General features: G+C 40.3%; 2 protein-coding genes across 2 annotated transcripts; both read right to left on the bottom strand.

Moving 5' to 3' along the window:
- Positions 1-16,210: 16,210 nt before the first annotated feature.
- On the bottom strand, positions 16,211-25,463 carry LOC131577903 (uncharacterized). Its single transcript, XM_058836125.1, has 3 exons — positions 25,298-25,463; positions 18,655-18,874; positions 16,211-17,655 (listed from the first exon to the last, which is right to left on the bottom strand). The coding sequence occupies exons 1-3, from the start codon at positions 25,433-25,435 to the stop codon at positions 16,904-16,906; spliced, it is 1,110 nt and encodes a 369-aa protein (XP_058692108.1). The 5' UTR covers positions 25,436-25,463; the 3' UTR covers positions 16,211-16,903.
- A 3,900-nt stretch (positions 25,464-29,363) lies between these two features.
- On the bottom strand, positions 29,364-40,594 carry LOC131578092 (hormonally up-regulated neu tumor-associated kinase homolog A-like). Its single transcript, XM_058836521.1, has 4 exons — positions 40,216-40,594; positions 39,004-39,296; positions 34,616-34,671; positions 29,364-29,395 (listed from the first exon to the last, which is right to left on the bottom strand). The coding sequence occupies exons 1-4, from the start codon at positions 40,459-40,461 to the stop codon at positions 29,388-29,390; spliced, it is 603 nt and encodes a 200-aa protein (XP_058692504.1). The 5' UTR covers positions 40,462-40,594; the 3' UTR covers positions 29,364-29,387.
- Between the last annotated feature and the right edge of the window lie 31,495 nt (positions 40,595-72,089).

Here is a 72,089-nt window from a genome sequence, read left to right as displayed (position 1 = left end):
ACTAACCAGTAATTTTTGTGTTGTCTTGGCTCCGCCTCTTCTCCCTGTAGGCAATGTTGCTCCTATTCCTTTTCACCTTCTTCCTCTGGGTTCTCCAAAGTCCGTGACTATAATCATGGGGTGGACTTGGCAGCAGTGTGTAGGACCTGGAATGTGTTTTTCCAGCAGCCGTGTCTGGCTTTGTGGCTGAGTTCTTTGGCTGACGCCATGGCTGGCTCTGCTGGCAGACACATCTTCTTTGGGGGCTGTTTGGGTTCACTGGGCTGTCAGCTTACTTTCTGTTCTGCCCTGGATGCTTTTTACCTTGAGTCACACTTCCTTTTTTACTTTTTTTAATTTTTTTTTTTTTTAAGGACTATGTTTATGGACAAACTTTCTATTATGAAAACACCTGATACAGCAAGAATCTTTCTGTATTTCAGTGTTCTTGTAATTGTTTCCCTGGGAACCAAGTGTAAATGTGCACATTTGCTCAGAAAAGTAGCTGCTGCTATACACGTGGTCACATGTGCACACATGGAATAAAGCTGCTCAGCTTGGGACCTTCTTTAGCAATTTCTGTCGCTGGTAATGTGGAGAATCTCAATTTCCATGACAAATACTGCCCTACTGTGCCCTTTGCTGAAACAAAACCTGGATCTGCAAAGATATTTAGGTGACTAACCATTATGTGGGTGCTTCATTTCCACTGAGCCCTGTTAAGTGCACTAACTGCTTTTAGGGATGTGGGCATTATACCTTGCAGAGAGCTGGAGCCAGCAGGTCATGGATGAGATGCCAGCTTGGCAGGATGGATTCTCTTCCTCAGTTGTGGGTTTCCACCTGTTTGCTCCTTTATTGACTAATTGCTCTACTGAAGTTTTTTGGTAGATTTCTGCAAGTAGTTTCACCAGGAGATGAGATAGTAAACTAAAAGACCCTCATTGGATCCTGATGATACTTCTCCACGATTTTTTTTTTTTTTTTAGCCTTTTCTGATATTTTGAAATATATTTTCAGTGTCAGTTTTTGTTTTCTCTCTTACATCTTTCTTTCTCCTTTTCTTCTTGGTTTCCCTGCTTTTACTTTCTAGATTCATTCCTTCTGGGATGGCCTGGAAAGTAAGAAAAAAAAAGCTATAAAATAAGAGCACTGTAAATGACACAAAATACTTCAATTTGAAAAAGCAGTCTCTGCTTTATAGAAATGGTTTGAATGGAGAATGCTGGTAGCTATAATCTCCGTAAATGGACTGAGGCAACAAGTCTCAGCCTATGTTCAAATAGTTTTTTTGGAAAAAAGGGTTTCCTTTTTTTATATTAGATACTGTTAGAAGCATTTAGCATTTTGGTGCCTGTACCCCTTAGCTGAAGCTGTGAGCATGTACTCTAGGGTGTACCAGCATGTCAGCAAAGTTCCTTGGACTTGTACTCTCTTTTGGCTGTGGACCCTGGTTCCTATCTGTAGAGGCACTTGTTTACTACTGGACTTTTATTTTATCAAATGAGACAGCTCTTGGTATAATCTCCTTTCCTGCATTGTTGAGTAGCTGATTGATTAGCATGGAAGTCAATCTCCCTAAGGACTTCTGTGAGACCTTTGACCTCCCCTCTCTCTGGGGTGAACTTATAGGCCCTTCAGTACCTAAAGGAGGTCTACAAGAGAGTTGGAGAGGGACTTTTTACAAGGGCCTGTGGTAATAGCACAAGGGGGAACGGCTTTAAATTGAACGAAGGTCAATTTAGACTAGATATAAGGATATTTTTTACAGTGAAAGTAGTGATGCACTGGAATAAGTTGCCCACAGTAGTGGTAGTTGCCCTATCCCTGAAAATATTCAAGGGCAGGCTGGATGGGGCTCTGAGCAACCTGTTTTTAGTAAAAGGTGGCTTGGCTTATTACAGGGAGATTGGAACTAGATGACCTTCAAAAGCTCCTTCCAACCCAAACTGTTCCTTCCTACCCATTCTGTTTCCCATGTCCTTTATTTGGCTGAGTTCGAGTCAAATTATTTCCAAAACAATTTTTTTTTTTTAATTTTTTTGAGGAGAATTTTTCATGGAGTTCACCTAGAGTAAATTTTTATCTTTTTCACCTTCTAATCCATCTTTAAAACACAGAAGCAGGACTTAGAGGGAATTAATAAATAACAATATGGCTCTGTGTAAGAGGAGTGGGAATATCAAGTTCCTCTTTTGCAAATAAATGGAAATTCTAGTCTTTTGACAAGGAACAAAATTTTCTTATAACAGCAGGGCTGAGTAGCAAAGGAGAAGTACAAAAGGATATTCCTGAAGCTGTAGAGGAAGACTCCCTGAATTTTGGATTACAAATGCAGAAGATGCTGGTTTTCTGTTAGTAGTTCCAGCTTTGTGTCCTAAACAATTGTGTAGGAGCAATTTTGTTTGTTGGTTTGTTTTAAATGTGCAGTGCACATTTAAAGTGCACAAGACATCTTTTGAAAGTCTCAGAAGTATTCCAGTTTTCAATTGGTTTTATTATTTTGAAAAATATCTGACAAAATATCTTCAGGAGGTGTTCATGAGTATAGTTTGCATAAGGGTGTTGTTTTGTTTGCTCTAACATCTTAGAAAAGTAGGGTTAATTGAGGTAAATGTCTATTTCAATTCATTGAGTGACCAACCACTTGTCTTTTGCATTTTGATTTATAAATACCACAAAGGAAGATATTATCAAACAATAATAGCTGTCAAGCTCTCTTTCCAGCCAGCCCCAAATAGATATTTCATTTTTTTTTCAGTGATTTGTCTAGTTTACTCTCTAAGTTACAAGGAAAATAAGACTCCTGTTGCTTTTCTTCAGATACTTATCTGTAATTAACAAAGCTCATTGTTAAGAATTTCCCCTAATATATTTATTTTCTGTATTTTTACTTACACCTTCTTGTTCTAGCCTAGTTAATTATTCCCTTGCTTGCTGTTTACACTCTTCAGATACTTGAAGTGTATGGCTTTTGGACATTGTGGAGACAATCAAACATCATTCCTTTAATGTCTCTTCATAAATCAAACCCCACAGTTGTTCAACTATTTTTATGTTTTTTGTTTTTTTTTTTTTCCCCCACATAGCCATCTTTCTGCTGCCTTTTTCTGGTATTAAAATATTTAGAATTGTGCAGTGATTCCTGCATATAATCCCCCCAGAGGAAGGCTGAATCATTCACCATTCACTGGTACAGTATCTGTGACCACATACACAGCTAGCTGTGAACTTCAATTTGTGTTGCTCTCTGACATCTGATAATTTGATGCTTTGTAACATGTCTTTAATTCTGGTTAAATGAGAACAACATTTGGGACTGTTTGAAAGCCTGAATTAACAAATGTATGGTATTTAGAAATTTTAGAAGACGTGCTGTAAACTAGTGATCACAGATTTGCCTAACAACCAGTTGCAAATAAGGACTAAATGTGATACTGCAATGTCAGAGAAGGAGATCTAAATGGAACAAATGTTTTGACATGGCACATAAAAAGGAGATGTACTATTCACATACACTGAAGGATAATTGGTAGTATTAATGAATCAGGGAAATAAGTTTGGAAGGATCTAAGACATCACCTTGTCCATTATCCTGTCTAGAGGCAGGGTGCAGTACAGCTCTGTTGGAGTTTATCTTTCCTATTATTATGCATCTCTACTGAAAAGGCTGTAATTCCAACAGCAAATCTATTCCAGTATTTACAAAGTAATCCCACTAGAAGGCTTTTTCTGTTTTCCAACCTGCATAATACTGAGGTTTGATTAAAAGTTGCCTTTTTTTCTACTTGAACTGACAAAATTAATGAAATAGGAGGCTGGGACTCAGGTCCACCTGTTACTTGCAACAAAAAAAGAGAGACATGAAAGAAATACCATTACTGTGTGGCCTATTATTATTAATCTACTTCTCTAGTCACAGAATATTTGAGCAGCCATAATCAGTGCTCTTGAGAATGACTGGGAGGGAGATGCTGACAAGGAGAAGAGCTATTAATTCAACTAAAAAGACTTTACCCATGCCAGAGACCCAGCTGCTGAAAAAGCTGATTGCAGTAGTGCTGTCCTGATTTGCTGCATCCAAAGGTCTGTGATTTATGTAGATGGAGTTTGTTTGAAAAATACAAAGCTGTGGTATAATTTTTCAGCCAGTTCCTTACATGTGTACCCCAAGTTTCCTCTGAGCTAACTAAACTTCACTTGCAAAATACTATCAATTAAAAACTGGTCTAACAGAAGAAAATAGCAGGTCAAGATGCAAAGCCTGCAAAACTACCCTGGAAGAAGTACTGCAAGAAGACCTTTCTCTTTAAGTTATGTTTAGAATACTAAATTATTTGTGGGGAATGGGTGTAAGTACATTGTAAATGATTTGTAGCTTTATTGATACTTCAATTCCACATTCTTGCTAGTGTCAGGAAATGCAGGGAGACATCATGGAGAAAATGCTACCCAAGTCTAGAAAGCATTTAGTGGTCTGGGAAATGGGCCAAATTAGATATTCAAAGCAAAATATAGCTCATCATTTGAAATTCTTAGAAGTATTCCAGTTTCCATGTAAGTATTGCCATTTACAGGAAATGTAGTACAGACATACACATGGGTCATTCTTATCCAAAACCAGACGCATTTGATGAATAAGTAAACACAGTTTTAAAGTAGATGCTCAATTTCTTAGTTTTGAGGTGTGGTTATTGTAGAAATCAGATGTTCAGGTAATTACATGTCATACCCTGTTGCCCTTTGCTACTCATAAATGAGCTAGCATTAATATCCTCTCTCTGGATGAGCCTGGGATTTTTTTTCCAGATTTTGTTCACAGAAAACATACAAGAAATGCTTCATGCCTCAGAGAAAGGTGCAATAGGTAATAATAATACTAATAATACTAATGATACTATTACTACTACTACTAAATTAACAATAGCTATAATAATAGTAATTCTTTGGAATTTTCCCCTATCAAGCAGGAATAAGGTCATCAAATATGTCAAGAGTGTGAGCCAGCATCCTCTCTGATGTTCCTTTTAAAAATAACAACAAAATAAATCAAATAAAATGGCCCCATTGCACAGCTCTGATACAGAAAATCACAATACACTGCCACATAACCTTGTAGGGCTTGGTTTACACTACCTCACCTTAAGCACACTCAGCTGAAATGCCTAAATAATGAGAAAAGTTCTTCAGGAAGTTATCTACAGTCAATGGAAAGTGATGGACACCAGTAGAAGGAAATATAGGTCTTCAAGTCTAAACCATAGTGTTGGTAGACAAAATTTCTGCTTCTTTACCGAAATCAAAGCTGAATATATATTTAAATTAGAAAAAGTAATTCAATTTACCAAGTAAACTGAAATGCACACCTTAGTAGTCTGCTTTGATCACACAGACTGAAACTTTCCCACAGCCCTTTTCCAGTCAGTCTCACTCTGGGATATTTTGGAGAAAGGGATACTGATGTACAACAGATCTAAAAAGCAGCAGAAATAGACTCTGGGGAAAAAGTGAGGAAAGAAAACTTCAGAATCAAGATTTTCCTACTTAAAGTGTCCTATATCTAATATGATCCTTTCTTATTTAAATTGGGATCTAGTCATGTTAGTGATGAAATCCCTGGTTTTTAAAGATGACACTTAGATCTGTACAGAAAATTGTTTTATACTACTCAAATAATTTGAAACCTGCAACTAAAGATGTATATCTCTCTATATTGTGGATTTTATATGTACATATAAAGTATATAATACTCTATTATATTTTTCAAATACATTTCTGGTTTTGTTGGCTCATGCCATCATTGACTTCTCCTGTCTTGAATGTAACTAAGAGTTAAAGCCTGGAAGCCTTCAACTTGGAATTTTTTCAAGGATAACTGGATCTAGAAGTATGTACTTTACTAAACAGTAATGCTCTACAGTGTCTCTATTTTATTGTGTTACTATTTTGCAAAAGTTTTCTGTTCTAAATGTGGTATTTCTCTCTTGTAACTGACCCCATCTAAATGTGGATAGCGTACACCTAACCTAGTCAGCTTCATCTCCATTTATATTCCACGAAAAAAAACTGGGCATCCCCAGGGAACAAATGCATCTGTGCCTGTCTTTTCCTAAAACAGAACCACGGAGTGGTACAGGTTAGAAGCAAACTCTAGAGTTCATCTAATCTAGTTCTTGGCTCAAAACCAGGCCATTTGCTCTGGGCTTGTTGAGCCTGGTTTTTGAAAATCTCCTGGGAAACCTATTCCAGTTTTTGATCAGCCTGTGGTAAAAAGTTTTCTCCTTTTATGTGATCAGAATTTTTGATTCAGCTGAGCTCCAAGTGACTTATTTTTTATCTTATTTCATGCCTGTGCAGCTCTGAGGAGAGGCTCCCTCTGTCTTTCTTATTCCCTTTCCTGAGTTAGTTACAGGCAACAGTAAGTTCCACCCCAGCCTTCTGTTCTGAAAACTGAACAAACCCAGTTCAGGCAGCCTCTTGTGGATCCTGGGCATTGGTGTCTTGCTCATCCTTCTGGCTATCCACTGGGCTCAACCAGTCATGTCCATGTCTTTGTGGTACTGAGCAGCCTAAAACTGGGTGCCCTACCCCAGGTGCAGTCTCATATGGGCAAATGGAGGCAAACATTTTGACTTGCAGAACTGGTATTAATTCTTGCCAACGCAGTTCAGTTGGCCTCCTTTGCTGCAAAGGGACACTGCCAATTTGCATTCAGCATATTGTCCATCAGGATGCACCAGTTCTTTTCTGCCAAGCTTTTCCAGATGATCCCCAGCCCTTATTGCTGCCTGGAGCTATTCTCTCACACATACAGGACCTTGTATGTGCCTTAGTCTTCATGAGGTGCCTATCAGAGCAATTCCTTCAGCTTGTCCAGTTCCTCTGAACTGCAGCCTGTGCTCCTGCATATTGTCTGATATTACCTGCAAAGAGGCTGAGTGTCTTCAGTTATCAGTAAAGACTGAACATTATCAGCCTTGCTAAAGCCAAGATGTACAACAACTTTTCTTCTTCCATTGTCCATGGAACTCATCACTTCATCACAGAAATTGGTGGGATTGGTCAAGCATAATTCACCCTTGCTTAGATTCCCCTTTGCCTTCTTGCTTTTCATGTGATCAGCAGTGGCTTCCCGGAGGATTTGCTCTATAACGTGCCCAGGGGTTGAGATGTGGCCATCTGACTTGAGTCACCCTGCTTGCCCCTTCTGAAGATGGGTCTGATTTTGACCACGTTTTCTGTCATCAGGAACTTCCCCTGAGTGCAGTGACCTTTCAAAGATGACATCTCTTTCTAGAATGATGTCAGACAGCTCCCTCAGTGCCCTTCAATGCAGCTGATCTGTTCCCATGGGTGGCATGTGCTCAGTTTGCTGAAGTTGTCCCTGACCCTGCCTTCCTCTACTGCAGATTCCATGTCATTCCCATAGACTCTGCTGGTAGCCTTCGGGGGCTGCATTGCCTGGGACACATCTGCCTAGTGAAAAATGAGGAGAAAAAGAGATGGAGAACCTCTGCCTTTTTCATGCCTGTTGTCACTCAGTCCCTTACTCCATTGAGCAACGTGCCCACATTCACATTAATCTTTTCCCAACATGCCTACATTCACATTAATCTTTTCCCAAATAGACATGTTTCTCTTCAGTAAATATAAAGACAGAGCAGGCTGATTAGCTTAGTCTTCATTAATTTTCAAAAGCCTTGAAAACAATGACATCAATTGCATTTCAGCTCCAAATAAACCTCTGTTTTATGAATGATTATTACCATTACCAACCTGCACTGGGCTGTTGGCATATTTGTAGTGGTTGATAGCTGCCTTCAGCAGCCTGGCAGGCTAGTGCCACCACATTGCACAAGAAGCAAGGGCTTTGATCAGGCATCAAAACTAAGGGTTCCAGGCTTTTATTCTTTGTTGTGTACTGACTTGAATGATGGTTTTAATTATTTGAAGAGTGATTCATGGCAGGGGAACACAGCTCCATCATCAGTGTGGTCTCAAGCAGTTACTGAGCCTGTGATGATGTGGATCACCAGAAGTCTTCCAGCTATTTGGAGACTCTTGATGGTGTGCAGAAGGACATGTGCTTGGCTTACTTGTCACATACAGGAGTTTTGTAAGTTTAACTTTTGACATGAAATGGTATTAAGTTGACTAAAGATGTCAAACATTAAATTGCTCTTATAAACTAGCACTAAAGTAAGGTGGTACAGAAGGTGCCTCTAACATATTTAGAAGCACTTAAGGGAAGTCATTCTTCCACTGCTGTTCTGAAATACTGTTCTTTTTGGGGCAGTTTTACTCACAGGAGTAAAGGCAGATGTTACTTTTATTGGCTCTTCCAATACTCAGTGCCTGTTAAATATTGTGTGTGGTTTTGGATGCCTGATTTAGATCATGTTTTAGACATACATTTAATGGTAGAAATCAAAACATGTGACTTAATATGAACAGAGCAAAAGACAGTTTCTACCTTCAAACTCCTAAAGAGAATATTCTAAATAATGTTTGGGGGGAGTACAGTGCAGTGTGTCATGACAATGGTGAGTGGGAAAAGAAGTATTATTTATGACAAAATAAAAATAAATTGGTGAAAAAGAAGGAAGAAGTTATCTCATTAAGCTCTCTGCTAGTGCAGTCCTTCCATAGTATCTGCTGCAATAACTATTCCAGGAGATGCTTGCCTGCCAAAAGAGCTGTGTTTCCATGGAGCACACAACATGCTGAGGGTCTGCACAGCTTTCAGTGTGGGTGAGGAACAGGTTCCAGGTGACTTTAATGCCTTTTCAATCCAGGTCTAAAGCCTACAGTTAGCCCAAGACAACAGTTAGTTAAGACCTTACTGCGCTTAAAGGCCCAGATCCTCCATAGTAGGCAGTGCCAGATTAGGAAGGCAAAAACTACTTTATAGATCTTTAGGCTGCTGTAAAGCTATTATAAATTAATCTTGGCTACTTGTGACCCTGAAGAGTACATCTGGCAGCAAGAGAGGAATGTGGTATTGATACTGCACCCTCCAGCTGAAGAAGAGAAGGTGGCATGGAGCCACTATCCCTGCTTTGAATTATCCAGTATTTCCCCTGAGGAAAGACCATCAGGAGAGCAAGACTGCTGGTCTCTGGCTCTTTTGCACTGCTGAAGTGGCAAAAAGCAGCTGAGACAGACCTAAGAATTGAAACGGCACAGCCCATTTCGTTTAACATGCTAATACATTTTCTTCCTGTTTCTGAGCTATATGGAAAATGGCAAAACTTTTGATTGGCTTTAATTGTACGTTATGTTAAATTATAACTAAGAACTCTTCTTACCTTAATTGCCCACAGCTTTCTGAAGACACTTAATGACATGGAATAATTACACAGGAGATGTGCATCTCTCATAAAATGTTTAATCTTAAGTTCATTTTTTGCAATCATTCTGTAATTATTTTACATTAACTATATTTAAATTTAGTAGCATAAATCACAAAATACTAATTTATTATTTAAAACAATATTTTAAAAGTCTAAACTGTGTAAATTAATCCTACAGAAATATGTCTTCAATAATCAACTGGTATTTTTGAAAAAATGCAATTAGAATCTTATTAAATCTAAATTAAAAGCTTACATGCAAAACAATTTAAAAACAGATATTGAAACTTAAGAATTCACACTCTTTAGTGTTTGTTCCTATTACAATGCAGGCTTAAGAATTTAATAATTTTTTCCAGGTGGACAAAAACAAAAAGGGTTTAAATTTGTAGCCAGTTTCAGATTTTAAAGTAAACAGGCTATTTAAGTGGAACGACATGGTTTGCCATCTTGTACCCATATGGGAACATTTAATATTAAACACATCATAAAAATAAGAGAGATTAACATTTTTAAGCAGCTTTGTGTCATTTGAAGGGAGGTTTTATTTTTATTTCAGGCACTGAACTGAGCTTGGTTTTTTCAACTTGCGAATTCTGAGTCCAGGATAGACACAGTGAAGCAAAAGTGAGCATGCAGTGGGCAGGTGTTCCTTTCCACATGGTGAATCAAAGTTAAAAAATCTATAGAGAGCACTGGCTACGAGGACATAAAGCATAACAAATGTGCTCAGTCACTGGGCTCAATACAACTGGTTAAGTCTAAAGCCATGGTTTGCTCTCCTTGCTTCTGTAGAAGGGTCAAAGTCCCAGATCTTCATTCTTAGGAAGCAAATTTTTGGTAAATACTTCCAAACTGGGCCATTATGAGGTACTTCTCTTACCACGCTACATAATATGCATTGAAATCTGTGCTTGGCATTTCTTGTGTCATAGCCACAGGGCAAAAGCAGAATTAGACATAGAAGCAGAGGGATCCCTGCAGAGACACTAGCAATGGCAGAGTGTGAATGCTTTCTGGTTTGAATAGAGATGTGTAATATATGATCTGTAGTTGGAGGCTGTACTTTTGAGCTCAGATGTTTGATAGCTGATAGCTTCACATACTGAGAGCTATCAGGATAACATAATAGCTGTATGATAGTCATGATTTTACTGACTTGCAGTCACTGCTAAATATTTTTCAGGCTTTATGGTTTTTTTTTTCCATCTTTACCATATAGTTAATGAGCACAAATGTCCATTGTTCTCAAAGGATTGCCTTTGGGAGCTCAAGGGATGCTTGCTTGCTTTTTTTGTGGAAGGAAGATAATTGACTTATTGGAAGAAAATCAGGCACACTGGAGCCGGGTATACTTACAGTGTTTTTGGTGGGTTTTCTGAAACATAAATTATCTTCTCTGCTGTAGGATTGTGTCAACGACTCTTGATGAAAATAGTGAAGTGAGTAGAACATGGTTTTCTTTCTCTAGAAGGTTGCAATAACAAGACTGTATCATCATCTCTGTGACTTGTCTGTCTCACTTGATGTCTGAGGAAGGGGATGGTCTTGTGACAATAAAAGGGAGGCATTATGAACAAATGTAGTGTTTTGTTCGTTCCTTCACGTCCATCATGTAACAGCATATCCTCTGCACCTTTCTATGTTACACTATGTGTAAAGGCCTGTAAATGTATGTAAATAATTAGATGTCAATCATCTTGAGGAGTTATTTTTCAGTTTAGTGGCAGAAGAAATGCTGAGCTATGAAAGCATATGGAAGCAGCAAGTAGAAATGCCTAGGAAGAGTGGGGTCTCCATGACATGGGAATTCACAGTCCTGCTAGAGTGGATGGCTGGCAGATGTATAGACTGTTCTGTGAAAGAGACCTCTCAGTATTTTCAAATACTGCCACACTCACACGAGCTTCTATGCACTGGAAAGACACTCTGAAGGTTTGAACCAAAGAGCTTTTCCTTTGCTGGGGGAGCACTTGCTTTCCATTCTGGTCCCATTGAAGTGCTCTGTAGAAGCTGCTGATGTCAGTTAAGTATTTATTAACTTAGAAAAGGCTTATGTAACATAGTCCCTCTTGCTTTCATTGCCTTTTTGAGCTGTTACAATGGATGGGCTTGATACTCATATCCTTTTTCCTAGAGGAACACTTTCGTTCTTCTTTACAGAGGACTTACTTTCTAAGAAAGGATTTGTAAAAAGTGTTTTTCAGTCTTCTTTCTGGCCTCGGAAGACCATTACTAATACAGATGTCTCAAGTGAAATATCTGCCTGCCTAGCAGCTGTGATTAGGTTTAAGGACCTATTTAATCCTCCTTTCTACCTTTCTGAGCCTTTGATATATGCTCAAGATAAAGACTTAAACCCCTACTGTTGTGCTCGTGCAGAGGTCAGGAAAGAGTCCAGCCATCTAAAGTGTTCATGAGATGACATGAATGTTCAGTTCTTATTCCTCAGTCTGTGGAATCTTAAAGCCCCAAAAATTTGAGCTATCCTTACGGCAGTGCTGTTGGGCAACCTTTGAAGAGTCTGCTTACCTCCAAATCAATTTTACTTTCCCCCTTTTCCAGGTGTTCATAATCTCTAGTGGCTACAAAAGAGTCCGGCAACCATCTTAGTCAGAGATGTCTCCTCTGTTTAGTGCTGGGTAAGCAAAGTCCTGCTGCAGAACCTCCTTGCTTCTCAAAATCTCAACCTGAGTATGCCTTGTGGTGTTTAATTCTATTTAATCCCTTTGCCCCTCAGGCCACTCTCCTGAGTGGTGGTAGATATTTTAAACTCTATGATGGAGAGTTTAGGAAGTTTCCAGCTTCCTAGCTGGAAATAACTCTTTTCTGAAAGCATCCTCTGGCTTTCTCACTAAAGGATTAGCCACAAAATATGTGTGTATATGGGACTGGAGCCCAAATACTGCAGCCAGGAAAATGGTGGATGACTCTCATTCTGGAACGTTTTATGCCAGGAGCCCTAGCAGAAATCTCAAATATTTATTAAGAAGACAGGGTTTCTTAAATTTATTAACTTACATTTTTCTGTAGTATCCATCTATACGACCTGTGATTCAAAATATTGACCAGAACTGAAAAGAGGTGAAAAAGAGGAAGGTGTATATATAGTTCATTATCATTATGATATTGAAAAATTTTAATTTTAGTTCAATGGATGGTGTAAATGCCTATTACTCATAGAAGACATAAAAATTCTAAGTGCTGCTTTATAGAAAGAAATATGTGTTTATGTATTTCTCAGGCTCACTCTATGTTTGGCAAACCTTGATTTCTTTTAGAATGGTTTTTGTATGATGAATATTTTCTGAATTTCTTAAACCTTTCACACACTTTATTATTAGAGCCTGGGTAAGTTAAAGGAGTGGATTTTCTCAAGGAAGTCAGGTGTTGAAGTTTTAAACTGTGTTTATAATGCTCCTGTTTTCCCTTTCTCATCATCTTGCTAGTGCAGAGGATTGGTGAACATGGGCTGCTTTTTTTCTTTTTGTGACCTTCTGATTTGAAGAGTTTTGTTGTTCATAAGCTGTAATATGAGAGGATTGTGAGAGAATTGGATTGTCACTTCATTCTCTCTTCAGTGTCTTACCCAGGGTTGATGGATCAGTATGACAAAGGCTATATAATGTCAGGACTTCTGAATTATTCAGAGATTTTCAAAGGCTTTCCTTTACTGTCTGAATTATTAATCCTGTTCATTTACATCTTTAACGAATGATGAAATTAAAAGTTGAGTGTGAAAGTGACATTCTTTTCATATTTTTTCAGTTGCAGATTTGATTCTGCTTCCTGATAGCTCTGTGTATTTTTTTACCTCATCCTCAGAATTTCCTGTGGTTTGAAATTCTTTTACTGACATGAAAACAGTTGTGATTTGAAAAACAGAACAGCATTGAAATTGGTAATAAATAAAGCAGTTGAACTTATTAATATGACTCAGAAACAGGATAGAAGTAAAAGGTGCCATTTCCTATGTGTAAATGGAAAACCTATGAAACAGAGGTCTGGGAATCTCTTGTGATTGCATTGACAGACTGTGAAAATAGCAGGATCACTTATAGAGACTGGCTTGAAGGACCTGAACACAGATCCAGTGTCGTCCCAGCAGCAAATCTATGTGAAGCTATTTTGTACAAGGAATTGCTATTGATGTAATGAAATAGCTAAATGCTCCTTCACAAACTCTCTCTTTGGGAACCTGTTACCTTTAAAGGGATGGATGGCAGGAGAAGGGATATTCCCTTGCTTTTTAGTGGAAGAGTCCTAGAAATAAGAAATCTGTATTGGTTTTGCATGGCAAGTTTTTGGTAGCAGGAGGCTGCAGGGGTGGCTTTTGTGAGAAGCTGCCAGAACTTCCTCCATGTCTGACACAGCCAATTCCAGCTGGCTCCAGGATGGACCCACAGCTGATCAAGGCTGAGCCCATCAGTGGTGGGGGTCCTGCCTCTGGGATAACTGACTTAAGAAGGGGGAAAAATCCTGTTCAACAATCTGAGAGAGAGGAGTGAGCATATGTGGGAGGAACAGCTCTGCATATACCAAAGTCAGTGAAGGAGGAGGAGAGGAGGTGTTCCAGGTCTGCAGAGACTCTCCTGCAGCCTGTAGGGAAGGACATAGTGAGGTAGCTCTGACTGCAGCACACAGAGGGCCATGGGGGAGCAGAAATCCACCTGCAGCCTGTGAAGGATCCCACACCAGAGCAGGTGGATGCACAAAGGAGACTGTGACTCCGTGGGAGGTCTGCACTGGAGCAGGGTCCCGGCAGGACCTGTGGATAGAGGAGCCCACACTGGAGCAGGTTTGTTGGCAGGAATTGTGGCCCCTTGGGGGACCCAGAATGGAGCAGGACCCACACTGTTCCTGAAGCAGTGCACCCTGTGGAAGGTACCCACGCTGGAGAGGTTCATGAAGAGCTGCAGCCCATTGGAAGGACTCATGTTGGAGAAGATTGTGGAGGGATGTCTCCCATGGGAAGGACCCCACACTGGAGCAGTGGAAGAGTATGAGGGGTCTTCCCTCTGAGTAGAAGGGAACAGCAGATGTAAAGTGATAAACTGACCACAAGCCTCAGTCCTTGTCCTCCTGCACCACTTTTGGGGAGTAGGTAGGAAAAAATGGGTGTGAAATTGAGCCCATGAAGAAGGGAGAGGCGGGGAGAAGGTGTTTTAAATGCAGTTTTATTTCTCATAACCCTACTCTGATTTTATTGATAATAAATTAAACCAGTTTCCCCTAGCTGAGACTGTTTTGCCCATGATGGTAACTGGTTATCTCTCCTTGCCCTTATCTCAGCCCAGGAGCCTTTCATTATATCTTCCCTATCCTGTCCAGATGAGGTGGGGAAATGGTAGGGTGGCTTTGGTGGGCACCTGGTAGCCAGCCAGGCTCACCTACTAGAAAATTGTATTACCTTGAATTTGAACCCCACAAAGAGCTGAAGTTTTCTCTTACCACTTACAGGGAAGTAAGTTATCTCACCCCTTGGAAGCCCCTGTTCCCTGTCACAGAGAAGAGAGTGGACTGGAGACAGCTGAGGTCATGAGAGGCATCACAATTCAGAGCTCCTCCAGGAAAAGCTACCTCTTCTGCACTTGGGTCATGGTGCACAGACACTTAATGCTGATCTCTCTGGGGTTTATTTTAGTAGGGAATTGTGTTCCCAAGCTGGGTAGGAGTGCTGGAGGGCAGGAAAGCTCTGCAGAGAGATCTGTACAGGAGATGGAGAGATGGACCAAAGCCAATTTTATGAGGTTTGAAGTGCACAAGGCAGTGCTGGGTTCTGTGCTTGGGTCACAGCAACCTTATGCAGTGCTACAGGCTTGGTGAAAAGTTCCTCTTAGAAAAAGATGAGGGGTTGGCAGCCAGCTGAACATGACCCAGCAGTTTGTCTGGGTGGCCAAGAAGGCCAATGGCATCCTGGCTTTTATCAGCAATAATGTGGCCAGCAGGACCAGGATTGTTCCTCTCCAGTGCCAAGTGGAGAGGCACTGAGGCTGCATCTTGAGTGCTGAGTTCAGTTCTGGGCCCCATCACTACAAGAAGAACATTGAGGTGCTGGAGTGAGTCCAGAGAAGGACAAAGAAGCTGGCAAAGGGTCTGGAGCACAAGTCCTGTGAGGAGTGGCTGAGGGAGCTGGGGGTTGTTTAGCCTGGAGAAAAGGAGACTGGGGGGGAGCCATGTGGCTCACTATGGATGTCGGTCTCCTTCCAGATAATAAATGACAGGGCAAGAGGAAATGGCCTCAAGCTGCACTAGGGTAGGTTTAGGCTTGGTATTAGGAAAAACGTCTTTGCTGAAAGGGTTGAAATATTGGAACAGACTGCCCAGGGACGTGGTTGAATCACCACCCCTGGAGGTATTTAAAAGATGTGTAGGTATGACTCTTTAGGACATGGTTTAGTGGTGGCCTTGATAACCTTAAATGTCTTTTAGAAGATAAACAATTCTATGTTTTTATGGTTCTAAAATTTATGTGCAGAATGAAGCATTTCAGTATCGTGAAAGGAAATAGTGAATTGAAATGTAAACTTACAGCTGAATCCATTTGTTTCATAATGTATGTTCAAATAAAAAAATGGTTTTTAAGGGTGATTCAAAGCTTAAAACTTATTCAAGGCATAAACATTTCCTAAATTTTTAGGAAACTGGATTTTCTGAGAAAAAAGCTTTTCACGTCTTTTATGTGGGCACTTACAGGGCAGCAAATATGAAGATATCCATTGTATTCTCACCTCTGTTGGTGTCAGTCAAGTCAAAATCCGTTGAACTTAAGGGATTTAAACTGATATAAAACTCGTTTGAGGACAGAAACAGGTTAAAGCTTAGAACAATGACAATCTGAGAACCACAGTTCATTGAAACAGAAAGCAAACCCATGTTTTCAATAATAAGGCACAAACATTGCAAAGGCAAACAGTTACAAATAGACAATACTAATCAAGTTGTTAAAATTACAGAGAAAATGCAAGTAACTCTCTTTCAAGTGACCTAGGTTGCATAGTCACCATTAGCTGGAAAACACACAGTTAAAACTAATAATCAAGCAAAGAAACAAATGAATTATTTATCAGTGCCATGACTATTTTGTGTGTCATGGCAATCCCCTCCAAATTGTTTATTCCCTCATAGTTGCTGGCCTTTTACTTTCTGCATTATGTTCACAGCTTAATGAAAATTGCCTTCACAGGTTTATTTCCTTAATGAAATGCATAAGTACAAGTAACACAAGTTTAGGATAATATATGTATTGGTACCAAATATTTAAAATCACATCTTCTTGCCTTCAGTGTCCGCTTTTGTGCCTAAATATATATGATGTTGATCTGCTACAGTAACATCTGTTTTTCTGTGTCTTTGGTGTGCACCACAAAATTTGTATCATGGTTTTTGGTTGATATCAGAGTATAAATACACAGCTTTAATCATATAGTTCTTTTGTGTTTGGAGGATTCTCATTTTAAGATTAGATTCATGTCTCCTGCCTTCCTTTTCTTGCTCACTCTTTCTGTCCACCTTTGTTTCTTTCCTGCTCCTTCACCCTTTTTTCTTCTGATGCTTTGTGGGTGTTTTACTTATGCAAAATTTAACCTTAGAATTTCTCTTTTTTCCCCCAACCTGGTTTGGTATGGTGGGCATAAAACTGGAAGATTCACATCTGTAATTGTAGGTATGTGTCTGAGCTGAATTAAGTTTTTCTTAGTTTGATTATTGAAAAAATGAGTTGGGTTTTCTTTAAACTGCTTCATATTTCTAATGATAAACTTTTGCTGTTGGGGCATGGGAAGAATTGGTGGTTTTGAACCATTGGCTGTAACAAGAGGGCAGGTATCTGCAGGTTCCTGTGTTGTCCCCAGCAAGGAAATCTTCCTAGGTAGGGTTTCTCTCAGGGTAGCCTGTTGCAGCCTAGGGAAAGGTGACTGCTGGGGACAATTAATCATGAGGAGATCAGCACCGTCTTTATCAAGTTGCCTCTGTGTTGGGATGTGAATATTGTCATATACTGTCTTCAGAAGGTGTTTAAACCTCCTGTCCTGACGAGGCAAAGGACTGCTGGTAGTAATTCTGTTTTTCACCAGGGACCATGGAAGTATTTTGCTTGTACTTGTCATTGCTTGGATGTTTGAAAAGGGAGATTGCTTATTTGCTGTTGTGAATGGGTATTTCTCATGAAGACATGGTTTTCTGGCCTCTGTCAAATCTTCAAAATCATTCTGATTGTTCTGAGAGTCCAAACGTGGCTGATAAATGGGCTCAAATGGCATACTTTTTCTTGATGACTCAGGAGGCCCACAGCTTACCAACTCTCTTCCTGCAAACTTGGAAACTAAACAGAATATAAAACAAATCAGATCAGCTTCCACTGAAACGGTATTTTCAAGAAAATAACATATTATTATCAAATCAGCTTCATCCCATAATAAAATAGGTATTTGTAAAGGCATAAATAAGATTACATCTTGACACAGAATGAAATTTTGCACTGATGATTTCAGGCAGATGGTGATCTGCTGGTAGGCAATTGTCAGGTTTTTTTTTTGTGAACAGCCTCAAATGAGCCTCTCCACATGAAGTTGCCTAGCTTAATTTTATTGAGTACTTTAGAATCAAAGAATCATAGAATAGTTTGGGTTGGAAGGAACCTTAAATATCATTACAATCCCCATTCACCATTCTCTAGTTCAGGTTGCTTAGAGCTCCATCCTACGTGGCCTTATAGGATTGGGGCATCCGCAGCTTCTCTGGGCAACAAATGCATTTATGCTTCTAACACATCATTTGAAACATGGCACATATCTAAATAGACATGAGGGTGCAATAACAGAAGCAGAAATAAATTCAGATATGGAGTTTGATTATCCAGTACTGGGCATTTTCTGTATTTTTGAGACTGTGGAAAATGATGTCATGAATATGAGTACAACCCCTCATTGGGTATAGTGAAATTGTGACACTTGCACCATGCTAATGTTCATCCTGGGAATGTAGATAAATGTCCTTTTTCACTCATAAATGTCTGTTCTTGCAAGTGCTTTAGAGGTACTGGTACCTTCCCCTCCTAGAGGAAATAACCCACATATGGACATGGAACAGTTATTCGTTATCAGTGTCTGCAGAGTGTGCACTGTGTCAGGTGTTTATCTGCTAATTGCTTCACTTGATCAAAACTAAATCTATCACTAGTGTTTTGCTCAAAATACTTGTAATTTCAGAACAAAATGCAAAGATATTTCTGTAACATTTTCAGGAATTTTGTTCGCTTTTTTCCCTCAGACAGATACCCTTTTACCCTTTTGAACTAACATTCTGAGACTTACAACAGTACCTTTTGACAAGTTTTCTTGGTTTTCCAATACAACTGTGATCTCATCTTCTTGAATAGCATTCTGCATTGCCAGGGTTAGTACAGTAGGAAATTCCCTACTGCCATAATTTCCAAGGTTTTCCAGGGTGTCCATTTCAGCCTTCTGGGAAATCTTAGTTTCTGACTCCTTATTCTGCTGTTTATCAGAATTAATACTGTCTTTTTCTGCTTCATGTTCCCTCTGTAAAATGATCAGACACCAGTTGATTTGAAGGGAACAAAAAAACACCTAAACTTTAGAAGAAATCATACTATAAAATGTAACAGGGAAACAGGCTTGTTTTCAAACAAGCCTTAGCTACACACATCAACATTTCATCTGAACAGACCCTACTCCAGAGGTTGTTCCTGAAACCCAGCCTTTTGTGGGCTGGCAGACCCTTCTCTCTACCACACAGGCTGTAAGGAGAAAGTTTGTATGAAAATCCACCGGGCACTACAATGCCAGCTTTGGAGAGCCCTCCTTTAAGGCTTATGGCTCACAGTCTCCCAAGATGTGTAAGGAAGGTCAGGGATCACAGAGCTCATGAGGCAAAGCAGAAACATCACAGAATGCTGTGGGCTGCTCCTGATCCAGAAGGAAGATTGTCATGGGCAAGCTGCTGTTTGCTATGAGAGCAAGTAGTCAGCACAAGACTAGAACAGATCTGGGGAGGTTTTGTAGTGGAATTGCAGCAGAAGGACCTCCATGGAGCTGTGGGAACAGGACCATTGATCCCAACAAGAACATAGGCTTCAGGACTCTTTCCTTGCTGCAATTCCACTTCCCTCACTCCTTGCGTTTTCCATGTACGAGGGATAGGTTCTCATATGGAGGTCACTTGTCCTGTGTTCCAAGTTTTCAGAGCCTTCACTGTGTCAGCCTCATTCACACTGAGTTTCAAAGTGTCAAAACCTTGTGAAAATGCAAGGGCTGTGAAATTAGATGTTAGTTTTCAAACATATTTTTCACAAGGGGAGCACTTTGCAAAGCAAAGAATAGAAGAAAGAAATTCCTTCCTACAGAACTAAGTCCTGTGATGAACTGACTGTTTTGTTCTGTGAGCTGCTTCTGTCATAGAACCCTTCAGGTCTGGTGCTCCTGAAAAAGAAATTTCTGAAATGCAGTTTCTGAAACCAAGATAACTACCCACATGGATATTCCAGTCCAATGCCAAGCTATTTTTTGCTGCTCTCCATATCATCTTTGACAGACCCACTTTGTCTCTACATGGCTACCATTTCAAGGATTATCTCTAGTGACTTTTGATTTTTTACTGACATCCCCACAAAATACGAACTTCTTGCTTCCAGAATCAGAGAGGTAATTAATTTTACTGTGGTGTACTCATCTTTTCCATGGTTTTCTTCTGATCTTTGCATTGCAAAGTAGTCCCATTGTTAGAAATATGTTTTTAACATGTTGTTTTAAAAAGTGTGTGTAATTCGAGGAGAAAAGGTACTTTTGATAGCTTGAATGTATTTTGTGAGTTAGCAATAATGTTTGGAAAAATTTGAAGGACTCCAAACCTCAAATCTGTGGGGTCATCCCATCCTTCCTACATACCTGTAGTACCCAAACACAATTAGGGACATTATTTTAAGAGTATTTATAAAAAGAAACAAAATAAGTTTAAGTTGACAACATATTGCTAAAACCACACTAGATCAATTGGGAATTTGAGATGTCATAAGTATTTTAGGCTATGCAATCAAATAGTCTCCCAGGATTTTACACACTGCTAGTTAAGAAAACAAATTTTCATCTTACATTTTGCAAGCTGTCACCTTATATACAGTATATCGGAAAACTTGCCATGACTGGTTTTACTGCCAGACCTCTTAAGAGCTAATTGGTTAAGCACCTGGGCAGGAAGCTTTTTGGCAGAAATGCTATTTTCTGCAAGGACTAGCTATAAAGTTCTGGATGGCAAATTGTAATCATTAAGGCTCCCTCTTCTACAGCACAACGCATAAAATGTAAATACATTGCTTGGAGAAACTATGATGCATAAAAGGACAGGCTGTGTTTTAAGTTTATCCAATGACTTATGGCTCAAATTTGAACATGGAAAGGATCTTATGCTTTTTTAAGGGTAAAGCTTTCAACAGACTTTTCTAATTGCAGCCAGAAAAATGAGAATCACATCTGTTTGCATCCAACAAAACTATTATTTGCTTGTTCAACCGTTAACTTCTGTATACAAGGAGATGGTGCAAATACAATGACTCATACTGGTTTTTCAAATGCAGGGGATTTGTACATGAGAAGTAATTTCCACAGACCTCTCTTTTTTTCAGTTTTAGATTAGAATTTCTCCTGATAAATTTTCCCCAGGAAATGGTATGTTTCTTGGTATTGTGCGAAAAATCATAGAATATTCTGCTGCCTGGAATGGGTTGCATGTACTGTTTTGTGATATGTATTTGAATTCCAAACAACGTCTGGTCAGATTGCGTTGGTAGAATATTTTATTGCTTGTTATTCATAGGCATTATCATGAGTGCAATTACTTTTCTGTTTGTGTTGATATTTGATATGTTTTGTTCTTTTTGGACAGAATATTCAGAAGAGCTAGATGCCAACTTTTTCTACAAGTAACTGAGAGGGAAGGAGGTTTCTAATTTGTTCAAAAATACCAGAGTATTTTTTTTACTATAAATTTGCTTTTTTATAGATATTAGCTTCCTGTAAATATCTCTTTCCATAGGCAGACAGAAGTATGCAATAATTTTTATGGTCCCAGAAAGAAATAGTGTAAATAAATGGCAACCAGATTTCAGGTTCCTTCATTTTACCTGTGACTCTTAATTGTTACTTGTCTGTTTCTGTAAGATTTGATTTATATGCAAATTCTAATTTTTGTGCTTGAATTTTATACACATAAGCTGTCTTGTTGAACTTGGTGAAACTATCTTACCCTTAAAGTTAAAGCAGATGCATACGTTTGCAAGATCTGGAGAGCTGAAAGGAAATAATGTGATTTAAAGATGGATCACACACTGCTAGTAATAAATAGCAAATAGTTGGCTTTATACAGGATATAGAGAACATCTATCTATGCATTTTGAAATATCCTTGGCATAATTTATAACACAAATATCAAATACCCATGCTGTTGTAATTAAGCTCTAGTAACATCAGGATCTCAACAAGAAGATGAATAAAAAGTGGGAAATTTCCCCCTTGCATTCAGTTAACAGTCTTTACTTTTCTTCCTCGGTTCCAGCTCTCTGTGGCTGGGTGGTCGAAGAAGTGCATTACAGCCTGCCAAAGAGGTGGTTGAATTTGGCCTCTTTTAGACCAAAGCTGAGAATCCTCCCTGCAAGATAATCCCCTGCCAGCTGCCTCCTTCGAGAGCCGTGCCAGCGCAGCATGGGCCAGTCTCCAGGGAAGCTGGGGGCTGCTCTTGGCTCTGCCTCTGCCCAGAAACGTCATGCCACCCGTGTGGGGCTCCGCCTTGGGATCCAAGAGATGCATTCTTTTCTTTTCCCTATATACTTTGCATATGCTTAGGGCTAAGTTTTGCCATTGTGCAAGTATGTGCATAAAGTAGCTTTAGCTGAAGAACAGGCCAGAGGATGCTGGAAAAATAAGAGCATTGATTGAGTAAGAATGCCCAGCTTGATTTCTTAGCCAGCCTGCCTCTCTTTTTTCCCTGTTTTTGCCCAAATTCCAGCCTTGCTCAACATTATTGAATGTTGGAGAAACTGGTAAAAAGTGGTAGCACTGATAGCCGTGATTTAAAAGAGCTCTTGAGGAGAACTGATTGCACAGGTTAGTTATGCAAAAGGCTTGAATAAGAAACAGACAAGAGGTCATTATTAACTGCAAAAAGTTGCAGAGCTTAACTACTAGCAAGGGAGAAATATTAATTTTGTAATAGAGAAGAATGTAAGAGGGAATAGAGGGACAAAAATAAGAAACAAGTAGTGTGATTATCTGGGGAAAAAACAGTGAGTTTGCCAAAAGTTTTAGATAACAGAATGATCTCTAAAATAATGCTAGTAGCAGGCTTTGTGTTCATGAGTTTAAAGGTAGCATTTACAAACTTTGTGCTGATGGAAAAAGGGAAATAAACTTTTAATGGCATGAAAAGATGGTATAATTGATCTGTTCTAATTTCCTAATTTGTATATCTCACTAACAGATATTAAAAGGTATTATTTGTGGGGGAATCCACTCTGCCAAATTTAGACATTTATCTTGTGCCTGTATTTCAAGTTCCCATCAAAGATGTCCTACTAAAAGTGAGTCATTTCCTTGTGCAACCCTCAAAGGGAGATTCTGTCTGCAAATTTGAGAACTCCCCACATTGATCAAGTGAATATTTGCAGATCACCATGGTTATGTGGTGCAGAAGAAAGTTCTGTACACCTGGGAGTTATGAGGAAGGTGAAGAAATGAGGAGCTGGGATATGGCACAGTTGAACAGACCCCAGGGTGCATATTCAGTTTACATGCTTAGACATGTCCCTGCTGGGTTTAATCCAGCAAGGAAAGTGCAAAGTCCTGCTCCTGGGGAAGAGCAACCCCAGGCACCAGCATGTGCTGGGGCCACCAGGCTGGAAAGCAGTCCTCAAGTTGTCCCTGAGTCAGCAATGTGACCCTGCTGCAGAGAAGGCTGATGGTACCCTGGGCTGCAACAGGAGTTGTCAGTGTTGCCAGCAGGTGGAGGGAGGTGATGCTGCCCCTCTGCTCAGCAGTGCTGGGGCCACACCTGGAGCTCTGCATCTGGTTCTGCGCTCCTCAGTAAGAGAGATATGGACACACTGTAGAGAGTTCTGGGCCACAGAGATGATTGAGAGACTGAAGAACACGCAAGTTTCCCTCTGAACATCAGGAAACAGTTTTTCACCGTGAGGGTGACCAAGCACTGCCGAAAGTTGCCCAGGAATGCTGGTGTTCATCCTTGGAGACAATAAAAAGCTGTCCAGACTTGGTTCTGGGCAACCATCTGTATGTGGCCCTGCTTGAGCAGGGGAGTTAGATCAGATGGCTCCCAGAGATCCCTGCCAGCCTCAGCCTGTCTATGATGCTGTGATTTTGTGATTTTGTGAAAGTCATCACTGTTTTGAGCTGAAAGCTGGTCAGATTATTTTGCGTCAGTACTGGTTTGGGTGTAAACCTTTAACTGGAAAAATGTCAACACAGAGAAAGAAAATGTCACTCACTGCTTCATTAAACTTCCCTTCTTTTCCTCCTTGCACTACCAGAAGTTTCATTAGAATGTATTTATTAGAACTCCAAAACAATATTTTTTAGTGTTATTAACTTACAATCAGAGCTATTTCAAGGGTCTGTGCTTGAATTCAGTTTGAATCTCTGCATTAAGAGGGCATTTTGGATGTCAGGAGTGGCAGGAAGTATCCCAGACCCTTAGCTTGCAACTTTATGTACATGATCACTTCCCTGTTCCACCCGGGTAGGATGCTGAAAGAGGTCATACATGACATGAAACACTGCCACTTGCCTGGAAGGCTAGATCTCTGCTGGCTGTAAATCAGCTTGATATCCAGAGCTATTAGAAAGCTGGTCAACAGCCCTCACAATATGGGTCGTTTTTAGTGACTTATGATTTAGCAGATCCTACTTAAAATCATAATATGAAAAAATTTGCATATGTGAAGAAAAGCCTCCTCTCCCTAAGCATGCACACACACACTCTCCAACTCATATTTTTGAGTTATGGCTTTGCCTGCAGACACTGCACAGACTGTTGTGACCTTGGGGCTGTGTGCTGGCATGGAGATCTGGATCTGCTCAAGCTCATCTGAATAATTTCTAGAGGAGTCAACTGGACCTTCTCAAAGTACAGCTTCTCCAGGGTGAAGGCTTTCAATGGGAGGCTAATCGCTAATGTGTGTGTTTTTGTAGCTGAAACTTTTCCCATTGCACTTGTGTGTTAGAAGCTGGAATTTGGCTTCCTGTCTGCCTAGTCTCTGCCTGAAGCAAAATTTTTATGGCTGAGCTGTGAACCCCTTAGTGGAGATGGTTGTAAAAGAAAAGCTTACAGCCTTTTTGACTAATTGTGGCCTTACCAATGATTACTATAACTTTTTGAATTTATTTTTAAAATGTTTGTCCCCTCTGATCTCACTCCATATTCCGGAGTGAGCTGGAGCTGAAGTGTGAGAATAAAATACAGGGGTAAAAATAAGAAAAAAAAGATGCTAGGAAAAGATTTTACAGCTTTCACAGCTTTCCACTCACCTCCCCAGACTTTGGATTAAACCCTCACAGACCAGTCAGAAAGGAAAGAGATGGAGAGGTCACTGAGAAGCTAGTGCTGCTTTTCCCAATGGAAAAGTAATCTTATATGTAAAACAAAATAATCCTTAATCCCATTACAACCAGCCGCTCATTTTAAAAATTCATTAGTCATAAAAAAATATATTTATTTCTGGGAATAAAAAAATCTCATAAATTAATCACCTCTGAGAGTGCCAGAATGTAGGTTTCTTGAGACTGCACTTGGATCTGCAATTTCATAACTATTTTTTTGACGAATTTTTCCCTGTTCCTTGGATAATCACTTTTTTCTTGTGTTCTACATAGTTGCTGCATTGTTCCTCATAAAAATCCAGGGGGCACTTTATGTCTCTTATGACCATAATATCTTACCTGAGCTCTTTTGCGGTCTTTCTGGTACCTGAGCAGTTTCTTCAACAACAAGCAATAAGAAGACAGGGCAGGAGAGGGTCTGTTATTTATTAAACTGTTGATAACTTCTGAAAGACTGAACTCCATAATGTTTGTCATGTAGTTTAAAACAACAGGATTCAATCCACTGGGGCAAAATCTGAAATGTTAGGAAGAAGTATTTTAATACAAATGATGCGAGCAGGTACAATGTCAGAATTTACAGTAAGCAGACAAAACACTTCTTGTGTATTGTCTGTATATCACTTCTTGTGATGCAGCTGGAGTTGGCTAAGTTGATTTTATAGGGAAATTATGATACACAGTTGTGCAATAATCTTCTTGTCTGGCCATGCTAACTTCACTGCTGGGCTGAGGCTCTGTTACTGCAGCATTAAACATCCTATTGTTGATATAATTGATTACTCTGAAAGGACACCCACCAGGATTAAGCTTGAAAAATTAGAATATGGAAAACAGCATTTTCTCATTTTAATCAAGTGTGTGTATTTCAGTACAGGAGCCTCAAATGGATTAAGAGGGAGATAGTGTGTGTGCATGTACATAAGAGGACAGAAAATAGCAAAGGCAGGAAAATCTTGAAGGACAAAAGAGAGAGCTAAAGAAAGTACAGTAGGATTCTAATTTTTTATATAAATCAGATTGTGAACTAAAACATGTTTTGTTATAAGGAAAATTGTTTTACTTGTGGGTTTCTGTGAGTAGTAAAATCTAGTAAAGTCATTATAGAAATCATCCTTAGATTATGAGACTCCTGAGATATTTTTTAAACTTCATTATGAATGAGAACAGCCACGTGAGGGAAGGAAAAAGGGCAAAGGCAGGAGCAGTGGGCTCTTCCCACAGAAATTGCAACATTGATTTCTAACAGTTCTGGCTGTGAGTGGCAGTGGATCACCATGGTAGGAAAACCTGCTAAGAGTCCTCTAGACACAGATGGTGCAGATTACACAGGCCAGATTACTCTCTTTTTCAATTAGTATGAAATACTGACCCTTACAGAACAGTTTGGGAATAAAATATGTGACCTATTACTAGCTACTTTCAGCAATGATAATGATGTTAAATGCCCATCACCGAATTTAGGCATTTAAAAACATGTGAATCATGCTTTGCAGCCTCCCAATATGAAAGATGAATAATATCTTGAAAGTTGGCAACTTTATGTGAAGTGTTCTATTGCACATATCTATTTCAAACTTTTATAATAATTTTAAACCATAAAGTGCCTTGCTAAGAAAAAATGGAGACTTGTTAAAGCCAGTTACAAAGACAGATGAGAATAAAAATTATTAGAATAACAAGAACTTTGGTGTAATATAAAAAAGATTTCTTCAGGTGGGCATGTGAGACCTAGTATTGTAGGAAAGAATTAGAAGCACACTGAAATTAGTGGCAGCTGTGAAGCATGTTAAGAACAAAATTATTGATACAATATATATAAACAGTTCTATAAGGGTGTTTCCTTTAAAATAAAATTTATCCACAGTTAGAAATGTTGATGTGGTGTTTTCTGAAGTAAAACTGTCATTTTGGAAAGGCACATAGCAGATAAAAAAAATCTTATTAAAAAAACCAAAAACAAAACCCCCAAAAGGATCAAAAAAAAATGTTTTCCTCCCAAATCCCCAATCCTGAAATCCAAAGGTAGGAGACAGATGTCAAAACTGTTACCTGTTCTCATAGGCAGCAGTGTTCAGTATTTTCCTGGTGAAACCTTCATTCAACCATTTGTCTTTTATTGCTTCTTTGACTCCCGGCCTCTTATCAGGGTCGGGCTCAAGTAGAGACTGCATGAAGTGTACAGCTCCTGTACAGTATTCCAAAAAAATGGCTTGTTTGCTAGTAATATTTCACTGTCTGACCACTGCATATTTTTCCTGTTTCAGAAATGTGGCACTTGCCCTGCTTCTCCACATTGTAAGAGCCTCAGCTAAAATTCAGCCTCTAGGGCTTTTCTTTGAGCCTGCTGTGGTCCCATAGGGTGACCCTTTTCCCCCAAGGGCAGGGTGGGCAGCAGTGGCCAAACCATGCTGAGATGCCTGCTAGGGACCTTTGGATGCTGCTGTAGATGCAGTTCCTAATTTTCCTGATTGCCCCAGTGAATGCAGCCCATGCCACCAACAGTCATTACGCAGCACTTGATCAGGCCTCTGATAAGGGGCACTTCTGTGCCAGCTGACTGCACAGGAGTTATGTTCCTCACCCAAAGAAGCTGGTTGCATGTATAAAAGTCTCTGTAATGAGGGATGGAGATGGACTCCTGTGCTCAGATGATATGTTGTGCTTTGGCTCCCTGGAGTTGGGACAGAGAGAGCTCAAACATTCCAGTATGTCAATCACTCAGCTCCAATATCGCATAAAGTCCCTCTTTTTTTTTTAATTTTTTTTCTTTTTTTTTCTTCTTTGGAAAACTTTACTGAATTTTTCCGTATTCCTTGGGGAAGTTTTGAAATGGACAAAATGGCATGTGAGCATTAAACTGGGAACGTACTGCTCCTTTCACTTGAAATCTCCTTCAGAAGAATTTAGATCTAAAGTATGCAGAGCCAGTTTATTACTGCTCTCTCACTGAATTCCCAGTGGGCAAGAGAACAATGGAGTTATCCACAATCCTCCACTAACTGTGTGGGCTTTGTAGAAAAAGCAGAGATAATGCATTTATTAGTAGAAGCTATAACAATAACATAAATAAGAAAAATTAGAGATATAATAATTCCAGCTACGGAGGGATTCTACAAAAATGAAGCTGCTATCTGGCAACTGATCTCAAAGAGAAATGGGAGACTAATGCACAGACATTCTTGACAGCTATGGTAGATATCCTTATTCCATTTACTAGGGGAGAGAAAGAAATTGAATCATCACATTATCTTAATACTCCAGACTAGATCCAGCTAGCTTAATCTGGAACTGTCTGCTGCTTCCCAGGGCTCAGCTGCAGACAGCTGCTGAAGCTAATCCTGGTTCCTAGGATCATTCTTGCCTAAGAACATCCTAGTTCCTCACAACCGTGGGGAGATCTGAACTCCTGCTGGTAGATAGCTGCGCAAAATATGTCTCTCTTTCCTCTGCTTTCCAACTTGGTCGGTGAAGATGTACCATAACAGCTCTGAGAAAGGACCCAAGCCTGTGATGGTCAACAGGGAGGATGTTACTCCAGGTGGAGAGAAAATAGGGATCAAAGCCAGAGGTGTATAAGAATCGTTGTAAAGCAGAAGAATTTTGAGCTTTGAGGAGGTAAACCTTGTACTGCTGACTGAGAGCATGTACACACCAATGGGAATTCTGGGCTTTAGAGCCATGGATTGTAAATCAGGCTAGAATTTTTGAGAAATATCTTTCTCGGTTGTCCCAAATATACTTCACTGACTGTATCTTATTAAAGATTGTCAGTAAAATTAGTTGAAAAATGCCACATTTTGGTTGTTTCTCATGAAAAATACGAGCAGACTCCTCACAAAAATAGTCCTCCCATGTCTTTAATAATCTCAGTGTTGTAGGGTCTGTCAGCAGCCAAAAGATAAGGTCTCCAGGAAAAAATATCTAAGGTTTAGATAATTTATTTGTGGGAAAAACAGGAAAGAATGCCTGTCTGTGATACACAGCATGGGACATACTAAACATGGCAATGCTCTCATTTACTGCAGATCTGCTCCAATTATCTAAAAGCAACTTACATTTTTATTCTCCCTGTAAGTAAGAACCAAGAATAATGGTCTTTTGAAAAGACAACAATGTTATTTTTCTTGTAGCCTGAGATAGAGTGATATTGCTACAGCCTCAAAAAAGTTGTTTCTAAATGCAAACAAAGCAGCTGGAAAAGGTACATCTTAGTTTCCAGAAGACTGTGTAATTGCTAAATTCACATTATTACAGGGGCTGAAACTTTTTTGCATCAGTATTCTTTATAAAAACGGAAGTGTTTTACCAGGGGAAATATCAGATGGAATAGGGCTGATTTCTCCAATTAACATCTTTTGATGCAGTTGCTTGATATTAAAAGGCTCCACTGTGAAGGGCAATGTGCCAGTTAGCATAGCAAACATGCTCACACCTCTGTCAAAAGAAAAGACAAACATCAGAGCTCCATATAATGCTAATAAACACTTATTTAAAAATCTCACAAAGTTATGAATCAGTTTTCAGAGAGTTGCCTTCAGCATCACAAATGAGGTTACAAATTACCTCTAAGCAGAAATTTGTACTGAATACACATCTTATGCCTTTTTTTCTTTGTGTAAATGCCATTTTATCTAGAAAAGAATGCTTTGGGAAGTGTGTGTAAAATAGAGTGTGCAGTGAGTGATGGGAAAGCCTGCAGTGTTGAAAGTGGAGACCTGCTGTTTATTTTAAAAATAAGCTAATTGGAGTGACAGTGTAATGTACCCAGCCCATCAGAATAAAGCATTTTGGTTTGGAGGCTGAGTGACAACACGGCACAGGGACTGATGCAATAGATCTTGTTCCAAATAGTAATTCAATTCTTCTTGCTTTGCTCAGATTGCTAAATTAGGTGTGACTTATGCCTAGAAGGCTTTCGTTTGGTAACAGCTTGCTGTTGGCTAAAGACTTAAAACTTTAACTCTTGTGAAAGACTAACAGCCTGCTAGCAGCAATCAGCAAACTTTGTGAAGGTTTGCCATTCACTCTGGAAAAGTACCAACTTTTGGAAAACTTGCTTAGCTGTCCTGAGTTTGTGAACAGGGAGGCTTCCTCGAACACTCTCCATGGTGCTTCCTTGCTCCAGCTGAACTGCGCCACCACAACAGCTCTGTTCTTCACCATAGAATGAATCATTGAACCATAGAATGGCCTGCGTTGGAAGGAATCCTAAAGATCATGAAATTCCAATCCCTCTGCTGAGGGCAGTGACACCTTTCCCTAGACCAGGTTGCTCAGACCTCCCTCCAGGTGTCCTTTACCATTTCTCTACTGAGCTCAGCAGAAATAATAATTTTAGGAATTCAGGCAATTCTAATTTAATTGACTTGTTGGTACACTAGTGCAGATAATATCTGTGAAACAAATCTGTGATGTATTCAACTCTGATTTTTATTAATGTGTTCAAACAATTGAAAAACATGAGATGGACCTGCTGTTCAAAACCTCTTTTAAAATATTAGACACAGTTACAGCTAGTAAACACTAACACATTTGGTAGTTACTTTTAGATGGAATCTGATGGCATGTTAAATGTGAAAGTTTATTAGCCATAACAAACTGCTTCTCCTCTGTCCTACTGAACTTGTGGATTTGTTTGAATACAACAGCTGTTTCCTCAATTCAGCTGTTGCATGAAAGCCAATCACTTTGCAGTCTCCAAAGGACCTTTAAAATCTTCTGCACAAAAGTAATGATTAGGCAAACAGGCACTGCAGTTCATTGGTGCATCTCAGGAGCCTTGCCTGTACTGCAGCTGGATCTGGTTGGGTTTGTGAGTGTGCTTTTGACTGACTGGCTTTCTGGTTCCTGTTGTAATGATCCCTTGTTGGTTCTGCTGCATAAAGTCACTATTTCTGCACTACACTAAAATATTTTCATTCTAGAGCCCCATCAGTTAGTCCTTTACCTATTTTGTGACAACAGAAGTAACTTACCTTTTAACTAATATTTCAGTCCATCAGAATTCCCTTTCCCAGTATGATAATGTGAAAAATTCCAATTTAAATTTTATATATGCTTTATGTCTGAGGTTCAGAATATGTCTGTGTAAAACAACAAAGGCCATATAGATGTTGTATATAGACCTTGACCTGTTATTTACTGTTTATTAAGAGTGAGTTTGGTAAATAGTTCTAAAGATTACTGCTTTGCCCCATTCAGATATCGGAAATGTGAAATCAGTATTATCCTATTTAAGTGCTGACAGCATCCTCTAGACGTGATTAATCTGTGCAATCTTTACATTAATCCAGGGTAGCACTCTTGAAAACCAGACAACATTGAAGTAGTTTGGTAGCACGTGTTCCTTCACCCTTAACTTTGTGTACTATTCATACCCTGTAACTTTAGAAGAAGCTGAGATATAGGAATCATGGTTAGATAAAACCTCAAATAAACAGTATGTCTGCCAAAGCAGGTCTTGAGAGGAATAATATACTTTCTATATGTATATAAATCCTTTTTACCTTTTGAGCGTATAGGAAAACGAATCTTCTGTTTTAGGCACCTGAACCAGATGCCTGTATGTAACTACCAGCAACCCTGTAGAGCAAATTAAAACTCTTTGTCCTTTGTGAACACACAGTTTAGTCTTTACTGCTCTTTACACAGCTCCCTTTATGGCTGAGAACTCCTCAAGGAGACTCCATATCCTTGCAGATGGACAGCCAAGTGTGACATCCCTGTTCAGAGCAGCTGGGTACCTCCAGGCCTTCCTTTCCTATTTGCAGCTGTCCTGAATGAAGTGGTTTAGATCAAATGCAGCATTGTGCATTAAACACAATCATAGAATGGTTTGGGTTGGAAGTGACCTTAAAAATTGTCTCGTTCCAATGCCCTTGTCATGGACAGGGACACCTTCCACTGTACCAGGTTGCTCAGAGCCCCATCCAGCCTGGCCTTGAACACTTCCAGTGATGGGGCATCCACAGCTTCTTTAGACAACCTTTTCCAGAAGCATATCATTATATCTCTCAAATAAATATGCTTGTGGGATGGGATGGGAGAGGCATTTCTAAACTAAAAAGTGCTGCTACTCTTAGAAGCTTTGCGAGCTATTTGAAATCCATGGGATTTTATCACTGGCTTCAATAGCTGGATTTTCACTCTAACACTTGTTAGTCAGGATACTGCAAGGAATTATGGTTACAATTGTAAATAAATGGGAAGAGTCTGGATGAAGGTGCATTTAATGAGCCAATTTTTTTTCATCTTAATATTCTAGGCAAAGTTTTGGTTTAGTCTATATTACTCATGCTCATTTGCCATGCCCTGAATCATTCCTGCTAGGAATTGGCTTAAAAAATGTCTCCTGGGCGGAGACCCAGACATCTGGCTACTGTGAAAAAGTGGAGGAGATGCTGATACACTGGCTTATATATGTATATGTATATATACACATATATATATATGTATGTATATAAGCACACATATATGCAGATAATCATGAACTGCCTTTGGCAAAATGATGGACATAGAGAGCTGTTCTCCTGTCCAAATCCATGAAGATTAAAGAATACAAAAATCGACTAATCTACTTAATATATCATAATTTTCCCAGCTCCACCTAGGAAAAATGCAAAAAACCTCGTAACTTCCCTACTAGAACTACAAACTGCAAATGTGTTTAAAAAGTCTAAGATATGTTAAGTGAAAAGCTGTTCTTCTCCTGGCACCTTCTGCATTCTTGCTTATTACAGAAGATGTATCCTGTAGATGTAATAAAAAGGGACAGTGGATGCTATGAAGGTTTGTGTCATCTATGACGGAAAAGAACTCCCCTTTATTATCATAATTCAGTATAAAGGGCTTTGCTAAGGTATGGGTGGAGGTTGCATAGCTCTGTTATACATCTTTGGCCTATGTGTCCCTGAGACTCAAATTTTCTGTACAGATTTACTTTTTTTTTGCAAAATTTGCCTTAGACAGAAAATGCCCATTTGTCAGTCCAGGGTCTTCAAGGAGTCTGATTTTCACAGAAGTTACTCAGCTGTCAGCTGAAACCACCTGCCAGGACAGGAGGGTAGTGGGGTCATTTGAGGGGGTTGATATGTACAATTCTTTCTCTGATTTTTCTGCACAGGTTCCTTCATGCAGATTCCCTACCTTCTGCTGGCTTCTTTTGGCACCGGGTTAATCCAGAACAGCATGTGTATTGATTATTCTTTTTTTTTTTCTCCAGTGTTTTGCAATGGAGGCACATTTCAAGATACTCAGTTGTTTGCTTTTTTTTTCTGGTAACCTTTCCCTGATATATCTCTGCTTTTGCCTTTAATGCCCCAAAACTCAATGCTACCAACCCATTTATATCAGTCTTGTCTAAACCAGCCAGTGCTGAGAATGTTTCAATAAGCACATTTTTAGATCTACTTACATGGACCAGACATCTACCTTTGGACCATATTTCTTATTAGCAAGGAGTTCTGGGGCAGCGTAAGCTGGACTTCCACACTGGGTATGTAACAGCTCCTGGGAGAGACCCTCAAACCTTGCAGTATTGCTCAGTCCAAAATCTGATGGTCACAAAGCCAAAGACAAAGAAGTTTTAGTCTCTTTTCAAATTGCTTTATCAATTATCTGAAAGTAGGAGAAAGAAAAAAACAGCATCCACTTGTAGCATCTATTGATGTCTCCGCTGTGGATGTCAATTTGAGTTTGAATAAACATGCCATGAATTAGCAGGGGACTTACAGTGAAGTTACCCAGCCGTGGACCTGGCTTGATTGATTTTGGTTTAATTATTTTGGTTTGCCTCTGTTGACTGCATGAGCTTAACAACACAGCCACATTAGCATGGCTTAATGAGCTATGACATTGGGCTTAGCCATGTGTGCTTTAGCCCATGGTAAATGTGGGGGGAAAAGGACTAACTTAAGCCTTTTTCTCTGTGTACGTGCACGTGTGCAAGGGGGAGGAAAGAGAAAGGTGTGATTGTAAAGGACTGGCTGGCTATAAAACAGGGGTGAAGAGTTGGTGCCTTTTTTTCTCAGAGGTGTTAAGCTTTTAAAAGTTTGGGAAACACTGGGTTAAACATGTGGCTTTCCTAAGATTTAGAATCCGTTGTGAGGACTTTTCTGTGAAGTTTCATGGAATAAAATTAATGTTTCTCTGAGCTGTGTTAATTGCTTGGTGCAAATTCTCTCATTTTTATAATTATTTGCTTCACAGCCCTAGCAAGATTTCTGTTAGTGACCAAAAGAGTCTCTTTTTTTTTGACACATACCAAATGATGAGGTCTCTAGCTGAAGTAATGACTCAATAGAAACTAATGTGTCCATACCTGTGTTTCACCCCAGAAGATTTATTTCTTTGTCTACAAATCACTTCTGCTAGGAACAGCTTTCTACACATAAAAGCTGTAATTGTTTCTTGGTTCGCCAGCAATACACAAGGGAAAATAATCCACAAAATTGTTTTTCTTGTTCTCTTAAAAATATGTTGCAGTTAAAGTTCAAATAAACAAGCTGTTACTAGCTTGAATTTATTCTAAAAACTCAAATATATTTATTGAATAATCACAAGCTCACTTGTCAAGTATGGTGTTTGAACAGTAGCTGAAGCTGTACGCACACAAAAAAAGCAGAAAGCAAGCCTCACAGACAGCGGTGCACCCACCAATGATTTTGATGTTGTTGTTCTCATCAAGAAGAAAATTTTCAATTTTTAGGTCCCTGAAATTAAGACAGAAAACAAACTTTAGGATGCCTGATGTCCCAGCTAAACATTTGCAGATAGTTTTTGGCAAAGTTTAATTGAAATTATAACAATAGTTCTGCAACGCTCTGCCTACAATTGTAACAAGATCCTTATTCCTTCCTGAAATTTTCAGTCAGGAAAATGGAAACTATCTGTATTTCAGGGAATACTTTAAGAATATACATTTTAAATAAAGTATTAATTTTAGGAATCATGTTCTACTGATGTAGATTTTTTTTTTTAGTGAATTGCATTTATTTCTTCTTTTGAGTAAAATGTTGCACATATTGGACCACAGTTCATTTGGCTTTTTGGAGTATTGAGCACTGCTGAATATTTCTGATTTCTTTGCAAGTAAGTAGTGCCTGGGAAATGTGAAGGGTGAGAGGGGAACTGGAAAGTGAGATTTGCCTTGCTTGTAAAAGAGGGGATATGTACCAAAGCTGCATTGGAGACAGCTACCATGAAAGTAGAGACATCTTTGGTGATGTTCATGTAAACAGAATCAATAGGATTACAGGAAGATGTAATCCAAGCTGCAAGGAAAATACTGGCTCAGGTTCTTTACTGAGCATTTACATATTTCCAAATTAAAAGCAAAAGCCAGAATAATGCCTTGCTGTGGGGAGTGCCTGAAGTGGCAAGTGAAATATTTGTCATTGTGGAGGAGTTCTCAGCCAGTGCAATTTCTGAGCTGGGGGCCAGGCAATGATCCTGCAATGCTTTTCTAAGTCCTGGATTTCCCTCCCACCTGCTCTGAATCTGCGAAGCGCTTTTGTCAACTCTGGGGGAGACCTTGGAGGACAAACCAGAAGGAGTGATGGGAATAAGGCACAAGGGCTGGGTGGACTGGGGTTGCATGAACAGCCCTGCATTGCTGCAGGGGATCAAGCCTGGAGGTGGTCGTGGTGGGTGGGTTTAGGGGAGCATCCTTTTAACTCTGTGGCTCTGGATGGGACAGCATTGCATTCAAAACCCTCTGCTACCCCAGGCTGAGAATGGGGATGGGGATGGTTTTAATGATATCTCTTTAATAAGTTTTAATTTGAATAGCATGTTTACTGGAGTGCCAAATTAACCAGTGTCCAAAAGCTGAGAGGTAGATTTAAGGTAAGTTTGTTCATAGCCTGCCTGTGTCATAACCCTATGCACTGAAATGCTGTGGTTTAAAATAATTTGGGTTTCAGGCTACTGCAAATCTGACATTTCTATTAGATTTAGCACCCCACAGTGCACTCTGATGACTTTTACTCACTGCCATTAAATAATGTTATGTTTGCTATGATTGCTACAACTGCTGTTCTTTAGGCTGAGCTGACTGCTCACAGAGTTAATAAAAATGTAGACTTTCTTGCCTGAAAAACATGATAATGGTCACTATGAAAGTTTGCATAATGTCAGAACTTATCTTACATCAAAGATACATCATGTTCTTTTTTTTTTCCAAGGGAAACTTCCCAAGGAATGTTGTAAATTTAAGCAACACCATGATTTTTTTTCCTCCTCATTCCCATGGGGTCTTCAGAGAGAGAGAGAGCCTAGAGGGCAGCTTGTGATGTTTCTCCAGGACTTTGGTTCAGTAGGGATTCAAAGGAATATATGACATTTTTATATGAGGGGAGGGAAAATATCCAGGAAAAACAGGCAGGAAAAATTAGGAACTGTACAAACAAGTAAGTTACTGTCACCTTGCAAGCGCCAGCTGCAGGGGTCGGTAGCTGTCTGCGCACGCGCCACGCCAATCCAGTTGCAAGGCAATGGGATTTAGCTTACACGTCTTTATTTGAGGTTTCTAAGCTCAGATGCATTACCTCACCGCTTGGCCATGTCCAGAGCAGGCACAGGGATAGTAAGCAGAACTCAGTTGATGAGTGTTAGCTTGTGGAGCTGTTGAGCCAGCTCTTGTGCCTGAGCCTTCTTATATCTGGCACAGTAAAATGCTGGGCGTCAATGCTCCGTCTTCTGGGTCGTTTTGGCAACTGTGACAAAAGATCAACTATGATCTTGCATGGACAAGAAAGGTTACTACCTTTACTCTGAAATGTGGACTCAATTTAACCTGTAAGGATTTGGTGCATCAGTGCTGATTTTAGTGATGGATTGGAGACGTAAAGGTTAAGACACCAAATAGCTGTCCAAACATAGGATCAAATTTCGCTTGAGATATATGAGTTTGGACTAAAAACAGCTACAAAATTGACCAGTTTTTCAGCAGGTATATTGTTAAGACAGTAGAAAATATTGTTTTTCTGAGATACATGCAGGGTTAAAAATCAGGAGCGCCCATAAAGCACTTTGGAGAAAAGTAAATTAAATTAACACATTCCTAAGCGATGAGCTTAGGGATGAGACCCTACTATCAGCAAACACCTCAATGCTTGGCATAGACCCAAGCATTGGCACACAATTATGAACTCATAACTGGTGTGATTCTACCAGGATCCTCTCCACAGATCAGCAGCTGTTCCCAACAGGCAGCTTGGGAACCCTCCTTTCCTTGTGTTAAAGCGATGCAAGGTGTTGAGTTTTCCTCAGTGCTTATATGGGAAAACCAGACTGGATTTGTGAGGTAACTTTTCTACTTCTTCCCTCATCTTTCTGGAAACACTGATGCCTTCCTTTCAAAAGAGGATACACCCACAATTATCCATGTTGGTTTAACCTCTGCAGTGAGTTGCAATAAATCACTGCAGCTGGAGGAGCTGAGCGGGGAAGCCCTTCCAGATCCTTCCCAATCTGCTTCTGGTGAGAGGTCAAGGCCACAGCTCTGAATCTCAAAGCTAGAAGCAGGTCACAAGTTGAAGTACTGCTGACTCAACCTACACCTGTGACTGGGCTCCCGCCAGGCCATGCAACTTCATAAACTCTGTGACAAAGTGCTGGAGAGGCAGGAATGAATTTTCCTTTGGTATGGGCAGTTTGATAGTAAATCAAATCACCAGAGGAGCTCACATGACTTTGTACCTGCCTACTCTCAGGGTGTGCAGCAAAATTCTTCTCTCCCACAAAGCTTTTCCAGCAAAGCATGAACAACAGAAAAAGACAGAAGTAGGGTGAGAAGTCAGGCTAGTCTCCAGCTCACTGTGAAGAATTATTCCAAATGAAAAAATGGGAACAGGACTTGAGAAATTAATGGCGAATGTTGTCATGGGAAGAACATAAATGTTATGATAGTGAGCACTGAAGAAATGCTGTAAAATAGATTAGTTAGGAAACCAGCAGGGCAGGGATGTCAGCCTGGACTAAATGGGTGAAGCCCCTTGCATTTGTTTTCTGGTGTTTTTTTTGGTTTTGTTGTTCGTTTAAATTCTCTAGGTCAGATACTGACTATTTCTTTCTTGACCATTCCTTATTAATTGACAAATTCAATATAATGAAGTGGTGGACTGTAAGCATTTTGAGTCACAAAACACTTGTAAATGCTGAAACATCACATTTACAGCTTATTTGTTTCATGGTTGCTGTAACGATGGAGTCAACTGGATTACTTTTTAGGTCCTGTGGGCTTTCTTGGTGAGTGCATTTACCATTTAAAATTAAGAATCTGATTGACTGTGAATCATTAAGTAAAACAGAAAAACGGTGGGAAAAACTGCATCTTGCCTATTCTTCCAGCTAAAATGGAAGTTTTATTCTGCTGCTCTTGACATTTGTGCCAAGATCCCTTATAGAGAGGAAGATCAGCTCTCCTTGCATGGGTGCTCAGGTTCCTATAGCAGTGACTGAATTCATGATCTATCCTTGTAATGCAAAATCCAACACAGAGAGTCATCAACCACCTGCAGGACATGTCCTCTTGATAAGCAGTGGGCTGTGATTCCTTGGATTTCTGTTCTGAGTGGTCTGTGGTTATTTCAATACATTGTGGCTAACCAAAGGACAACAATATTCATATGCATAGCCACACTAAAATATTTGAATAATTTCAAATTATTTTAAAATGATAAAATGATTAAAGTTATTATAAAATTATAAAATTATTAAAATTATTAAAATTAGTTCATTTGCCATGAACTAATTCTGAGACAATTGTGGCAAAGTATTGGTTTGTTGTGCTCATCTGCTCTAGTCTCTGGGATAAGTATCTTTTTTACTTCGCTGCATAAGGGGTTCATAACAACTCATAACAGTACTAACCACTACTGAAAATAAAATGCTTTGTTAATATGAGCTGAGAGAACATAGTCTTCTTTTTAATCCCTGTTTTTGTGATGAAAAAAATAAAGATATGCTCTTGGTGAAGAAGAGAACTCTATGTTCTTGCACGCTTCCTTTTCTTACTATTTGAAAGAGGAGAAACATCTTACCTGTGAACAATCCCCTGGGAATGCAGGTGCTCTACTGCTGACAGAATTTGCCTGGTGTATCTCCTTACTTCCTGTTCCACCAGCCTCTTTTTGTCACAGATTCTGTCCAGGAGGTCCCCACCGAGGCACAGCTCCATCACCATGTAATAGGAGTTGTCAGTCTCCAAGGTCTCATATAGCCGAACAATGTTGGGGTGCTTAACCATCTGGTGTATTCGCGGCTCACGCTTCATGTTTTTTAAAACATAGTAATCCTGCTTGGCTTTCCTCTTGTCAATGACTTTTATGGCTACCTAAATGGCAGGATATTTGCAAATTAGCAACAAGCTTTGCAACAAGGATTAGTTTTCAGGGGGATAGGGAGTAAGATGACATGGGGGAGATGTTTTTTTTGAAATGGTGTTGATAATCAGAATCACATGATGTTCCTGATGGAAGAATATGCTTTTCATTTCTCTTGAAGGCCAAAACAAGAAGGCTGATGTCTGTCATATCTGTCAGTCTCATTGCATTAATAAAAATGCATATATGAAATATTCTGAAATGCAAAAATCCCTTCATGTTTGACTTGTAACTGTGTCTGAAACATACCACACTTTTCTTCTAACATGCTCCCTTCTGACTTAGTCTAAAAGCCATTCCACATACTGGCTATTATGGTCTGGGGAGCTAGTCAGATAGCATAGCTACTGAAGCCACAAGAAAAGTAAAAGTCAGAAATTCCCTTGAGAGTAACCCACTTGTGTCTGGTGGTATGTTACTTTAGCCCAACTGAGCTGGAGATAACTGATGCTATCTCTGTCCTGCCATATAAATATTTGTTGTTGGAATGGTTGACTTTTCACTCAGTGCTGTCCATAGCTTTAATGTTGAGACACATGGCACTAATTGCTCAGTGAGGATTATTAGGCAAAGCAGATTTGAAATTGTCTTTATGCCAGCATCCTTTTCTCTTTCAGGAGGAGAATATCTTTGTTGTCTATATTTTATAATTGTGAAAATAGTTGCACTCAATATGTATTCACACATGTGATTGATTATACATAAGCAGTAAACTGAATTTATGAGGTTAATTTATGAGGATAAGGTTCAGAGGATAATTCACTGAGTAGATTGTGGTTTTCAGATTAAACATCTGAAATTTTCTGCCATAAATTAGTGCGGGGCTACTTGTAATTTCTAGTGCGTGTTACCCTCTTCTTTCAAGCTTACCTTCTCCCCTGTGGGAATGTGCAGTCCCTCCATCACCTTGGCAAAGGAGCCCTTGTTGATCATCTTGCCTACTAGGTAATTCCCAACTTGTTTGGAGTGAAGGAAAGTCTTCCCAGTCTCTTGGGGCATCTTGTTAAAAAAAGCAGGTATTTTTATATCCTTTAATATTTTCTCCCATTCTAGTAATATCTCATCCAAGTTGCTGGTATCTGTCATTTTGTCATCCAAGCCTGCTTTCATTGCCATGGGTGTCCCTGGAGAGCTGGACTTGTACTGCTACTTTCCAGATGTAGCTTCTGATTCACAGCAGATCCAGGCATTAGGTCGGAACATCTCATGGGGCAAGTGCCATCCTGCTGATCACAGAGCAACTAATCCTTTTCCCCTGCGACTCCAGGTTTGTCAACTGATCCCTAGTTTGGGCACACAGATCTGCTCAAGCAGAACCAAGTGGTAGATTATTAACCTAACTTGATATGTGATGCCAGTTAATGCCCCAGAGCTGCCAAGTCAGATGACACATAATCCCAGACTTAACCTGGAATATAAGGCTCTCTTCCTCCTACAATAGCTCCCTAAACACATGTTCAGTGCAAGTTGCACCAAACTAAACTGAGTCACAATTTTCCTGACATGCATATGGCTGGTGTCCAAGGACATAAGTTTACTCTAAAAACACTGCAAAGCAAATGGATGCAAAGCTGAGTTACGTACCTGATGCTCTGCAAGCATTTATATATTTGCTGTGAAAAACATAAAACTATTTATGCACTTGTAGCACATTTAAGTACTGGTCTGATTCCAGGTCACACAGAGGTCTTTTGTGTTTCATGGGATGTAATTCTCTGTCCAGTGGGGACTCTGTGTGTCTGGGTATATATGTGTGTGCAAACTTTTTCCTCTGTACAGTAATGACTGATTAAAAAAAAAAAAAAAACAAAAAAAGAGGCTTTTTCTTTCCTACAGCTGTTGTCTATCTATATCTGTCTTCATCACCTGGGTTCTTTCCAAAGTCATGGAGAGCAAAAAGAGCTTTTCCAAAGAGTGCTTTCACATACCTGCAATTTGAGATGGGAGTTGCCATCTCTCTCTACTGACTACAGTGTTTGGGACCCAAAGCCCTTCCCAGAACTAAGTGCGATGACAAATCCTTTCTCCACCCTTCATCACTTGGAGTTGAAAAATAAGCAGTGTCCTGCTTGCCTGATTTGACTTGTAGAGCTCACTAAGGGCAAAAATTTCCCAGGATGAGTGAAAATTAGAAGGAATTTTAAAAAAATAAAAGAAATGTTTATACTCCCAAATGGATTTACTGTTTGCTTTGCAGCTCAAACTCTCCTGTGAGTTCAGTGCATCGCCATCTGTACACAGCTGCTTGCAAGCACAAGGCAAACACTTGTCTTTTAGTGTCTAACTAAAAGATAAAGTCCCACTAGGTTGAACAGGTTGTCACACTTTGAGATATATATGTTGCCCCACTGGAATGGGACTTAGGATGCTTTTAACTATTTGTAACAGAAACTTTTTTTAAGGGAAGAACAAGGAAATTGTCCCTTATTTGAGCTTAGTATTTTCTCTGCCTCTTTCATGTCTTCCTAATTCACTCTTCCTACTGAAAACAGTACAAAAAAAGTGAGGGGGACCACTGTATAGAACAGAAACCCCCTGTTTCTGGCACATTTCAGAAGAAAGGAAAAAGCCTCTTAAAAATATATATCAAACATTTAAAACATGATAGCTAGCTAATTTAACTATTGCTATTTTTGGGGAAAGTCCCAGCCCAACACCTTTAAAGATGTTAAAATCAAAAAGCTTCCAAATACCTTTCAAAGTTTGGGGGTTTTTTGGCACAGTGGTGGATTTTAAAAAGGAGGATAGGGCAGAAGGAGCATAAGAGTCCATCTCTCTGTTAGGACGTCAATGGCTACTGATCACACAACATACGAAGCTGAAATGCTGGATGAGAAGGGAACCATCCTCCAGTGCTAGGTGTGTCTCTGCTCTGTGTTTCAGCTGTTATGTGATGTGCTGCAATGCAACCTGAAAAAAGTGTGAGGAGAGACCAGACAGAACAGAACTCTGGAAGAAGAAAGGTGCCAGTAAGGAATAGTCTTCAGCAAGGAGGACAAAAAAGGAAGGAATGACCTTTTGAAGGAATGACCATAGAAAGAATGACAACCTTAGTGGCTTCAATAAACGTACAGCCTTCCTCCTCAAACAAGCCCCGTGGAGCATTCATTTTGGGGGTGTGGAGGGAGAGGAAACACTTCTGCTTCCTTAAGAAATAAAACAAACAAATGCAACAAACCTGCAGATCTGAATAAGGGCTACAGTTTTGCTATCAACAAGCAAAAAGAAAAAAATTCTATGAATTGGAGACTAGCTCCATGTTTAAGAAGAAAACTTTTGCTTTATCACTCCATATTCTTACTAAATTCTGTGGAAATTGAGGGGTTTTTCTCATGATATCTCTGCTACTGAGCCAAAAAAAATGAGGCCATCTGGGTGCAAGAGGCCACTTCATGTTAATGCCAGGCTCGTTAAATAGCCTCATTTGGTTCAGCAGAAATTCAACAGCACAAGCAGGAATTTGTCACTTTGCAGCCACCATCTTGGATTTCCTCCTGTGAAGTAAAATCCTGCCTTCAGTTCTTTCCAAATCTCTTCTTGTTTTACATTAAAGATGAAGAAAAATGATCCCAGCTTCTGGATTTTGCTATTTCAGGATGGAGCCTTGGCTTGATGAAAGACTGGGGTTTATTTCTTGGAGGAATTCTTTTTGAAGTCCTAATTTATACTTTTGTGAATACTGCCAGTTTTGTAAGATCTAGTGTGAGATTTTTCAAAAGGGCCAAAAAGTCAGATTCTTAGAGCTGTGAAGTCCCTCTGAATTGACTTAGGAGTTCCCTCAAAACCTGGATTTTTGGGATTGCAGAGCATATGCCCTACCTAGAGATGTGCTTTTCACAGATACCGATGCATGCCAGCTTGGTGGAGTCTGTGTTGCTGTGCAGGAGTGATGCTGCAGTGGGCTGGGAAACAAGGTTCATTAGTCAGGGAGCAGCATTCCACTGGAGATAGGTCTGGTTAACTGGGAGGTAGCATCCCACTCACAGGACAAAGTCAGCACCTCCTGGATCAACATTTTCATGGAGATGTACCGGCGTGTGCAGAACTAACGCAAACATTTCTTTTCCAAGAGTGGTGCTTTAATGCACAGAAATCCTTTGGTGGTTTGGCAATGCTCCCCACTTCCTTGATTTCCTACTTCCCCACTAACTGGTGCTGTCTGCTGCTTGAGGTATTAACGGTGCTGGCTTAAGTCCTGAGCTTGGCTCACTGTGAAGGTCCTGAAGGTTGTGAACAGTTTGTATTTCCACAAGGCTTAGGTTACCTGGCTGTGGGATGTAGGCTCAGAAGCTCCTTCTAAGACTGAAAGCTTTTCAGGTTTCATGCTGAGAAGTGGGGATTTCCTTTACTGAGAAGGAAATCCAAGATGGTGGCATCTAAATGTGGTGAATGGAACAAATAAGGGAGAAAAAATTGTAGACATGGTAGGAGGAATTCAACCTAAATAGCAACCACACAGTCTGTATCGTAATAAGTCTTAGATCCTGGAACCACTTCAGTCTGTGTTTTATAATGTACCTAAGACATGCCCTTAGTGCACTGTAACACCTGCCGTATTGTAAGTTATTTCTGACTTCTCATACACTTTTTGGCAGCCATGGAATTTACTTTAGAAGTTACTGCATGTGCAAGTTCAGCAGCTTTTCTGCAGGATTTACTTACTGCCATGTGTTAAGGAGTTAAGAAAGCATGCACTCAAGGGCAGGTCACACTCTCCTCCCAGAATGGAGTAAATCAGGAATTGCTCTCTTTGAGAGTCCTAGTACTTCCTTAGTCAAAGAAGTATCTGTTCTCCACCACCAAAAGACCAGTGGAATCAGAAACATACGGTCTGTTATTTTCTCTGTATCAAACTGGTCCAGCATTCACACAAGTGAATGGGAATATTTCTTTTGTCTTCAGGACTTGGATCAGGCTGTTAAAGTGCAAAATACTTTATTCTCCATAATGTATTAAATTTTAGTGCATGTAAGAGTATTTCCAAGATGTCACTTGTGAACATATTTCATTCATGCCATCCATATCACCACTAAATTTACATCTGATTCTGCATGGATTCTTAGGCTAGTGGTTAAGTTTAAAGATGAATAGGTTTACTTTGCAGGTAGTCCTTGTCCTCTGCAATGCAATAGATGCTCACCAGATTTACAAAAATTTTGTCATGCATGCTGATTTTCCTTTTAAGATCATTTTCCATTTCTAGGAAAGAAATCTTGCACATTTCATAAATTTTCCTTACTGGCTCATGTTATATTTTACATGAACTAAGTGTGGGTGTCTGTTTTTCAAACATATTGACAATTTTGGTCTAGTAATCGTCACTTTATTCCTTGAGATACCTTGTATTTTCATTAATGTTTCAGTATTATGTCAGGCATGTGCACATGAGTATGAAATACAAAAAGCATCCCTAAGCCTTTGAGCAAGGCCAAAACCAGGTACCTGGAGTTGAGCATGTCAGATGAAGCTGATGTGACACCTCTCAGAAACACATCCCAGCCTCAAACCACTTGCCCACTCAAGGGCTTCATGTGCCAAAGATGGGTTCTGTTGACTTTTTGCAGCACTATTTACAACAGTATCTTTCAAAACCTATGGATACCCACCGCTTTTATCCTTAAAATCAATATATTTTCAGTGTTATGTTATGATGAGAAATGCTAGTCCTTCATTTGTGTGTGTACCAGGAGTGGCAGAAGTATCTCTGCGACCTACTTCCAGTGTGGTTTGAAGGGAGCAATGTTGGTAGAAGCAAGAGCAATTTTCCCAAATTCCCAAATTCCAAAATAAACCTAACTCATATTTGGCATCTGCTACTAAAAGTGTCCATAGATTATGTTTGTATTAATATTTTGGAAACTGAACTGAGATACTCTGCTCTTTTCACTAAGGTATTAAGAATGTGTGGTCAGAGGCATGAGGTGAACCTGTATTGCTGATAGAAGTAGAGAGTATCAAAGATATTGCTGAAACTGGAGTTCTTTTTTTTTTCAGTTAACTCAATTTTTTTCCCTGTTATATCAATTTATTTTTACTCCCCAAATAATAAGCATTTAGTGCAGATCGTGAAGAGCTGGGTCTGTTGAGGCTTTTTTTGTGACTGGGACAAGACAGTCACTAAGGTGGTGAATATCAAGTACTATAGCATCTGGATTATTTTACTTGTTTGCCTATAGCCTGATGAAGGGAAGGACCAACTACTACGCATTCAGAAACGGGGTGTTTCTAGGGTGATTTACTTTTTGACCTGTGGTGTTTCCATCTGACTTTGGTGGAATAAAGTTGAAGAATAAGACACCTTAACTTGATCGTTTACAGTTAGGTGTCTTCATGGGGGCCAGTAAAGGGGGTCTGCTGGTTAAGTTTACGCACTTAGTGGTGCTTGAATTGACCAGAGATATCCTGACAGCTTTCAGATTCTGTTTAAGACAGACATGGTTATCCCCAGGGTCCCATGTCACGTCTGGCAGCCCCAGGAGGGTGTCTTGGATACCATGCAGTGTCTCAAGTGATGCCAGACAGCTATATTAGCCATGGGACTGATCTTTCAGTGCCAAGCTAAGGATGAGATTCATCACTGCTGAGGCTTCTCCAACTGTACTAGGACCTCCATGGAGTACAGCGGGAATTCTGAGCCTCTTCTTGCATGTAGGAATTTCCATGAAGGAAATCTGATCTCAGAGAGTAACCACTCCTCAGTGTGCTAAGTGAGTGTGTGTGAAGATAATACCTTGCCCTTGATAACCTGCTAATTTAAAGGTGAATTTTATCACTGCAGCATTGTGAAGTTTTACGTGAAACACTATGATTGTCCGCAGCTTGATGACTTCAGGAGATGAAGTTGTATTGCTGGGGCTATTCACTGATTAGATAAAGTCAGACCTTATTATTACCTTTCTCCATTAATAACTTTTGGAGAAGGATAGCTATGTTCTTGTTTTTTTGTGAGTTTGTCTTTATTGAACTCAGGGGAAATCAACAGCATCAAACTGTAACTCTTAATGAACTGAACTTAGAATGAACTCTCTTTTTTTTTGTCAGTTTTTTGTTGCTTGTTTTATATTTGCTTTACTGCTCTGAATATATGAAAGTGATACTATTATTGTCTGGAGCCTGTTGTAATCAGCTATTTTTTTTTTTCTCCCTTAAAACTCTGAGTATAGACCTAATGTTGTCCTTGCCCAAGTGAACGAAAAACTACCTTTCACTGAAATGGGAGGAGAATCATGGCGATAAATAGTCATGAAATCCCACTGAAGATGGGCGGAGATCATACCATTTCCTGATAGACTTTAATGCAAACATATGTTGGACTTCCAATTAATAATGATCATTGGAGACCAAGAGGAGGGTGGACAATACTAAAAAAAAAATCTTAGACAATTTGTTTGTGTTCAGAGGTTTAATATACTGCTGGCAGGAAAGAGGCAAATGGGATCCATTACTTCATATGATTGTGAGATTTATCCTTGGTTTCCTGCTCTCTGACTCCTCACCATCCAGAAATTTCAGGCATGCAGGAGTAGGAGCAATGTCCTCTGCCCAGCACTCAAGATTACTGACATCCTGAGCATGTAAAGGTACCAAATTGTACAAGATCAATGCGTGTTTTTGTGGTGTCAACAATACAAAGAATTATATTACTGTATCCATGTTCTTGACTGTCCATCTTCTGCTGAGTTCTGTATTGAATTGCATCTTCTGTTTGTTTAATTGTAGTTTGCAAGAAATGTAATATGCAGTTTACAGGTTGCTTTTCTACAGCAGCATTGTTTCGAGGCCAGATGGCCACCACTTGCATGGCCACTGAGCACAGGGAAAAATGAAAGCTGCAGAAATCTTTGCAAGCTCCACAACTTCCACAAGGGTGAGTTCCCTGCTGTGATCTTCCAAATTAAGAGACCATGTTCAGATGATAGTCAGGCTCCTGCAGTGGTATGATTTTTCAGCCAAGCTGGAGCTCAGTGCCTTTTACCTGGCTGAAGGGTTGGAAGACAAGAGAAAGGAGGTATCCCTTGATCTTACTGATGTATCCCCTGATCTTACCAATATCTGGTTCCTCCAACGGGAAAAGAGTGCACATCTTTTGTGTTTTCTTCTTACCGAGGGGTTAATCAGTCCTGAGGGAGACAACTCTTATTGTTACACCTGCCCTTGCTCCCAGATGAGAAAAGGAGAGATGTCAATACTATCTGGGTGGTTAGGGGAAAACACAATGCCCCAAATAACAGCATGAGACTAAACTCTCTATGAATGTTGTAGAGGGCACAGCCTTAGTGGAAATCTCTATCCTCTATCCTCACAAGTTTAACAGGATCCTTTTCCTCATTTTACAGGATCCTTTGTAGTGTGCTGTAAGCTTCACATGCATGGATTTGTAACCTCTGAACAACACTATAATGGTAAAAAAAAAGGAAAGTATTAACCCATTCTCTATGTGTCTTACATGGGTTGTCCCCTTAACACCTTTCCATTTAATTGATTGGGTTTTTGATTTTAAAAGTAAGAATAAGGACTACAGACCATGTTTACAAGCAAGTTATTTAATTTATTTATTTAAATGAACATCTGCAGATTTCGTACTAACAAAGTGAAGAACAGGAATGGAGGGGCTGGAGAGTAAGGCCTATTGTGCAAACCTATTGGCAATCTGTCAGGTTTCAACTGACCTGGAATTTTTTATTCCATGACAATACAATGAGAACATGACAGGGATGGCCATTTTCAGAAATAGTTACAAAAAAGAAGAGGAGCTAAAACTCTTTTATTCAAAAAAACCTGTGCAAAATGCAGTTTGTACTGCCTTCAGATTCTCATTCCTCTGTGGATCAATAAATTAAGTAGCACATCAATACCAGATAGCAAATGAACCTCTGCAAAGGAGAGCTTCCCGCTGCGGGTTTCTGTCTTGCCATGAGAAATGTTTGATCTGGGTGTGCTGTCAGAAAAAAAAAAAAGAGCTATTTCATCATCTTTGGGGATTTTTGATGTACTAGCTAAAACCAATGGGATACCTCTTTCTCAGCCTTAATTGGAGGTGGTATTATTATATTATTATTATATTTATTATTTTATTAATTTATTAATTTGTTAGAGGCTTTTTGGAGGAGAACAAATAACACACTAAGTAAATAGTTGGAGTACTTGACTGTCTTTGAACAGGCAGTGCTGAGCTGGCAGGCATAACACAGATGAGGGCAGAGCAATAACTCCTGTAAGCCTTCCCTGTGCTAGCAGTGCTTGCCAGGGCTAGGCTGCTAAATCCATACTGGATGTGGGATTTTGGAAATGGTTAATACTCCTCATGCGTCACTGGATGGACCCCTCTGCATGGCCTCAAGGAGAGCTGGGGAACTCTGCTGGGTGTGCAGGGGGGTCCCTGCCAGGCCATGGGCAGCAGGGTCTCCTCTGTTAAACCACAGCACAGGATTTTTACACACAGCAAGGTAATTCCCCACTGATTTATACCAGGAATACAGCCTGGGAAATGTCTGCTGCGGGGTGGGGGTGCCTATGCTTTCGTGCTCACGCATGTGGTTTTGCCTCCCGGAACATCTTTCCCGCGTGTATCCGGCGCTGTGCTGTATTCCCAACCACTCTCTGAAAGTAAATCCCATGTGCTTGGGGTTTCCTTGGGGCCTGTGCTGTCACAAGAGGGAGAGGCTGGGGAGGGCCTGGGGACACAGCACACCCCCGCAGCCGAAGGCATCCCTTCTTCAGGACAGTGAGGCAGGGGGGCGTTAAGCCCACAACCTCTTCTAGAAGGATAATTTTACATGATACATCTGTCAGACAAATAACACGTGCATGTAACACATGCAAAGGGTTGCTTATAAATCAGATAATTAAAGATGTAGCTGACTTCTTGAAGGGAGCTTAGTATTGGGCAGTGACTTTTATTTACAATTTAACAGTTAAATGTATTGTACCACATAAACCTTGAAATGGCTTGATTATAAAATGTGTTTTGGAAAGTCCATGTGCCCTCCCCACAGAGTGCTAAATCTGGTGAAAAATGGGTAGCATCAATAAACACCAAACCTTGTACCAATAAATGTGTTCCCTTCATTACTCAAAGAGCCCAGAGCTGTGGAGGTATAAAGGGCCCCATTCTCCCCTACAGGGGAATAACACATGCAGGGTAGAGGAAACTCAATGAATTTCAGCATGCAGCTTCCTGCTCATTTCTCTGTGGGAGGGGGATGGGTAAGGACTTAGTGTGAGCATTCTCCATGGAACAAAATAAATGTCTGCCTCCATAACTTACAGGTGGAACATCTTTTCTAGTTAGTTGTCCTACAGACTGCTTTTGCAGTCATCATTTGGTGTCCCTCAGAAAACATCAGGCAAATAAGCTAAGTGTTCCAGTCTTGCCATTAGCACAAGAGGAGTGGCAGCTCTGTGTCCATGCAGCACTCCAGGCACCTGGCAGACCTTCACACCAGCACAGTGCTTGGCTGTAAATTGCAACCCTTGAGTTCTTGCAGTCCTAGACAGGCAGTGTGAGGTCTGCCATGTTTTTGAATGAAATAAAATTGCATTGTTGCCATAAAGTTATGCCAGATGGGTTTAATGTCCCTGACACTGTGAGCTTTATGCCTATATAGAGAAAATATACAAAGACAGGGGATGTGTAATTTCTCTCAGGTATCTAAAGAAACCTGTTCATCTGGTGCAGGAATAGTGGTGTTTGTTTATTCTTATCACTGCAGCAGCATCTACATCTTTCAGCCTACAAACTGAGCTTAGGGACTGCTCAACCCTCTCCCACTCCTGTGCACATGAAGGTGTCTGATGGGAGGCAGATGCTGGGGGAAAAAGGAGAAAACTGACAGTTCAGTCCATGATTTTCTCTCTGGTTTGAGGCATATGTGTGTGGGGAACATATTAGCATTTTGCACCCTCTCCTCCTCCCTCTTGCACTCTGCAAAGATGGATTCCTGAAAGACCAGGGTAAACTTGTGCTACACTACAATGACTGAATTCCCAAATGCCATTATTTGCAGCAAAATTTCTTCCTTCAGTTGGCCCATACCTCAGTTTAAGCATGAGACATCTTTTCCCAGACTTTGAATCAGACCCAGAGGTGGGTATATATATTTTTTGCGTAAGTCTGTTGAATGCCTTAAAGTATCTGCAAAGTTATGACAACCTTATTCTCTTCAGATTATTTCCTTTAGGTGAGGTTTTTTTTCCTGATGTATATATTGAATCAGGATTCTCCCATGCAGCTTTAGCTGGTCTGGAAGAAAAGGTTGAATTTGTTTTGTTTGGTGTTGTTTTTATTTTTTGTGGGTGTAGGTTTGGGTTTTTTTTGTTTGGTTTTTGTTTTGGTTTTTTGTCCAATAAGCTTTCTTTTTTTTGCACCTGACTTTCTCAAACATAAATCTCAAACCAGACGTGAATGCCCCTCCATGCCTCTGTGCAATCCCTCTAAAAATGCAAAGTGGGAGCCTCCCCAGACATGACAGTTGTTGCAGATGCATTGCCCCTGTGTGGCAGATGAGAGAATAATCAACATGTGGGAGCAGCAAAATGCTGCTCCAACGCTGTAGCAATGAGCATAGCATGAGAGCCCCTGTAAAAAAAATAGATTTTTTTCTCTAATCTCTAATTTAATCTCTAATAAAATTGCATTTATTTCGGGTACATTTCCTTAATTTTTGCTTTCATTACGTTGTTCTCAAAGATTTAAGCCACTGTCTCTGAGCACTGACTCCATGCAGTTCCTTGGATAATCAGAAAGATGCTTATGCTGAAAATTCAATGAGCTGCTGAATTTCATGAATTGGCTTTTCCTTTTCCATACATGGGGTTGCTTTCTCTGTAGCATGGTGGAAGCCAGAAGTTCCTAGCCATAGCTCATGTTTGTTCCCAAAATACGCCAGGAGACGATTTGCAAATCCCCGGGCTGCCTCTGCCGTGAACCCCCCACCCATTCCAGGAGGCTGCTCAATCCAGGGCACACTGGAGTGGCAGGACAGACCTTCTCCTGTAAACACTTCAACACAAGTGTGTTACCTCGGGGAAAGGTGCTTTTGCTGCTAAATATCTGACAAATTTCAAAGAAGTTGCAATTTTGGACTCTGAACTTGCTTTGTTAGTGAAAGCACAAGTTGTTATTTTTCCTTGTTGTAGATGGCTCTAACAGTTATAACAACTTTTTTCTTTTGTTTTCCACACTTGGAGAAATCCTCATTACCTAAACATCACCTCTGACCTTCTTTTATACTTTCCTCATGCATTTTATTAACTCCCTTTTCACATGGGGCACATGGTGTCTGCCACTTGGTACAAAGAAGACAGAGTTTGCACTTCAGATGTGAAGAATGACAGTGAGAATGCTGGATCCTTCCCAATTGTTTATACAAAAAAAAACAAAAAAAACAAAAGTTGTGGGGATGGTTGAATTCAATCTGGGCATATACAGTCATTTTTTCTTTGAGCTTCCTGGTGGAACAAACGTATTGCACTTAATGGGATTCAGTTAGGGAGAGTGGAGTGCATCCTTACCCCACCGTCTGCACGCCCTGTAGGCAGCGATGATAAATTTCAATCAGTTGCCTGAGGAATTTATTTTCACAGCACCTCTTTACTTCCCAGGCTAAGAAACAAGGCATCCAGCCCTTCTCTGCCAGTAACACTGGAGGTATTGCATTTATTATACATTTGGTGAAACAGTATGCGACAGTGAAAATTTACTAGATGTTGCAGAAAGAAGCAAGGGAAAGTTAAAGCACAGCCTAGAAATAAAAAATGAGTACTGTTTGCATGTACTTTTATTGATTTCTGACAGCCATGCTATTTTCAGGGACAACAGAAGGGAAAAGAATTTCAGTCTTTGAATGGATGAGTGATATACTACCCTCTCCTTTTTAACTAGTCTTATATATTTATTTTTTTGTGCTAGCGTGTGCATGTGCAGAAGAGTGTCTACCTAATTGGCCTCAAGAGGGGATTAAACTAAATAAAATCACGGCCCACAGGGGGCCTCTAAATATGGAATTTTAATTTGAAAATTTTTGTGGGTTCCAGTGTAATTCAAGCTTTTCAAGCTTTATTAGTGCACAGTCGTTTGTGCAGCTTGCAAAGCTCCCATCTCGGCAAGTTTGATACGCCCGCCCCTGCTCGAGCAGAAGCCAGAGCTGGGAAATGCACCCAGTGACACAACAAAAGCCCTACTGTAAATAAAACACACACTCATAACGGTGACAGGCAGCGGCAGAGGACGGCAAGGCAGCGATGCCACTTGAAAGAGGCACTAAAGAGAGGCAATGACAGTCAGCAGACATCTCTGCTCTGCCTGCCTCGGAGGAGCTGGGAGCTGATAGGAGCAAATACCAGCGATTTTACATGTTAGCTTGTAGTAAAAGTCAAAATATGCAGCTTGGTGTAACTAATTGCTGTGGAAGGAGAACGAACCAATAGTGCTCGTTGCTGTGAAACTGTTAATGGAGAACTTATGGAGAGAAAGTCCAAGTTCTCTCGTCCAAATTGGAATGTGAAAGAAATCTGTTGGAAGGTGATGACAGAAATGAAGTAAAACAGTTGTTTCCTGATCCATGTGCCAGATGTGTCACATACTGTGATAAATAAGATCTGCATCTTACACTCCAGAAATTGGGGAATATTACAAGCGTTTATTATAGTGAGGTACAAAAAAATGTACTTGAAATGCTTTGTTTCTCCTGGCACCAAGCAGTGAGAAGTTATTGCACAATGCCTGGAGCTGCTAATTCTTTTGTTTAGGTTCAATCCAACACAGCCTATTAAAAGCTTAAATTCAATTTTATTGTTAAGGTATTTATTAACTGATTATGAAAAGACATTAAAGGGCTCATAATTAAACTATTAACTTGTTCCTTACCTTGACGAATCCTCAATTTTCCAAGACTGAACTTCCATGGTATAAAATATCAGAGTTTTAATTTGGAGGAGAGTGCCTCTCACAGGAACACCCCCGCTTTTGCTTCAGCTCTTGAGTTGATCCCAGGCTGCCTTGCTGCTGCTCATAAACCCAGAAAATCATGGCAGGCAGCCTAATGCATTGGTGGCATTTCTTGGGAACGCTGCTCTGTAGGTTTGTGGCATGTTGTCACACATTTGCAGAAATAGCTGCATGTTGATATTGGATAACCCAGTCTTATTACTCAGGAAAAAGTCTCATTGACTTTTATCCCACATGCTTTTGAAACTGTGCTCTCTGAACAGCTTGCTAGCCCTGCCGGGACTGAGGGCACGTGCTTCCAGGCAAAGCAGATTCCCAGAATAAGATGCAGTTCCCCCACATTCAAAGCCTGGGAAGACAGTGGAAGCTAAGTGATGGGATCTCCCACAGCAGCTCAGAATAGGACCACAAAGAATCTGCAGACCCTCCAGGACAATGATTTTATATAGGCAGGCAACTGCATTATGGCTTCATCCAGATGCCTGATATTTGGGTGGGGTGAGATGGATGCAGGAGGCAGACAAGAGAGTTAAGTCTCTCTGTGATTTCCCTTTGGAAATTGCTCTGTTCTTCAGAAAAAAACATATGTCTAGCACCTGCACCAGGGATAAAAGAGTGACTGGGCTGTCCTCTCAGAGGTTTTACAGCTCTCAGCTCTCTCTGGTTGCCTGTGTCCTCGCATAGCTTACCTGCAGAGCTGAAATATTCCTTTCATACAGACTCCACTGGGAGGCTTTTGCTATGAGAACAGACAGAAAATACATGCCTGATTATCACAAGTAGAGATGAAAGCTTGAAACCCCTTACAAGTGTGATTTGGGTGAACCTCTGCAGTCCCAGGAGCCTGATGATGAACAGTAATTCCCAGAATATGTGAGCTGTCTTTAAAAGAGAAAAACAGTAAGTTAGTCTGTCCCACCTTGATGTTGTGACATCACCTATGGCCTTTACTCACACTTCAGAGAAAAGGACCTCTGCATCATTTTTATAATTCTTGGAAACAAATTTGTTCTTAGGTTATGTCTTTGCTGCTGGATGAGTTTTTGCTTACCCAATGGTAAAACCCCAATTCAGAGCAGCACAGGTAGCTTTTACTTTGAGATAGTTCTTTCACTCCTCCTGGGATTTGCCTTCATTAGTCATATGCTCTTTTACCCTCCTTTCCATTGAAACTTCCCAGTGAGATGCTGAATTTAGCAACCCCATTGGAAAAACCACCCTTTATTTTTGGCAGAGAAGCTGCAGCTGTAAGTGTTTATGGGAAATAAAGATATCTGATTAGGGATTTTTTTACACACTAAGCTGCATACCCTCTGGTAACCTTATTATTTGTTATACTGTTGGAGGCTGTGGAATAATGGAAAGACTATAGTCTCTCAACAGCACAGCTAGAGCTGGCTCACCTTTGAAAATACAGAGGTGCTGTTGCTTTTCAAAGACACTTTACTGAAGAGAGCGATACTGTTTTTGACAAAACCAGGCACAGCCTTACAGAAAGGGCTAGTTAGGAGTCTCAGCAAAATGCTATTTTCATCTGGATTCATATTTACCCTTAGGAGACACATTACAAAAGACAATGGACAGTGGGCCACACTGACAGCTTATGGGAGGAAATAAATGAAAGAAATAAAGCTTCCCATGCTTTTGTCAAGCTGACACAAAGAGAGCTGACAAGGGTCAGTTCTTTATGGCTTAGCAAATGGCAAAACTATCGATTGTCCTGACTTGTCATGGAAAGCAAAAACACCTATTGTGCAGGCTGAGTATATGAAAAAAGAGATGATGCTGCAGTGAATAGTCAGTGATGAATGCGGTGAACAACACGTGGTGCAGGTTGCCTGAGCCAGTGAGCGGATCCCCTGGGGGAAGGGAATATTTTCGTGTTGTTTCTTTATACAGTATATGATTTGTTTTTCCTAAACAGAGAACCTAAGACCTAAAGAGCTTAGTACAGCCCCTTTTCCAACTTCACAGGAAGGTAAATTCCTTAGATTCTTCTCCGCTTATGCTGAAGGATCCCGGAGAAAGGTATGTTAGTGGCCAGAAATACCAGTTCTGGAAGCTCATCTGCCACCACACACCATCCCAGAAGTCTATTGTGACCCAGAGTGATTGGAGAAGAGCCTCAGCTCCACCTGGGGTCTTGGCAGAGTCCAAGAATGGAGATGCAGTGGGGATGAGGGGAGCTCCATCTGTTACCTGAGACAGGGACCGAAGCCTGAAACTAGAACACAAGTAAGAATCCAAAGGACTGGAAGCACTGGATTCCTTCCAGTGTAACCAGTGACACTATGGTTCCAGTCAGGTTCACAGAGAATCTTTGTCACAGGGCTCACAGGTAACAACTGGGATTATTAATGTTTTCAAAGTTTACATGGTGTTTTTCTTGGTCTAGCACAGATTTTTTCCACCACAGATGGTCCAGCATTGCCAAATCAAGTAAATTTGTAACTCTGGCTAGATAATCCAACTTTACTATTTCAATCTGAATTCAATGAGAAAACAACATGACTTGGGTTTTAGGCAATGCCTGTGTCTTAACATCAAGTTTATACAGGAGACTGGAGCAGCTCGCTCAGGCTGTGGTGGTTTTGGGGCTCTTTTCCCCTAAGTCAGGTAAAATGGAGTGGAAAGCTTTAGGGTCCAGGAAACTTGTCAGATCTCTAGAATTCTGTCCTTTACTGAGTTGTATTGTGGCTCAGTGGACATACAGTCAAGGCAATGTCTGTGGCTGCAAGAGGTGCCCAGTGTGACATCGGGATGGATGTGGGACCCCCACATATCCCCCATATCCAATCTGGGGAGTACCTGGGGTAGCTTTCCTTCTGAACCCATGCCACGGTTTGTCCATTCATATTTCACAGTTTGTACTGCTCTTTGCACTTAGGAAATAAAAGCCTGTCCTGTCTTTGCAAATAGAGCACTGAGTATGGTTCGAGTGACCCCTCAGTTAGAGGAGGGCAGCGTGGGGTGCATGAAAAGTGCAGTGTCTCTCATGCAAGCCTGGGCCTGCCATCAGCCTGGCTGAAGAAATGTGTGCTGGCAGTTCCTGTCCATACGTGTTACTGACTGACAGATAGCAATGGAGGCAGAAAAATGTCAAAGTGTTAGAAAAGTCAATATTATTAAGACCTTGCTCCCCTTGCTTCCCTGCTCTGAGTAGTTTCTTGAGTATGACCAATTACATTCTTTTTTTATGACCAGTCAGAAAAGCAGTTTTTATTAGCCAGTTTGCTCAATAATTCAAATGTATAGACTTTATTTCAGTCTCATTTGAGTTGGAGGAAAGCATACAAAGATTTTTGCTGGCTTAAATTAGTGGAACTGCCCCTTTGGCTGAATGACAGGGCCCTCGCCTTGCAGAGCACAGCTCCAGCCCTGTCTCTGACTTTTGCCTGTAAATTAGTTTGTGAAGTGGTGTTTATTGCTACATTGGGAGGTTAAGACAGCCTAATTGTATGTTTGTACAGGAGAAAACATCACGCCATAGCCTTAAGCAATTATTCTTTCCATGTCCTTTCACTGTTTAATCTTGACACTGTTCAGAGGGGAAAGGAGACAATTTGTCTTCACCCTACAGCCAATTAGCAGTAAAAGTGCAGAATGGCTAATGCAATATCTATCTACTGAAGTGCCATCATCCATTCATCAAGATAAGATCCTGAAATAACATGGATCTAGAACCCCTTGCTGGGAATTGTTCTGAGTCCAAGCCTCATCACAGCCAAGGATATCTCTGTGATTTATAACCAGCGTGTGGTTTCAACATCTGACAGTGCTCAGCACCTCTCCTCCTACTTTTTCTCTCCAGTGGCCACCTTCTCTTTATGGAAAAGCTATTCTCCAGGGGATAAGTCTTTTTAACAGACCATTGCTCACTGAAATGTTTTGTCTTTTCTAAACAGCTACGGTGAGTCACAGAGAATTACCTTTCTTTTGCAAGGAGGACATGGCAAACATAAGCCAGGAATGTAGTGTCTTCTCTGAATTGACTAAAAAGCTTGACACAGCAAAAGCACTCCTTCGATATGAAAGCCAGTCTGTTAGAAAGAAGAAATCTCTCTTATGGACTATAACATTTACAGAAGTGGCAAATCTCTTGAAACCTTCTGGGTCTTGAGCCCCACATTTATGTGCAAGGATCCTACAGAGACAGTCTGACCCAAGGTAAATGACAAACACCGGTGGAGTTTTGGTCATGTGCACAGGATCTGTATTTGATTCTGAATGTCCAGGATTCAGTTTCCTTGAGAGTGTCTGCAGGCAGGTTCTCTAGTAGTTTTTTTGTTGTTGTTGTTGTTCACAACATACTTCCCTTAAAAGTTTTAAAAAACCCATCATGTCTATCTTCCCTGGGGACAGCTCAAGAGGGCCCCAAGTATCCAGTGCTTAGGTATATGCAGTAAGAACAAGATCATGCTCCAATTTTGCTTTCAGTTGGCAGGGCAGAAATTTTCTGGGCTTTTGCCCAAGAGTGATCTAGTCCTATATGTTTTAAGAGGAGAATTCAGCCCCTGAGTGTTGGTACAGAGAATTGCATTGCATCAGGAATGGGCACAACCCCTAATTTCGCTGTTCACTCAATCCTTAATGTGCTTCGTTATTCTGACCTGTTTTGCTGGCACAAAAAAATTTTTCTCTAAAAGATACTGAGTTTTGATACAGGAAAACTACAATTTTTCAAAGAAACTTTATTTGCTGGATGGAATAAAAGGGAGGTGCCAAGAACATTTTAATCAAAAGCTCATTACGGAGAGGATCCAAGAAAAAAAGCATTGCCTGCCCTATTCCTTTCCAAGTCAACAGACTATTTTGAAGGGTTCAGCATCTTTCTAGCTGTGTATACATGCACAAGATGTTCTTAAACTTCCAACAAAGGATGAGGTGGAGGAGAACTAGTGGTTAGCAAGATGGGAACAGGACTGCATGTCAGACAGACCTGGGAAACATGTTAGACTGTTCCAAAAGCTTCAAATCTGACCTTTCTTCAGGGGGGAAAATAGTGCTTTCTGTAAAAACCCTCAGATCTTTAGCTTCTCAGAGAAATTTTCTTTTGCCAAGTAGCACAGTCACTCACATTCCATACATCTCTGCCAGAGGGTATGTCCCAGCCCAATGCACTAGTAAAATGGGGAGTGTAAATCTGGCTAGGATGTTCACGCCAACCTTGCGGATGTGAGAGGACAAGAGACGGGCTTTAAAAGCGTCACTGCCTTACAACGCCCCTGAGAAGATCCTTGAGGGTGCTGCAGTGCCTGTGGAAATCCTGCTTCCCAGGTGCCCCAGGGACAGGAGGAATGACATCATAATGATGTCATGCTCATCCTGAGCTTCCCTAATGTTAATCACAGCAGCATCTGCCTCAGGGGAGCATTTCTGAGAGAAAGGTGTAAAAAACATGACACTTTCCAACTCTAGTCAGAGTGGGAGTTTCAAGCAGTGGAGTTGTGTCCCCTGGGGCCTGAACCAACTTCTCTTCTAGGTGTCTGACTGTCAAATGTGCCGTGGTGTGTGTTTTTCCTCTCCTTCATTTACTTTATTGAGGACGGCATGGGTTACAGCTGTTTAAAAGATATCTGAGCAGGTTATTATGGGAAAAGACAGAAGAAGTTCTTGCTGCCCAAATGCAAAACTCAGATGGTTTTCTTTGCAAGGGTGAAGATCATTAGTGGTTTTTCTTCCTGGGTTGTTTCTGGGGAGGGGAGAGCTAGCAGAATGGGCAGTTGGGGATTTTGAAGAGCTGACTGCAGCTCTGGCACTGATCCGCTCTGAAACTTAGCTAAAAATTTCAAACTGGAGTCTCTGAAAGGTCAATAATAATAAGTAATAGGGCTGGCCAGAAAACAAGAATTCTGTTTTGTGAAAAATGTTGTGGTTTCAAAATTTGTTTTCATTCCAGTGCAGAAAGAATATGAGATCTTTCTTCCTTTTTTATTTTTTCTTTTTTCTTTTTTCTTTTTCAAGTGAGAGAGGAGAAAATAAAACAATAGGCATATTAAAAAGAAGCTTAGTAGTCTAGTAGGATAGGGCAATGGTTCAGGTGAGGAACTTGACCTGAGATCTCCCCATCCAAGGTGAGATGGGGTATCTTGGCTTTACAAAGGTGGTTTTCCCACAGAGTAATTTTATCCCAGAAAATAAAACTTTTCTTGAAAACTTTTTCATTGAAACATTTGTGTTTCTTTAAAAAGTTTTAATACTATGCCTTTATTTTTCTTATTTAGGAAGAGATTGGGGACATTTCTGGATCATTTCTAATAGCCCCTTGCAAATGTATTTTTGTTATTTATAACAAATGCCAGATGCAGAGACAGTCCTTCATCTCACAGACGCTATCCAAATGCTTGTTGAAATTAGGGGAGATACAGAATGGCAGCACTATTTTGCCATTTACATATAAGGTTGTTAAAAATTCTGGTTGTGTGTCTTGTTCTGTAACTTCAGACAGGTGTGTTAGAAATACAGGTCTTAATTCACCTCTGCCACCTCTGAAATGTTGATGGTAACACAAGGACCTTTTCCCAGCTGGCATAGATGTTAATAAGTTCATTTCAATCTGCAGAGCTTTATGAAAATGATGAACATGAATATGATAAATATGAATATGAATATTCAGTCTTAACAGCAGTTTCTAATACCTCACCTCAGATAGCTTCTGTGGAAAAGACAGAGAGGTAATCAAAGTTACTGCCATGCAAAAATATCAGAGGAGCACTCCAGACTGTCCAGAACAACCCAGCCCAAACAAAGGTCTAGTTGACAGGCCAGCTAATGGCTGCTCTCAGTTTTGGACATGGTGCAACAACACAAGGTTGGTTTTAAACTGGCTTGTTTGGGGGTTTTTTTGGTTTTTTGGGGGTTGTTATTTTGTTTGTGTTATTTTTCTTTTTTTTTTCCTTCTTTTTTTTTTATTTTTTCTGAAAGATTTTACCCAAAGTTTTTCATGTGAAAGCTTTGGAGGGTTCTTCTAGGTAAAGTGAGCCATTCTGAAGTACAATGGGGATGAGGTGCAGTTGCAGCTACTATTTTACTTGTTAAAGCTAATATCAAGTGCTTAAGTGGTGTTACAGGAGAAGAGATTTCAATTGCAGGAAACTGATACAAGAAACAGACTTCTCTGCAAAGCACTGCAGACATTAGACTGACAAATGCAGCCCATGAACTTGTAAAGTCATTTCAAAATTCAACTGGGATTTTCCAAAGCAAAATAAAATTTCTGTAGGCAAAGTAGATTTAGCACCTATTCTTGCATAGCTGTGAGTCTCCTTAACTACCACTGAACCCAAGTCAGGTTAAAAATAAAATATCAGACTCTTGGTATATAATAGTTCTGTGCTGATTAATTCTCAGATCACAACATTTTTAGCCCAGCAGAAAAAAGTCCTTGACAGGTCTGTCAATTCCCTTTTGTAGGGAGCATGAGATGCCACCTCGTATTTTTGTAATATAGCAGAGATTCTAATGAGGTAATCCTTAAAAAACAACCTCCAAAGTAGCTTAGATGGGTTGAAGTAGGAAGATTGAATTAAAACAGTCAAATTTGGGTTTATATGGAAAGGCAACTAAATATGAGAATCTATGATTTTCCCCCTTGAAAGGCAGCATGCTCTGAGCTGCTTTACTTGTTGATGTCCAGGTTCAGAATTGGTTTACAGGACACAGGACTTACTCTCTGATCTTTCTTGAGGAGGCCCAACATGTGTTTTTCCCAAAATGAGCATTTCCCTAGCTGTCTGGGGACAGGCCTTGGTTCAACCCTCCATTTAGACCTGAGAACAGAAACATCTCTTCTTTTGGTGATGAAGAAGGCAACTATAGGTAAAATTAGGTGAATATGATTATTTTATAGCACAAAAGATTTTGGAAAAAAAAAATCCATGCCTATCTTCTACATTTGGAAACTTCTTTTATGCGTTTTATGGGTATTGCAGAAACAGAAGTAGCTGGTCCATGAGGCAGGACCAATTATGCTGTTGAATAAGGGAATTACATAGAATAATACCTGGATCACAAACAATAATTTTTATATTAATATTGTGCAGCACGGAATTCATCTCATTTAGCAGCTGAAGCTGGTCTAGCTGTTATTTAGACTGTGCTGGTATGTTAGGTTTAGGTGCACATCATGATTACAACTTTCATACCATCATTGGCTCAGAAATCTAACAAAACAAATTATTTGAACTGTTAATGCTGCAAGAAATAAGTCAAAGATCCAGGAAAAATCCCTACATTTAAGGCGAGCCCCTCCCCAAAATTTCTATTTTAAGGCCTGGATCTGTGTTGCTGTATGGAAAGTGTGTGTAACTGGGAAACTGGGAGGGAGCTACAGGGGATGGGTGGCCTCAGGCAAAGGGCTCTCACAAACTTCTTGTGACACTATTCTTGCTGCTTCTCTCATAAATATGGTCAGCAATGTCAGACAAATAAATACCTGTATCTGTGTGATAGTAGAGCTATGCCTTGGGACATATTTTACAGGTTTGACAAAGCACTCAGAAATAAACAAAAAAATCTGCTGCAATCCTTTTCACAACCACAGGAAAGTTCTGTAAGTTCTCTGCAGGGGTAGGGATCTATTGAGGGAGGGTACTTACCCCAGCAAACAGAGATTTGGCTGTTGCCACAGATCCTTTTTCCCCAGTTTAAAAATAACACAGAGGAAGAGTTTGTGGAACCAGCTCCTGAGACATCAGGTTTTTGGAATTTGGAATCAAAAAATAATTCTTTTGGCCCATGTTTGGTGAAAACAGTGGAAAGATGAGATTTATTTGAAAGAGAAATTAAAAAAACATGAGCAGTAATAAAAAATAGTACTGACTATGACAGTAGAACAATTTATAATTGGGGGTCAAGTATCCTATTAGTTTGGGGCTATTTCTCTTTAAATAGAAGACCAGTCACAAAGGATTCCTGAGAGATGATATAATCTGAAACGATATTGGAAAAAAGTTTGCTCCTCTCTTAAATTACCAGGGCCTTTTGTATCCTAGTAAAATACTTTATTACTTGATCTAGCTCTAGAGAAACAGTGATTCCATAACAAACCTTTCCCAGGACTTTAATTATTTCCTTTATTATATCCTGAAAAAGGACTAGGTCACTTTTGAAGGCTGCAGAAAGAGTATGAGCTTTTTTTTCCTGGGCAAGCTAACAAAAACAAAGGAATGTGTCTTTGTATCACAATACCAAATTGAAGTTAGGTTGCTGCGTACCCAGAGTGCAATTATTTTGCTCCCAGGAACACGTCTCAGATTATATTTCAAAGAATCTTCTGACAATCTTCCAGTGAATCTCTTAAAAACAGCCCTACCCCTACACAACTGTGAATCTTCTTTGCCACTATAAAAATAAGGAGGGTTTTCAGATGAAAACCCACGTGGCTTGTGACTCATTGAGGTGCCTCTATAAAGGCCTTGATGTTTGAAGTTTCAGTGATGGACCCACCTGTGCATCACAGCACATGTTCGTGCTTTCAAGAGACTGAGGGGAGACTTCACGGCAGTGACAGCTTCCTCCTGAGGGGAAGAGGAGAGGCAGACACTGGTCTCTTGTCCTTGGTGACAGCGACAGAACCCAAGGGAATGGTCTGAAGTTGTGTCAGGGAGGCTAAGTTTGCATTTTAGCAAAAGGCTCTTCACCCAGAGGTGGTTGGGGACTGAAGAGGTTCCCCAGGGAGGGGGTCACAGCACCAGCCTGACAGAGTTCAAGAAGCATTTGGACAATGCTCTCAGGCCCACAGTGGGATTCCTGGGGATGGTGCTGTGCAAGGCCAGGAATTGGATTCAATGATCCTTGTGGATCCCTTCCAGCTCAGCATTTCCTGGATTCTGTGAAATATCTGACAGCACTTGACCAGTTGCCTCTGTGACGGCGCATTAAATATATTGTCCCTCTGACATCTGCCTGCTGACATGGGCATTCAACACAGAGCAGCCAGTGGAAACTAGAGATGTGCAAAAATGTTTGTCACCTTGAACAACAAACAGGCAACTCAGGACCCTCCTGTTTGTATATCTACTGAGATTTTTTTTGTAACAGAAAACTAGAGCTTAATTCGCATCTCAATTGCTAGTTTTTCCTTCCTGCCTACCCGCCTTCCTTCATCTCTCCCTCCTTCCTTCCTTTCTTTCTCCATACTTTTCTTCATTTCTCTGCTAATTCCTTCTTTGATAGTGAACTGAAAAGCATTCGCTTATCTACAAGATATGATTTCTATGTGTGCAAGTCATGATTTACTTCCCCAAGAAGAAAAGGAAAAAAGAAGATCCACAAGCCATGCTGCAGTCTCATTAAATATATTAAAAAAATGCCATCTTCATTATAACTAATATCCTATTCCTCTGTCACTGCCTTATATTTCAGGACATTCAAAACCTATTGTTTATAGAAATATCCTGAGTAATATGTGATCCCTCATTGACTGCATGGTAGAATTCACTAATGGTCTTCTACTGACAGGGGGAAACACCAGGGTACAACTTGAGGAGTTATCAATGGCAGCAAATCTCCAAGATCGAATAATAACCCTATTATTCAATCCAAGAATAAATTTTGTTATTTATAGCATATGGAAAATTCATATAGACTTTTTTTTCATTTTTCTGAAAAAATGATAAATCGGAGCAGCAAAATAATCACTTCTAATTTCAAATGAAAAATTTGTGAAGTACAGAAAGAAGGATTATTGAGCACATGAAGCAAGATTATTGGGGTGTGATTGGAAGGGCCAAAGATGGTTTACAAGGAAATCAAAGGGAAAATTTAACTGGAAAATAAGCACTTTCTGTGAAAGATATTAGATGACCAACTACTACAACTAGTCCTAAAACCATAGTAACAAAACCCAAACAGAAAGACGGATTCCACCAATGGCTTCTCCCTCCCAAACCACCTGAGGTCTGTTTTACTTTCAAGTGTGTTGTTAAATTGTTGTCAGTGGCAGTACCCTTCAATATCTCCTGTACTTGTTGCTCTGGGAGTACTTGCAAATCTGGTTATGCCAACAGGTCTGGCATTTCAAGGGAAAGCCAACAAAGCACTGGTCTGACAGGCAGAAACTCCTGCAGACTTCTGACATGAACTCATATGTATTTTTTTCCTTGTTTTTTCAGATTTTTTTATGGTGGGAAGAAAAAAAGAATGGTCATTGCTGGTTATTACTGGTTAGTTGTGAGCATTTTTATAGCCAGTGGTGATTCTTGGTTAGTGATTCGCAGCCATGTGAAGCCTGATTCTTCAATGGACCAATTTAAACTGGTCTGGGGTAGCTTTGCAATCTGTTTACCTGATCCTGCTCTCCCACCATCTTTTCAATATTTTGAGCCTCATTTCCTATATAACAGTTAATAAAAACAAACTGGCAAGAAACCGTCTTTCCAAATTTATGAAACTGTTGTCTTGCTGTTATTTCACTTTTTTTCTTTTCTCCTTTTTTTTTTTTGCCCCGGGTTTTGCTTGCCTGTCAAACTCATCGAGTACAAACATTTTTGAATTTTACAAACCTAAGTTCACACAGTAATTGGAACAACAGTCCCATAATTTCCAACTCCAGGGGGAAGTCATCTTGGAACACAACAGCCAAAAGAAATCCTTGGGTGAAAGAAGAAACCTGGTCAAAATAAAATCACAGGTCATTGATTGAAAATGTAGAAGTGATTATTTCTAATAAGCAATGAAGGAAGGTGATTAGAAGAAGCAGTGTACATTTCTGGATGAGGAGGTACATTTCATTACTCTGGCTGAGTAGTAATTTTTAGAGCGATGAAGATTTATAGAAGACCCAGCTTAAAGAAATAAATGCAAATATTATGGGGACTTATCCTTTAAGTTATCCTTTAAGCATGTGCTTAACATTGCATCACTGGGATTTAACTAGTGAGTAGAGCTGAAGGGCTCCCTGATGACTCTGCTTTTACTCCTTCCATGCTTCCCTGAACAACTACATCCTTCTGAGTGGGAGAGTTGCTCTCAGAGAAAGCCCCACCAACCTTATTAGCAGGTGGTGTGTTTATTGCTCTGATCAGGAAAGCTGAAAAAACAAGTGTGGTCCAGTGTTTCCCTTGGCAGTGTCTTGTTGGGAATACTGACATTATTCATTTGCAGACTGTCAGGCTAACATCAGTGCTCTTCTCAGTCCTTGAAGTGGCTTCTCAGTCACCTCTGCTGATGCCTTAGGATTTTAGCCTTTATATTTTTCAAATCCTATATTGCATTAGTGTATAGCTCCAAACAGAGTGTTAGTTAACTGTCTTCACAGTTTGGTCAGACAAACCAATCCCTCTAGGCCTGAGGTTCAAGGACACCCTACAGCCTCAGGCCCAGAAAAGTGGGGGGAGCAAACTGGGGGTCTATGACTTCATTACCTGAAGCTGTAATTGGAGGATACCTGAATGAGGTAGGAAGCGTTAAGGCTCACTCTGTATTTTCTGTACTCAGGAAAGCTAGGGATGTTTTATCCCACATCATCTCTGCCTTTGCAATATGCAGCTTCTCATCCCCAGTCCCTGCTCTGCAGCAAGTAGTGATGAGGTGTTTCCCTGCCTGCAGACAGTTCAGGATACATTTTCTCTGGCAGAAATAGGCAACAAAAGCAGTTCCTGGCTGCTTTCTTCTGCTTCCCATTTGCATCTTGTTGCCCTGGCAGTGGGGCTGGCCTGGAGAGCCATGCTGTAACCAAAATAACAATAACAATCCAGGTTAAAAAAATACCAACACATCTTTTCCAGGAGAAGGTCATTTTTGTTTTCGGTCTAAAACACACATAGTGCCCACATGCATACTTGCCTTTTCAGGTAAGGGCTGGCAAGCAGGATGCAGAAATGAACAGTTGCACATAGAGGAGAGCAGGAAAAATGTGACTTCACTGCCAAAGGAAGCGTATCATGCATCAGCTTGGCTACTGAAATTAGACAGAGCAAGTCCTTGCAGTGAGCTCACCAGGTCTGACTCAAGAGCAAAGAAAGGCAGCAGCCCTGGCTCTCCCTGGTCTAGGCTCTATTTTCATATCCCTGAAAAATAAATAACATAACACATACTTCCTACAGAAGGTAGCCAAGGACTTTTCCACACTGCATTGCACATTGTCATATAATCTTCATGTCCAAAGAAAATTATTCCTCAAATTATTCCTCTTTTTACAATATGTGAAATAAATCTAACATATCCATAGATGAGTGCAGCAATTAGGAAGAACATTCCTATTAGTGAATTACCCTGAGATCCTGTCACACTGTTTGTCATCTAAAAAGTAAAAGTTTGGAAATTCAATTTAAAGCTCTGAGTTTATTCATTGGTTTAATTCCCCTCCTGCTTGGCAGGACCAGGATTTCACCCAAAGCATTGCTAATACCCAATTAATCACTGACACAAAGTCAACAAACACAGAACTTTCAGAGCACGGGAAAGCAAAGTGCCACAAGAATAAAAATTTATAGTGGTCAAGCTCTCTGTGGAGCAGACCAGGAGGGTCACTCCACTCCCCATTGCAATTAGGATCATGTCACTGTTCCCTGTCAAAGGAATGGACCTTGCCATGGCTTTTTCATTTCACAGAGCTGTTCCTGGGGATGCAGGAGCTGCTAACAGGCTTTGCTCCAGGTGTTCTCTCCTATTAAGCTGGTCTTAATCTCTGCTCTCTGTCTTGAGTTAAACAGGCAGCTGCAAACTAGAAGAAAGGAAGTGGTTACTCCAATGCCTATGGGAAAGGCATTGATGTTGCAAGGGAGCTTATCAACAACTTCTATATGTACAAAATTCATGGAACGGCTCCCTCCCCCCAGGGGCCAGCAAAAGCGAGTTCCCACTTCTGCTGCTTCTGAGACTGGCTCTGTGCAGAGACTTCTGCTGATGCTGTAATGTGGTTCTGGCAGTGTGATAGCTTTTAGGAGATGTGTATATTGATAAAACCCTCAGCGGAACTATGGCTTGCGACGGCAAAGACAGACATTTGTTTTACAAATGGCATAGACTGTTTCATGATTTCAATTCTACCTTCCAGGACAACTATAAGATCAGAGGTGGGGTGATGTTTCTGCACTAGCTCCCACAAATGAGGACACTTGCAAAGTGGCAGCTGCCCTAACAGTGTTAACAGCTGTGTCTGCCACCAGTTTATACACTATAACAAGCTCATAAGCAATTCAGGATTTTGAGTCATAGAAAAAGAGGAAAAAGCGATCTGCATTCTCTCAGGTTTTGAATAATTGTTGCTACTTTTAACTGATTTTTTTCTACCACGGTTCAGTTTTCTGAGGGCACTGAAAAGCTCCAGCTGAATATTGAAATATGCAACACTGCATTTTCCATGGAGCAGTGCTGGAGATAGCCTTTCTGTTTTCAGATGCGAAGCTTGACCACCTCTGCCCCTCATGGCGAGAGGACTCAGGAGCTGCAGATTCAGCTGCTCAGTCTGGTTAACAGCTCTTTGTGTGCTCCTGGCATGAGGGCTGCACACTCTGCCTGCCAGGCTCCCACATTACTGAGAAACATCCCTGCCTTCTAGTCATACAACAGATTTGAACGGTACATCTGCATCCCCCAACACAGATGGGTGAGAAATCTTTTAGGGATGGGAATTTGCTCCCTAGAAGCAGAGCAGGGACTGTTCTTACTTCCCAATACCTTTAGCAGGAGGGTCTTGGATGCCCAGTGGTTTATACTGCAGCAAATATTGGGACACACAGACTTCATGGTCTCCAAGGGGATGGATGGGCAGTCAAGTGCAGTTCCCAGGAAATTAATTTTGGGCTCAGACTTCCAGAATCAAATAGTGGGATAGTTGTGTACTTAAGCTATTTTGTGGTTCTGGCCTTTCTGTGCGTTTGCACATAAAAACATGCCAGAGTCAACAACACAGCTGGTCCTAGGACCACTAGAGTTGTGTCTGTGGATTCTCTGACCTCTGCAGAGACATAAGGGTTTGACCAAAGCCAGTGGGAATTGTGCAGTCAAGTCCTATGGCATGTGGTGAAATCACAGGAGAGCCAGCACTTTCCTGAAAGTATTCCAAAGTTATCCCAGAGAGATAACTGATCAGCCACATTTTTGGCACACAAGTCAGAAGATACAAGACTTCTTCAATATAAAGGAATATGTGCACAGATGAATTCAGGCAGAGTGCAGTTAGACAATCTCACTGGCCTCTCATTTGCTGGTAAATCACAACTGACCTGGTAAAATTTCTTTCTGGAGTGGTAAAGGGCAGATGATGAGGGCACAAGTGGTTGTGGTATGTTTTCTCTGGTGCAAGGCTGGCCCCTGTGACTGCCATGGTATGTGGGCAAGGGCGAGGGGGCCATTTCAGCTGGCAGCCAGCCACCCCTTCACCCAGCCCATCACGTCCTGCAGGGGAGGTGGGCACAGCTGGAGGGGTAGCAAGACCATGGCCACTCACTGTTACAAAGTGGTTTAACCACTTTCCTGTGCCTTCCTCTCCTTTCTGTCTGGCTTATGGCAAGGTATTGTCAGCGGAGAAACACAAACACGTGTTTGAAGGATGCACATTTGCACGAGCAACCAGCCCACTGCAACTATACCAGCTCTTGCTTATCCAAAAATTGATACAATAACTGCAGTTTATTAGGGTCATCTGTATTATGCATTGAGTCTGTCAGGGTTGGGTGCACACAGAGATAAAAACTGAATGATGAGACTGTCAGGTTCAACATATGCTGTGTGACAGCATTCCTACAACAAATTGTACAGTGAAGGAATATGGAAACCTTATTGTGGTAGTGTGGCTTCCATCTCCTCTGTTCTAAAGGACCCTATATGAAATATATTTATTGCAAAAATGGTATTATGTTTTTTTTAGTTCCAGAGTCCTTTATTAGGAAGAAAATTCATGCCATGTTTGTTCAATATAGAGGTATTTTCTCTAGGCTGAAATTCTGCTATTCTAGAAGTCAACATGAATTTCCAAAAGGAAAACTCTTACTGACTTCAGTAGGACCAAGTTTTCACTCTGTGAGTTGTTTCATTTATCCCACAATACACAAATACTTAAAATATTTAAAAACATAGTAGAATTTTATTCTTTGAAATTTAATTAGAACATGCTAAAACAGGCAGTTCAATGAAATACCTTATCCACCAAAATAATCTAAAACCATGTGCTTTTCAAATCATCCTGAAAAGGGTCAGCTCTGCATACAGTCTCCAACATATTTGGACTGTAAAATGTTTCTTAATTTATGTTCTTTGGCTTGTCTCCAGCAGCTCAAGCCTTCAATATTGTATTGATGCCATCCCAAGACATGCAGTGCTTTGTTTTCCACAAGGATAGCTGTGGTCTGAAGTTACAGGTCTGTGTGGTTTTGAGTACACAATACTGTGCCAAGGCACAGGAAATTATTCTGTAGTTCTACCAACAGTTTCAGTAAGGCAGACTGTAATTTGTGTCCAAATGCAAAATTCTGTGTTCATTACTATAAATAATCCTTGAATTTGCTTTAGCTCTACTTTGGGAAACACGTTTATGTTGATTTTATCTATTAAAGGTCTTAGGCCTTGTCTAAGCATGAATAATTGGTTAGTCTACAATAGCAGTTTTGCTTGGGCACTTCAATTAATTCAAATAAATTGAATTGAATTGAATTGAATTGAATTGAATTGAATTGAATTGAATTGAAAGGATAAGTCCTTTATTCTCTCATAGGATAAGACTAACTTCTAGGATACAACTACTTACTTTGCAAGATACATAAAAATTCATTAAAAATAATGAATATTCAATGTGCAAAGGTGGAGGTAATTACTTTTACTTTGGTAGAGAGAGTTTCCCTGAGGAGCTGGAAAGTGCTATGTCAGGCAGCTTTAGGAAGGGCGTGATGGAGAGGGAAGCAATGGAAGGAGATGGGAGGTGATTTTCTTAACGGTACCTAAAGACATGAAACCCGAGGAGCTCCTCAGGGCAATCCTATACCTTTTATTTGGACCCATTTCTTCATGCTCTTCCCTGTGTCATTTCCAGTTATAAAACTCCACCTGTTTATGCAACATTTTTTGTGGGGGCTTTTTATTGGACCCATCCCAGCTCATTCTCCAAGTGTATTTGCTGAGGATGTGAGATTCAGTAAGCTCACACTGCAGTGTGTGGAAGTTTAGGTGCCTCATCACTGAGCCCAGCCCAGTGCCATTTCATGTGCAGCTGATGCTGGTTTAACATCAGATTACTCTTCTTTCATATCCTAAAGATCTGGCCCCAGTGCCTTTCAGGAACCTGTTCCTCAGTATTTCATCTGATCATCTGCAAATCTGTCCTCTTGCATAAAGCCAGATAATGTGTGAGACAGAAAAGAAGTCCAGACAAGTTCTTCTGCTTCAACACTTAGAGAGGATCCTCCTTCCCTGCAGCTAAAGAATTGAGTAAAAATTAGCATTTTTTTTTCTTTTCTGATAGATTGAGAGATCAAAGGAATGACTAATTGATCAAGCCTGAGTGAGTATAATTGACTTCAGCCCTAGACTAACTCACTGTTCTGCACCTGTTAGAAAAGCTGATTCACAGTTTGATCCCAAGCTTTCTATTGACTTTAGTTTCTATTAGGACTCACAATTGCAACTGAAAACGAGCATTTCTTGATGATTTTGGTGAATTTGATTGCAGTGCCTTGGCCCTTTGATAGTGTTTTAAATAATTTCTTAAATTTCCCAGTGAAGCATTATAAAGCATTATTGAGTACATCTGAGTACTAGCAAAACACTGAAGAGTACACTGTAGGCCATATGTAGGACATGGGTATCACACAGAACAAGGCTTCTTTGAAGAAAATAAATGTCTTTTATTTAAATATTTAAAATTCACATTTTACTTTTCTCTTTTTTTTTTTTTTTTAACTCAATGTGGACAAAGCTGCATTCCATTCTCTGCTTCAGAAGTGTTCCGTTTTCAGTAGTAAAATAATTTTATCAACCTTTTGTACTTTAATATTTCTAGACTTGTAGCTGAAAATGAGAAACTATTTTGGTCTTACTTCATAGGATGTACTGATGGCCTGAGAGCTTTCATCAACCATTTCTTCTCTTAATCTTATGCCACATGATGCATCCCAGTCTATGGATTCTCAGTACATGGAGAGATTTTTGAGTCCAACCTCACAAGAAGTATGTGACTGATTTTAGGAAAACTTTCAGATTTGTTTGTCTTCCATCATCCACTTGAACCTGCTTGTCTGTCCTCCAGATTCTGGGTGCAACAGGAAGTCTGCAGCATCCCTTAGGTGTGCAGTGTGCCTCAGGGAAGGAGTTCTCCCCTCTTCCTCTAGCATACCACAGTCCCACAAGGCCTCAGGGCTCCCATTTCCTGCTGAATGAAGGGTAGGAGAGACTTACATCTTTCAGGACAACAGCCTTGTCTGAGGAAGATGTTCTTTATACCACTGAAAGTCTTTGTAAATTCCACACTTACCATTGTGTCAATTCTCAGCATATATGGGATTTCCCTTCCCTTCCCTTCCCTTCCCTTCCCTTCCCTTCCCTTCCCTTCCCTTCCCTTCCCTTCCCTTCCCTTCCCTTCCCTTCCCTTCCCTTCCCTTCCCTTCCCTTCCCTTCCCTTCCCTTCCCTTCCCTTCCCTTCCCTTCCCTTCCCTTCCCTTCCCTTCCCTTCCCTTCCCTTCCCTTCCCTTCCCTTCCCTTCCCTTCCCTTCCCTTCCCTTCCCTTCCCTTCCCTTCCCTTCCCTTCCCTTCCCTTCCCTTCCCTTCCCTATTACTGCAGTATTTTAACACTTCTGAACACTCAGAGAAAACCAAGTCATGGTCTGGACTTCAAGGTTCTGTGAGAACTCACAGATTTGGT

Source organism: Poecile atricapillus, chromosome 3, assembly GCF_030490865.1.
Source record: "Poecile atricapillus isolate bPoeAtr1 chromosome 3, bPoeAtr1.hap1, whole genome shotgun sequence".
NCBI classification, from domain to species: Eukaryota; Metazoa; Chordata; class Aves; order Passeriformes; family Paridae; genus Poecile; species Poecile atricapillus.
The sequence above is the reverse complement of the archived record's forward strand: the minus strand, read 5'-3'. Positions and strand labels throughout refer to the sequence as shown.

Coding starts and splice junctions, on each gene's coding strand:
- LOC131577903 (XM_058836125.1), bottom strand. CDS start 25,435: ATGACAAACATTATGGAGTTCAGTCTTTCAGAAGTTATCAACAGTTTA. Junction 18,875..25,297: donor AAGACCGCAAAAGAGCTCAG/GTAAGATATTAT, acceptor ATCATTTTACAG/AGGGAACATGAAGCAGAAAA. Junction 17,656..18,654: donor CCAAGAAAACTTGTCAAAAG/GTACTGTTGTAA, acceptor TATTCTGTTTAG/TTTCCAAGTTTGCAGGAAGA.
- LOC131578092 (XM_058836521.1), bottom strand. CDS start 40,461: ATGGCAATGAAAGCAGGCTTGGATGACAAAATGACAGATACCAGCAAC. Junction 39,297..40,215: donor ACATTCCCACAGGGGAGAAG/GTAAGCTTGAAA, acceptor CCTGCCATTTAG/GTAGCCATAAAAGTCATTGA. Junction 34,672..39,003: donor TCCCAGGGGATTGTTCACAG/GTAAGATGTTTC, acceptor TCTTAATTTCAG/GGACCTAAAAATTGAAAATT.